Source organism: Phyllobates terribilis, unplaced genomic scaffold, assembly GCF_046119375.1.
Source record: "Phyllobates terribilis strain yellow unplaced genomic scaffold, ASM4611937v1 Scaffold_7__3_contigs__length_470593459, whole genome shotgun sequence".
In the NCBI taxonomy this organism is placed as follows: Eukaryota; Metazoa; Chordata; class Amphibia; order Anura; family Dendrobatidae; genus Phyllobates; species Phyllobates terribilis.
The window spans coordinates 130,261,454-130,333,542 of NW_027362767.1; positions in this window are offsets into that span (position 1 = coordinate 130,261,454).

Sequence of the window (72,089 nt, forward strand, 5' to 3'; positions counted from 1 at the left end):
AACTAAATGTAATTATTTCCTAGGCATATTATATTGTTATATACATATATATACAGTAGATACTAGTCCGTAATAGGTAAAAAAAAAAGCTGAAAAGTAGAAATGTTCAAGATACTTAAAACTAATGGCACAAAGGCAATTACAATAATTGCATTTTATTAATACACTTTTCTAAATAGACGTCACAGAACAGTAAAATACCATAGGCATATCTAGTATCCTTGTAATGGTAAAACCCAAACAATACATTGAACACTTTATTTATGGTTATTGGTAAAAAGTAAAAATGGCGCAATTGTTTCTTACCTTACATTTAACCCTTAATAACAATTAATATGAATCCTTGCATGGGTGTATTGGAAAATTATGCCTAAATGAACTATAGCTCATCTCACAAAGAACAAGATCTTATATAGTGAAAGGTGAAAACAAAAAAGTTCTCAAGTGGAGCACCAAAATTTCCATCCGTAAAGAGCTGAAATTGCAAACTTTGCGGCATTCAGCTGCCTCTCCATTTTAGTGTATGTTCACACAGTGGGGTTTTTTTTTTGTCTGTTCTTTCAGGAAAATATATTCATACCATTTTTATGTGTTTAATGTGTATATATGTGTAACATGTATATGTGTGTATGACATGTAAATGCGTGTATAATGTATAAGCATGTGCAGATTTTATAAGTGTTTGTGTATATGTGTGCTTAATGTGAATATTCATGTGTATGTGAATACTGTGTGAGTATGTGTGTATGTATGCCATCTATTGGATATAGCAATCCTAAAAGTTAATATCTACCCTTTATTGAGCCTTACCAAAAGACTTAGGATAAAAAGCCAAACCAGACAATCCATATACAGACACATGTTCCTGGATGTTTGCTCCTCATCAGTGCAAAGCAGGAGATTTTATTTGACTAGGTGAGAGGCCTATACAGGCAGGGTATGTCCAAGACACACATACTCCACATGGGCAGTTCGCTGTCATTGTCTGCCCCTACATCACAGCCTACACCAGACATACTGTAGATGTCTACTTAAATACTGAAAACATGGAGTCAAAGTCCATAAAAATACCATAAACTTTATTGAAATACAAAAAAGCATACACAAATGTAACTCAGTAGTCATGTGTCGATACAAAATCAATTAGAGCAAAATCTCGGGTACCAAGGCATGTGTACCACCCATATATATTTAGAGATGGGAGAATCTATATTTTATATAATAATTCCATAAAGTGCAAATGCATATAAAGTCTTCCTTATCTGTTAAATGATAGGGTGTGACAGGACCATCTACGTTGCAAATACCCATAAAATATTAAATTTATACTCAAATACTGATTACCCAATCATTTCAGCATTAATAGTATCCAAAATAATCCTGCCTCCATGTATACACAAACAGAAAAATTCATACCCCATTGTTACCCAATTGTGACAGCCCGAGCGCCCGTTTCGCTTTGGCTTCTTCAAGGGCCCATAGTCAACCTTGGGTAACAATATAGATTCACCATGGCATAGATCAGCCTTTTTCAAGCAGTCTGGTCTCCTGTCCACTTACAGATCAAAAGTGGTTATAATCAGCATTCTGCTTTCCCCTGATGGATTGCAGCCCAATATTAGAGACTATGAATTTCTACATACTGCACACGGTGATTTAGATAATAAAATGATCTCAGGAAACACTACTTTACCAATTCTCTAATGTATTTCTGTGTGTTCGTCCAAGTTGACCCCAGATTTTGGAGCATCATACAAACAGCTCTCACAAATCTACATCAATATACAATTTTTTTTATAGGGAGATCACAAATGTTTTATTAATTATTTTTATGTTTTTATAATTAAAAGCAGAACATTACAGAATCAATGTAATGTGATTTATTTATAACTCATCATAAATGAGAATGCTTTGGCTCCAGCTGGAGAAAAACAGCCTTGGACTGAAACGCATCAGGCGTCTGGGTTTGTGAACAAATGATACTGTGTGGGGATCACGTTTTCAAGATGTAAGATTACCTTTGGTGAACTTCACTAATATACTGAATCCTTTACAAGTGAAATTGTTTGAAGAATAAAGAGAGAAAGTTTCAGTCCGGGCTTGAAACGCGTTGTATAACTAATTTCTATATAATTTCTCTATGAGTTTGGAAAAGTGGGTGCATGACTAAGTCATAATTTGCAACCCAAAAATTACCGTAATTACAAAAAGAAATTAAAAAAGAAATGTACATCAGTCACTGATTGGATTGCTATGGGCAACAAGGCCAGTTATATTGTTAAACAGTTTTGATAAATGAGGTCCTATACGCCCTAATATAAAGCCAAATCTCCAATGTCTATATACAATGTGTTATAAATAAAAAAAATAGAATTTACCAGGAATTAATTGTCTGTATATTTAGTATCTTTGCACGTATAGGTATGTATGTAATGTTGTGTCTACAAGAGGGGCGTCCATCAGAGGTTTGCTCGTAGTGCACCAAAACCCTAATATGTTCCAACACGTTCCCTTAAGATCAAAGGAGAAAAGCATTGAAGCCAATGAATAATGAGACTTACTAAACCCTTTTAACACTGGACTGTTTTGGGTACGTAAACTTCTTAACTGGCTACAACATGTTACTGCTTATGACAAATATTCCAAGGAGACATGATTATTAGACAAATGAAAAAAAAGGAATAAAAACAAAAATTGCATGTTAATTTAGCTGTGCAGTGCTATAGGGGACTTAGCCCCTATAAAAATCCCATTAGCACTACACATTAGTTTTACAGTACCTGCAAAATTACTTTTAATGCAGATGTGGGGTCTTTAGTGTACCCTTGGGGTGGCCAAAGGCTCAGTGCATCATTACGACCCCTTAATATGAAATTTGGGGACCTTCTCTTCTTCTTAATGACAGTACTAACCTGCCCAATGTGAACGCTGCCTGAACTTAGTCCATATGTCCGCTCATGCGCACTGACACTGCCTGAGCCCAGCAGGGCACACTTTGTCAATGCAGGCGCGTACACAGTGTGTGTGGGAGCGTTCTCCTCCATGGCTCCTCTCTGAAGCCAAATGTATTCTCTGTCCATCCATAATGCAGTCACACATAAGGCCTAATCCCAATACAGCACTTTTTGTGGTTGCGGCTAATTTATAGGTCTGGTTGGTATGGAAATACACTGGTCGTTATTCTGGACTGATGATTGCAGTTTGCCGATGAAGAAAGCTTTTTTGTCTTACAAGGGTGCCGATAGTTTGCCATGGTAGCCGGGAGCTGCTTGAAGGCAATGTCGCTGCCATATAGGTACTCCTTTGAAACTGGTCTTCACAGGAGATCATCATTTTCACTATAAAAAGTAATACCATAGCATTGCAGTATATAGAAGAAGTGATCACAGGTCTTCTTAGGAGACTAAAGAATAAAATACAAGTTTAAAATGTTTTTTTTAAATATACAAAAGTTTGAATGATCCACTTTACCCAGTTCCAAATGAAAGAAATGCCACTTTCGTAAAAGTTCAACACATGAAAACATAGAAGTAATTAAACTATACGCTAAATGCTGTAAGGAGAAAAAAAATGAAATGTCAGAATTTCTGTCTTTCGATCATTGTAGATCTCTCAAAAAATGCACTAAAAAGTAATGAAAGCTGAATATGTACCCCAAAATGGTATCAACTAAAATGTCAGCTTACCACACACAAAAAATGTCATAAAGGTCCAAAAAGTAAAATAGTTGACAATATACAAACATTATTTTTTTTTAAGGTTCTGCATTTTTTCAGAAGTGGTTACAAGGGGTCCTTGGTGAAATATTGGTGTGGATAAGTGCTTGGTGCTCCAGTCTACCGGCTGCCTGCTGAGTGATTCTGTGTGCAGCGAGCAGCCACTGCAGACAGAACAGGGGAACCAGAGGGCACCCACTGTCACGGCAGTAACTCGCATGCGTTCCCACCGCTGCTTATCCTTATGCAGGGTTTGGATTCCCCAGCCAATCACCAACCAGCAAGTGTTATATCAGGCAGTGTCAAACTCCACACCTTGCCTGAGATTAGGTTCCAGTTTGCTGTTAGCACCTAGTTCCCAGTCAAGGTGTTTTGTTGTTTATCCCTCCCGTTATTGACTCGGCTTGACTTCTCGTTTATCCTGATCTCTCTGTTCCTGATCTCGGTTCCTGTGCTGCCTGCCCCAACCTTGGACCATATGACTACACTTCTGCATCTCTCACCTGTTGTCACGCTAGATGAGGGAAAGACCAAGTGTATGACCATGGTAAAAGGGGGGAAGCCCAACAACTAGGGAGAGTGGAGACCCGTAGGCATATTTTACCACACCCTGACTCCCCTACCATCCCTATCGCTGAGCAGGATACCTAATCCCTAACTGTCCCTAGATCTAGGCCCTAGGTAGGGAGGGGAAGGGGTGAGCACCACTCAGCTCCCATAAAGACAAACAAGGAAAACAGACAAGGAGATACACTTAGCTTGAGAAGACACCAGAGAGAAGACGACAATAATCCACCAAGAAACTCCAAGAAGAAAGTAGCTGACTGCTAGTACTCCAGGCCTGAGCAGGGGAAAATAGTTCTATCACCGGCAACTCTCTGGAGACACTGAGAATTTTTATATATCAAGCAAGGGTGTGTCAATTAGCAGCAGAAGGTGGAGATCACTGTTGGGTAATAGCGAAAGAACAAACCAACAAAAACCAACAAAAGTCGGAAAACCAGGGTACTAAACTAAACAAAAAAACCAAAAAAAAAGACCCTAAAAAATATCTTTAATAGTTTCTTTTATAAAAAGATACTCAATGGTACCTATGGAACAGAGTGTACACACAAAGACAAAAAATATACTTTGATATACTTGAATTATCATACAAAGGGAGGGATGTAAGACGAAAGATCCGAAATTGCCCAAAATACCCTAGTAGTAGATAGTAGCCCACGTAAAGGCCAAATATTCAATTCACCCCAGGGGTTCAACTAATATCCCCACTAATAAGTGGGTAAAGATAAACTCTCCCTATATCCCCATGCACTCAAAAGTGAAAAAATATATCAAAATAAAAATGAATAAATTACAAGGCGTCAGATACAATAACAAGATGCAAATCACATACAGTATCAAGAAATGGACTCAATTGAAAATAGCCCGTTACACGTAGCAATCACATATACAAAAAATGGGCTCAGTAAACCAATGTCCGTTTTTTGAGATATCAGCTAGTACTTGTTAAACATATAGCTAATGAGACCTCAAGTAGCTTGGGACCTTGGAAAAAATGATCAATTAGGGGTCACAATGAAATGACCCAAGCAAAAATCACTAATGGAAGGTTTATCAGTTAATGTCTCAAGATGTAATAATCCCTCAGAGAAAAAAAAAAAAAAAAAAAATATAATAAATAATATCCCAGGCGTCATCAATTATCCTCAGAAAAACATAACAAAATGTCCATTATTCATGTCCCAGCATCCGTAGTTATATAGCATATCCTATCAAGGAGGTTTAAATAGATGGACTTATACTTAAATGCATTTCTTCTGAGATGTCAAATGATAAATTTCAAACAGTACAAATATCCAATTGAAATCGTCCCTCAGAGGAAAAGTACTGTCCAAAAATAAGCAATTGTGCAACAGTAATCTTCAGAAAAAAAGTCCATAGATGACGTCCCAGTATCCGCAATTATGCGACGTATCCTGGCCGAATGATTACAAAAGATAAATAGACGAACTCATATACCATGCATTTCTTCTGAGATGACAAATGATATCTTCCAGACAATACATATGTAAAAATCCTATAGTCCCTCAGAGAAAGTATATAAAGAAAAAGAAATAAAGCGACCAATAATACTAAATACCAGGCGATGTTCCTAGAGGGACCATGAAGATCATCCGACCAGAAAAGACCGATGGATTCCAATAGAGGCTTTTTTAGCCTTCCAATAGAGGCTTTTCAGCAAGTACGCCCCTTCAGGTTTATCCAGAGAAAATCCATCAATAGATGTCCCAAGGAAGTATACCAAATATGAGGTCCCATTGACCTAGTCCCAGTCCCTACGCGTTTCACCCCCTCCTCAATACGGGGCTCATCAGGGGACAGACAGTATCAGAGGAGAAAGCCCATAGTAGGTGCACAGCAAATGTGTGCTTCCATGGTTCAAAAACCGTATTTGTCATCTCAGAAGAAATGCGCTTAAGATAAGTCCATTTGTTTATTTTTACAACTATTTTTGGATATACTACATAACTACAGATCCTGGGATGTCAATAGTGGACATTTTGTCATTTTTTGCGAGGATAACTGTTTGCATAAATTACTGATGCTAGAACAGTATTATTGGTCGCTTTATTTCTTTTTCTTTATATACTTTCTCTGAGGGACTATAGGATTTTTACATATGTATTGTCTGGAAGATATCATTTGTCATCTCAGAAGAAATGCATGGTATATGAGTTCGTCTATTTATCTTTTGTAATCATTCGGCCAGGATACGTCGCATAATTGCGGATACTGGGACGTCATCTATGGACTTTTTTTCTGAAGATTACTGTTGCACAATTGCTTATTTTTGGACAGTACTTTTCCTCTGAGGGACGATTTCAATTGGATATTTGTACTGTTTGAAATTTATCATTTGACATCTCAGAAGAAATGCATTTAAGTATAAGTCCATCTATTTAAACCTCCTTGATAGGATATGCTATATAACTACGGATGCTGGGACATGAATAATGGACATTTTGTTATGTTTTTCTGAGGATAATTGATGACGCCTGGGATATTATTTATTATATTTTTTTTTTTTTCTCTGAGGGATTATTACATCTTGAGACATTAACTGATAAACCTTCCATTAGTGATTTTTGCTTGGGTCATTTCATTGTGACCCCTAATTGATCATTTTTTCCAAGGTCCCAAGCTACTTGAGGTCTCATTAGCTATATGTTTAACAAGTACTAGCTGATATCTCAAAAAACGGACATTGGTTTACTGAGCCCATTTTTTGTATATGTGATTGCTACGTGTAACGGGCTATTTTCAATTGAGTCCATTTCTTGATACTGTATGTGATTTGCATCTTGTTATTGTATCTGACGCCTTGTAATTTATTCATTTTTATTTTGATATATTTTTTCACTTTTGAGTGCATGGGGATATAGGGAGAGTTTATCTTTACCCACTTATTAGTGGGGATATTAGTTGAACCCCTGGGGTGAATTGAATATTTGGCCTTTACGTGGGCTACTATCTACTACTAGGGTATTTTGGGCAATTTCGGATCTTTCGTCTTACATCCCTCCCTTTGTATGATAATTCAAGTATATCAAAGTATATTTTTTGTCTTTGTGTGTACACTCTGTTCCATAGGTACCATTGAGTATCTTTTTATAAAAGAAACTATTAAAGATATTTTTTAGGGTTTTTTTGGTTTTTTTTTAATAGCGAAAGAAGGATACCACTACACTCCAGAGATGAAAGGATCAAGAAGGTGTCTGCAAAGCCAAGCAGTGAGACCTTCTACAGCCAAATCCCGAGCGACTGTCTGTCAAACCTGATACACTCGTGATACCTGTGCTCCATACCAAAGTCTCTGACCCTATGGTCAGCTGCTGCAGTCCTGGGACTGCCCTGGGGTGGTACCTGGTGTCTACCGATGGCCCAGCCTATCCTCAACATCAGAGGCACTAGTGAATACCCGGTAAACATCTAGTCAGGTGCAGCGGCCGTGAGGGCCTGGGGTACTCGGTAGCCGGGCCGGCAGTCTTCCAGGGAGGTCATGGTGGCAATGGCTCTGTTCCGTGGCCCTGGCCGAGCAGATGAAGAGAGTATTTACAGGGAATTTGTAGTCTTTACGTGACGCCACCTGTGGGGCCTGGTCAGGGGTGACCTGCGCTGCTGTGTGGACCCTGGGGGACAGATGGTGTGGCAGCTGAGATGAAACACTTCCCACAGGTGAAGCGGGCCCCCAGGGACTAAGAAAGTTTATATGTGTGATGGCGGCAGGGGAAACAGGGTGCAGAGAGTAAGCTGGCAGCAGTGATGATAGTCACGGTAATAATTCACAGAGACAGTGGGATGCAGTCTTCAGGATTTTACTCACGATTTTTAGACTCCAAGTTACCAGTACTAGAGTAACTTCCCACGCCGTCCTGTGCTTACTGAGGGAGGGGTTCAGCAAAGTCCCAGGTACCTCCAGAGTACGTAATGGGACCCCTTTCTGTGTGTTCCTTCTGGCCGACTCCCTGCACCTCACACCCAGTGTCCCAAGCCAGTGACCGCAGACCTTGTCGGGCGACGTCTTCTCTGTAACCTGGGTCCTCTATAGCCACCTTTTTGGTAAAATAGATGTGACTGTTGTCTGCAGCACCTGAAATGCTGCAGCCTCTGATTATGTAGCTGAGAATTGAAGAACTCTGTTAATGTTAGGGGCCAGTCCCCTCTCTGCGGCCTGATCCTTCCACTCCTGGTGGGTTTGGGCGCATGGGTGGCATCCGCACTGCCCATGCCCCTAGGATCCTTTCTATCTTCCTGTAGCCTTTCTCCCTGCTCCTCTCTTCAGTCTGTTCTGGGCCTCTCTCACTAGGCCCTCCTCCTAAGCAGAGCTTCTCCTGAGCTCCTGCTCTGAACTCTCACTCTGACTAATCTGTCCTTTCAAGATGGCTTCTATTTTTATATCTTCCTCTCAAGTGCTCCCCTGATCTTCTTCCTCCACCCACACCCACTACATGGTTCCCCCTCTATTGGTTCCCCCCACTCCAGCCAGGGACAGGGCTCAGCCGTGTAGCAGAGCATCTTGCCCCCCCCTGCTGGCCTGGAGAAGTATAGTGGTGGATGCAGGTGTTAGGGTCCCGGGCAGTACTCCACCCTTGCCTGAGTGTGAGATACCACACCTCTGGGTGAGATGCAGTACCTCTGTGGCGACTGAACCCGCAGGGGCGCCACACAGGCCCCTCCAGGGTAAGCTCAGCCAGTGGCGCAGTAGGTTCACACCCACCAATATTACACTAAGCCCAGGCCATGGAACCCGCTGACAAGACAGGATCTAGAGACCCCCAAGTCTCTTATGCAAGTCCTGTATAAGGAGGTTGGTTTGCAACATGAACGTCAAGACCAGTTGATGCAGGCTATTAATGTGATGACTTTAAGGAAAAATATTTGTGGTCAGTTGGAGGAGCGCTATGGCTAGATAACACACTGTAATGGATGAATAATAACGAACCTTTTATTGAACCACTACGCGTTTCGGCAGCGGGCCGCTGCCTTCCTCAGGTGAATTTACAAGCAATGGAGGAAGTGACACATTAAATAGGGGTAGTAACCAATAAGATGTAAGTATTCAATAATGTCAAATAACCCTTTATGTATCTGCTGTCAGCTATCAGAAATGCAACAATTAAAACCAAAAATTAATGAAAATAATCAAAAAAGTGATCTAAAATATATAAAATATACAATGTATAAATGTAAAAACCCTTACCCCAAAAAAAAATTTTTTTTTTTTTTTTAAATTCCTTTGAAAAACTGTGGTGGCAAAGGCCATTATGTTCGTCAATGTCAGTGAAGCCAGGAGAACCCCCACTTCTGATGTTGGTCGGAGAGGTGACCCTAGGTAAGAGAGATTGCTCTCCAAAACTGGTGACCGAAGTTACCCTGTTCTGGCAGGAGAAGTCCCTCTCTGCTGCTGCCCATCTGGATTCCGGCTCCGCAGGCAACTTCATCCATCTGGATCTGGTCTGTCGACTTCAGCTCCCGACATCACAGCTCGATCACCCCCGAGTCTATTGCCTACATTGAAGGACAACTCCTGGCAGAACTTATTTGTTTTATCACGCTGCCAGTTACCCCGCAGATATGAGCTCAGCATTCCGACAAAAATTATTTCTACGTGCTACCTAAGCCTGTAAACTCGGTTCTTCTAGGCATCCTATGATTGTGTCTACATTTGCAGGTTGTTGATTAGTCCACCGACCAGGTGCTTCAATATGGATTATATTGTGCTACCAACTGTTTTGCCAAGATCGTGCCCAAGAGTACACCTTCCGTGCCTTCAGGCCTTTCTTTTCCACTCCGTTGCTGGGGTTTCCTCTGTCCCTGCCTGAGACTCGTGTCTTGTCCCGGTCCTTCAATATGACTGATTCAGAGGAGGAAACATAACACAACCTTTACCCGGCTATGGTTGAGGAAGCAGCGTCTGACCTTCAAAGGGACATTCCTACTGGTAAAACCTTTGTTCCTTCAGCTAAGTGGAGAAGTATTTCTGGGGGACACAAATCTAAGCTGGTCAGTCATGTGGGCATGCGCAAGTCCTCTACAAACAAGCCTGCAGGTTCCCTCTGTCTCTGTCGGTCCCCCCGTCCCTTTGGTTCTTTTGGATGTATTTGAAGTGAAGGACATTGGCTCTGAAGAGAGTTATCTGTGCCCCTGCCATTCTTGTGAAGAGTATAACAGTCTGGCCAAAAAATAGGGTGTGTAAGGGGGGTGGGTACTGTCACGTCGGTAACGTGGACGCACTCCTGCCACTGTGCTACTCACTGCGTTTGCCGCTCTGCTCATGTCTGGCCGCTGCGCTGAATCCATGCAGCACTTAAAACTCTGGTGTCTCCACATGGCTATAGGGGAGTGTGACCAGATTCTGCAGGAATTTAACCCTGCTGTGTCCTGCAGGGTTTGGACTCCCCAGCCACTCACCAACCAGCAGGTGCTGTATCAGGCAACGCCGCCCTCTACACCTTGCCTGAGCTTAGGTTTCAGTTTGCCTTTAGCATCTAGTTCCCAGTCAAGGTGTTTTGTTGTTTATTCCTCCTGTTATCGAATCGGCTTGACTTCTCGTTTACCCTGCTCTCTCTGTTCCTGATCTTGGCTACGAATTTGGAACCTGTGCTGCCTGCCACGACCTTGGACAATCTGACTACGCTTCTGCCTTCCTTACCTGTGCTCCGTACCCAAGACTTTGACCCTCCAGTCAGAGGCTGCAGTCCCGGGGACTGCCCTGGAATGGTATCTGGTGTCTTCCGGCAGTCCAGCCTATTCCCACCATCAAGGGCTCCAGTGAATACCCAGTAGACACTTAGTCATGCCCCTCCAGAGTAAGCATGGCCCGTAGTGCAGTGGGACCACACCCACCAACGTTACACCCACACATGATGACATTGTGTGAGCGCTTCCTTTCTGCAATGTCAATGTATGCAGGACTGAAGATTCAATACAGGTAGCCTTCCATAGAGCGCTGTCAGTCACCACAAGAGGAGTGCTGAGGTTGATAGAACGGTGCACCGAGCACTTAGCCATGCCAAGGGTGCACCAAAGCCCCCTCATTTATACATGTCATAAAACTATTTTTGCATAAGATAAAATAGGTAGAATCTGTACCACAATTATGATTTTTATAGGTATTAACCACCTATATGAATGCATAAATGGTTTAATTTGAGTATTAGGGGTTGACTGACTCTCTTTAAAGTATTACTACAGGATTACCCATAGTTTGGACTGCTCAGAGTACTACAACATTTTTAAATATAGCTGGTATTATGTACGTAAGCAAATAATAGGAGAGGTATTGTACAAGTGCTTCTCACTAAATTAGAATATCATCAAAATGTTAATTTATTTCAGTTCTTCAATACAAAAAGTGAAACTCATATATTATAGAGTCATTACACACAGAGTGATCTATATCAAGTGTTTATTTCTGTTAATGTTGATGATTATGGCTTACAGCCAATGAAAACACATAAGTCATTATCTCAATAAATTAAAATAATTAACAAAAAACACCTGCAAAGGCGTCCGATGTGTTTAGAAAGGTCCCTTAGTCTGTGTCAGTTGGCTCCACAATCATGGTGGAAGACTACTGACTTGACAGATGTCCAGAAGGCAGTCACTGACACACTCCACAAGGAGGGTAAGGCACAAAAGGTCATTGTTAAAGAAGCTGGCTGTTCACAGAGTGCTGTATCCAAGCATATTAATGGAAAGTTGAGTGGAAGGAAAAAGTGTGGTAGAAAAAGGTGCACAAGCAACCGAGATAACCGCAGCCTTGAAAGGATTGTTAAGAAAAGGCCATTCAAAAATTGTGGGAGATTCACAAGGAGTGGACTGCTGCTGGAGTCATTGCTTCAAGAGCCACCACACACAGACGTATCCAGGACATGGGCTACAAGAGTCACATTCCTTGTGTCAAGCCACTCATGACCAATAGACAACGCCAGAAGCGTCTTACCTGGGCCAAGGAGAAAAGCACCTGGACTGATGCTCAGTGGTCCAAGGTGTTTTCAAATGAAAGTAAATTTTGCATTTCATTTGGAGATCAAGGTCCCAGAGTCTGGAGGAAGAGTGGAGCGGCCACAATCCAAGCTGCTGGAGGTCTAGTGTGAAATCTCCACAATCAGTGATGGTTTGAGGAGCCATGTCATCTGCTGGTGGAGGTCCACTGTGATTTATCAAGACCAACGTCAGCGCAGCCGTCTACCAGGACATTTTACAGCACTTCATGTTTCCCTCTGCCCACAAGCTTTTTGGAGATGGAAATGTCATTCTCCAGCAGGACTTGGCCCCTGTCCACACTGCCAAAAGTACCAATACCGGGTTTACACACAACAGTATCACTGTGCTTGATAGGCAGCAAACTCGCCTGACCTTAACCCCATAGAGAATCTATTATAGAGAATTGTCAAGAGGAAGATGAGAGACACCAGACCTAACAATGCAGACGAGCTGAAGGCTGCTAAAAAAAGCCACCTGGGCTTCCATAACACCTCAGCAGCCACCGGCTGATCGCCTCCATGCCACATTGCTGCATTGATGCATTAATTGATGCAGAGGAGCTGACCAAGTACTGAGGGCATTTACTGAACATACATTACAGTAGGACAACATTTCGGATTTTAAAAACATTTTTCAAGCTGTTGTTATAAAGTATTCTAATTTACTGAGATAATGACTTTTGTGTTTTCATTGGCTGTAATCCATATTCATCAACATTAACAGAAATAAACACGTGAAATAGATCACTCTGTGTGTAATCACTCTATATATGAGTTTCACTTTTTGTATTGAAGAACTGAAATAAATCAACTTTTTGATGATATTCTAATTTAGTGAGAAGCACTTGTATGTCTAAATGGGGATTTGAGGGTCTGAAATGTAAGAAGGAGATATCAGTGAAGTGGAAAAATGAGTGTCCCTCCTGAAATTCTGGGTTACCTAGCAGGGTTCTGTGAAGGACTGCGTAAATTCAAAGTTTTCTAGTTTTGCACTAAGTATTCCATGTTATGATCAAAAGGAGATTTTTTCATAAGTAAAGGCACATGGCACATAGAGAAAGAGAATAAGACAAGTGTAGAGATCATTGTAGACTGTTCCAGACTGTTTCTATCTGTCTCCCGGTACGTCATCTGACCCTACTTGCAAACCCCATGCTGCATATCTGACTGTCTTTCCAGACTTTTTCTGTCTGTCTCCCGGTATGTTCCCTGTATCCATTATCTGCTGTGTATCCACTGATGCCTGCTAATTTCATTCTATCTGTCCTTGGTATGTTCGGTCCAATCTGCATGTTCATCACCTCAATCCTTTGATCCCAATACACACTGGTCCCTATCTGTCTGTTTCCTGAATTCATTTAGCCTCTGTGTCCTAATTACTCCCCCCCCCCTCCACCCATGCTTTTGTGAGCAGTGTCCCTGCGACTCCTCCCCTCCTGCACACCTGACCCACCTAATGTGCTGGCCAGAGCTTCATAAATCAAGCGAGCCTAGTCTGGCACAGACGGTTCTGGCTTTTATAGGGTTGCTTTTTAAGGGGCTGAAAATGAAATATGCCAGAAATGGGCCAGAAGTGACCAGAAGGTACGGATAACTATCTACTATTTGAACTTGGAGTCTCTTTCTTCCTTACACTTTCATCATGCTTACATATGCCCTTACTGTTTTTGCCCCACTAATCCTCACTCTCCTTCGCTATCCCCAAACCCCAGAACCCTCTAACCAAATCATCATCTCTCCTTCCCTCCTACCTCCCCACCTAACCTCATCTGCAGACCTGCTCCTCAACCTCATATCGATCCTCCCAAAATATAAAACAAGCCGGACACTCTCCTTCTCCCACCTGCTCTCCCTCTCTCTGCTTCTCCTCACTGCTGGAGACATATCTCCCAATCCTGGACCCCCACAGCTTGCACCCTCCACCAATTCCCCCACCTATCGCATCAAACCAACTGCAAACTACCACAACCTCTCTTACGCAAAACCGGTCCCCCTGACTCCCACCCCACTGCTCCCTCTCTCTGGAGCACTGTGGAATGCACGCTCTGTCTGCAACAAGCTCCATTTTGTCCACGACCTCTTTACCTCTCGTCATCTTTCCTTCCTGGGCATCACAGAGACATGGCTAACACCCTCTGACACTGCCTCCCCTGCTGCACTGTGTACGGTGGCCTCCACTTCACCCACTCTCCTCACCCTGGAAACAGACATGGTGGAGGAGTGGGTCTTCTCCTCTCTAACAACTGCACCTTTAGCCCTACTCCTCCTCTTCCCTCCCTTATTCTCCCTTCTTTTGAAGTCCACTCCGTCCGCATTTACTCTCCCTCCAACCTCCAAGTGGCTGTCATATACCGACCCCCGGGCCCGATCACTGCCTTTATTGACCAATTCTCCACCTGGCTTCTTTACTTTCTCTCTGCTGACATTCCCACAATCATCACAGGCGATTTCAACATCCCCACTGACACTCGCCAGTCAGCAGCATCCAAACTCTTGTCGCTTACTTCATCCATTGGACTTACTCAGTGGTCCTCCTCAGCCACCCACACAGATGGACACACACTAGACCTGATCTTCACCCGACTCTGCTCCCTATCTAACCTCACAACCTCCCCCCTACCCCTATCTGACCACCATCTACTCACATTCTCATCCCTGTCCTCCCCACCTGTCACCCATGTCCGGCAACTAGCACACCCCCGCAGAAACCTTGCACATCTAGACACTCACACACTCTCTGACTCTGTTCTACCACTGACATCCATATCCTCACTCCATGACACAGACAGCGCCACTGCTTTCTACAATGCCACTCTCGCATCAGCTATTGACTCGGTCGCCCCTCTTGTGCATGGCAGAGCGCGACGAGTCAACAGGCAACCATGGCACAACAACCTCACTAAACAGCTTAGACTAGCGTCCAGGGTTGCGGAGCGGCGTTGGAAGAAAATATGACGCGCCCCCTGGGCCATGTTTGGGGAATACCCGGAGCCGGATCTGTTGGGGGTAGTAGTCCTCGTGGCGGTGACCCGGTCCGTGCCCAGGGTGTCAAACTAAGTGGCGTTATTGGTATGATGGTATTAGTGTCCGACTACGCCACCCGTTGAATGCGGTTACGAAACCGCCGCTGCAGGGCAGACCGCTGAGGCCGGTGGTACAGTTGTGCAGCGTGGGTAGTATAACCCCCAACGGGAGGGGTATGGCCTCAGGGCAGCGGACGTGGATGATGGGGATGGTAGAATTGCACGCAGGCACCAGGAACCACTCAGAGACGGTGCGGTGTAGTTCAGGGTCTTTACTGGTGACAAAGATAGACCCTCCCGGGAGTACTGGCTAGCGGTCGGGGTCTGGTCAGTCCGTGAGCAGACAGGATCTCCCCTGGCCAGGCGGAGTTGTAGGCCTCCCCAACTAACTGTACTCTTCTTGGCTACCTTGCTAGAAGCGGGTAAAAGTAGCCCACGTCCCTGAGTGTACCGTGTGGTGCTCACCCGTATGGCCGGTGACTCGGGGCCTTCTGGTAGCCTCCGCTCCACGACGGCGGTGCTGGTCCCTTGCGTGTGACCGTGCCTTCGGGTTTCTTGGCCAGAGGACCTGAAATCCCCTGCCGGTCGGTTTCTGCTGCTGGGTATGGAACAGTCCCCACAGCCTCGGACTCCGTGTCCGGTGGGATCTCTTCAGTCCGGACGAGCGCTACAGCTTCCAGTCTCTGGCACTCACTCCTGCTCCTACAGAGCTCCTGTTGTCACTTTCCCTGCAACTGCTCCACACCAGACCAGACTGTGTCTCTGTCTCTGTCTGTGTTCTCTTTCTCCTCCTAACCCCACCTCAGCCCCAGTTTATATAGGAGAAGTTCTTCCCCTCCCAGGACTGGGCAGGAGGTGTGGCATGCTTAGGATTCCTGACCAGGAGACCTCCCACCTGCTCACAGACGTAATATTGCTATTACTGTGGTAACCAGACCCCTGGGGTTCCACAAATACATACTCAAGATGACTTCACTGTATTCAAACAAGCAACACTTGCATTCAAATCAGCACCTCTGCTAAACAGGCCTACTTCACAACCCTCATATCCTCCCTATCCTACAACCCCAAACAGCTATTCAACACTTTTAACTCTCTCCACTGCCCCCTCCGACCTCCCCATCTCTGCTGAGGAGTTTACCACACACTTCAAAAACAAGATTGACCAAACACGGCTGTTATGCACACGCCCGGGCTAGAGCGGCGTGTGCATGTGATTGGTAGTGATTCCACTGGACCGTGCCGGAGAGTGAATACCTGGAGGGGCGTAACTAAGTATCTGCCCGATCCGACCAAGGTGGCACGACGGCATACGACGCCAGAGCACCAAGGAGGAACCGAGCAGAGGGACCAGGTGCTACTCCAGGACAGACCCCGGACACGGATGTTGACCCACACAGGGGAATACAGGAACAGACTGGTAGACTGGCACACAGACTGGGATGCAGGCAGGCGGGTATGCAGGCAGGCGGGTATGCAGGCAGGCGGGTATGCAGGCAGGCGGGTAAAGATAAGCACAGCTAGAGTGCAGACAGGGAGGCACTAGCAAGTAAGAACACAGGCGGGATAGGACCCAGTACACACCGGGACTCAGGAACAATACAGGCAGAGGGTTACAGGCAAGCACAGCTAGAGTGCAGACAAGGCTGAGCAGGGAGGACAGGGCTCTGTTCACACTGAACAGACAGGAAGGGAACGGGCATAAAGGCAAAACAGGTAAAGGATAGGAGAGAGTTCAGACTGGAACTGAGTGTACGGAGGAGACCGACACTGCAGCAGGATACAGGAGCGGGTCTGGGAATACTGCCCCCAGAGAGGCGGAAAGAACAGGCAAGGAGCGTGTACAGACAGGACAGACTAAAGAACACAGAAAGGACTCAGTTCAGACTCGGGAACTAATACCGTAAAGCAGGAGACATACAGGACACAGTTCAGACACGGGAGCTGACACCGCAAGGCAGGAGAAATACAGGACTTAGTTCAGACACGGGAACTAACACCGTAAAGCAGGAGACATACAAGACACAGTTCAGACACGGGAGCTGACACCGCAAGGCAGGAGACATACAGGACACAGTTCAGACACGGGAGCTGACACCGCAAGGCAGGAGACATACAGGACACAGTTCAGACAGGCCTGGAAATACAGCCTCCAGGAAGGGCGGACAGGGAAACAAAGACGGGACCTGGCACCTTCAGAGTGCAAGCACACACTGAAGGAAACACTTATGCACAGGCAGGGATAGAAGGGAGCTGCTGAGCTATATACCAAGTGTCAGACAGCAATAGGCTGAGGACGCACAAGGGGCGTGACCCACAGCAGGTACAAAAAGCAGGAAGTGATCGGGCGCCGCCCTTAAGCAGCAGAGACAGACACAAACAGACAGCATGGAGGGAAGCCAGAGAGACATTCTGGACAGGAGATCAAGTGCGCCCTCTTGCACAGTGGGAGATGGACCACCAAGCAAGGACGCCGCCAGGTATGTTACAGTACCTCCCCCCTTACGCCCCCTCTTCTTCAGGCCTGCCAGAATCTTCCGCAGGGAATTCGAGGACCAGTCGTTCACTGGGTTGGAGGGGAACAGAGACTTGAGGGTAATCTCTGCTTCGAGGTACATCTTGTCAAGCTCACAGGAAGAAATAGACGGGTTATCAGGTACATAATGAGGAAAAGTCACTGTCTCTTTGTTATCTGGTGGTACCCCGGAGGATTCAGGAAACAACTGGAGGTCCTCCGCCGGGTCAGAAGAGTACAGAGGCTCAGAGAAAACATCTGCTTCAGAGTACACTAGGTCGGACTCACTGGAGGAAGCCGGCGAGGTATCAGGTACAGGAAATAGGAAAGTCTCTGTCCATTCACCACCAGGTGGCACCCCGAAGGGTTCTAAACACAACTGGAGGTCCTCCGCCTGGTCGGAGGGGTGTAGAGACTCGGGAGTAACTTCTGCTTCGGAGAACACTAGGTCGGACTCACTGGAGGAAGCAGGCGAGGTATCAGGTACAGGAAATAGGAAAGTCTCTGTCCATTCACCACCAGGTGGCACCCCGAAGGGTTCTAAACACAACTGGAGGTCCTCCGCCTGGTCGGAGGGGTGTAGAGACTCGGGAGTAACTTCTGCTTCGGAGAACACTAGGTCGGACTCACTGGAGGAAGCAGGCGAGGTATCAGGTACAGGAAATAGGAAAGTCTCTGTCCATTCACCACCAGGTGGCACCCCGAAGGGTTCTAAACACAACTGGAGGTCCTCCGCCTGGTCGGAGGGGTGTAGAGACTCGGGAGTAACTTCTGCTTCGGAGAACACTAGGTCGGACTCACTGGAGGAAGCGAGCGAGGTATCAGGTACAGAGTATAGGAGAGTCTCTGTCCTTTCGCTACCAGGTAGCACCCCGAAGGGTTCTGAACACAACTGGAGGTCCTCCGCCTGGTCGGAGGGGTGTAGAGACTCGGGAGTAACCTCTGCTTCGGAGTACACTAGGTTGGACTCACTGGACGAAGCGAGCGAGGTATCAGGTACAGAGTATAGGAGAGTCTCTGTCCTTTCGCTACCAGGTAGCACCCCGAAGGGTTCAGGAGGTCTCAGGGAGGACAGACCCTGGCGTGACTGCTTGCCTCTAAGTCTAGCACGTCTGGACTGCCTCTTGAGGTTGGGAGAAGTATTCCGGAAAGCGTAGTCACCCTGTGAGGATTCTGGGTGGGCAGTAGTCTCATTGGGCTGGAGAACTATTACGCTACCCACACACATTACCCGTCGGGGCTGCTCCGGGATATTGGGAAGTGAAGCTTCAGCAGGGGCTTCAGAGTTAGGGTCCTCGAAGACCATACGAAAGGCCACCAGGAAGGCCTGCAGGTCAAGGATGACAGGATCCCATGCTTCCCATAGGGGGGTGACCCATTTCAAGGCATCACCCGCTAGGTAGTCAATCATAAAGGCCACTTTAGCCCAATCGGAAGAAAAATAGAGAGGGTAGGCCTTAAAGTGTAGCATGCATTGCTCCACAAATGCACGACACTGTCTTGGATCCCCATAGTAACGTGGCGGATCCGCAGGAACGAGAGCTGATAGATCCATCTGGACGGTGCGTAATTCGCCTGGAACTCAGCTAAGGGAAAAAAAATTTATTTATTTATTTTAATGCATATATTCGCTGGAAAAACTTCTCAAAGAGCGAAGGCCGTGGGGCTCAACGGGAACCATGGCCTGAGCATGCTGTTATGCACACGCCCGGGCTAGAGCGGCGTGTGCATGTGATTGGTAGTGATTCCACTGGACCGTGCCGGAGAGTGAATACCTGGAGGGGCGTAACTAAGTATCTGCCCGATCCGACCAAGGTGGCACGACGGCATACGACGCCAGAGCACCAAGGAGGAACCGAGCAGAGGGACCAGGTGCTACTCCAGGACAGACCCCGGACACGGATGTTGACCCACACAGGGGAATACAGGAACAGACTGGTAGACTGGCACACAGACTGGGATGCAGGCAGGCGGGTATGCAGGCAGGCGGGTATGCAGGCAGGCGGGTATGCAGGCAGGCGGGTAAAGATAAGCACAGCTAGAGTGCAGACAGGGAGGCACTAGCAAGTAAGAACACAGGCGGGATAGGACCCAGTACACACCGGGACTCAGGAACAATACAGGCAGAGGGTTACAGGCAAGCACAGCTAGAGTGCAGACAAGGCTGAGCAGGGAGGACAGGGCTCTGTTCACACTGAACAGACAGGAAGGGAACGGGCATAAAGGCAAAACAGGTAAAGGATAGGAGAGAGTTCAGACTGGAACTGAGTGTACGGAGGAGACCGACACTGCAGCAGGATACAGGAGCGGGTCTGGGAATACTGCCCCCAGAGAGGCGGAAAGAACAGGCAAGGAGCGTGTACAGACAGGACAGACTAAAGAACACAGAAAGGACTCAGTTCAGACTCGGGAACTAATACCGTAAAGCAGGAGACATACAGGACACAGTTCAGACACGGGAGCTGACACCGCAAGGCAGGAGAAATACAGGACTTAGTTCAGACACGGGAACTAACACCGTAAAGCAGGAGACATACAAGACACAGTTCAGACACGGGAGCTGACACCGCAAGGCAGGAGACATACAGGACACAGTTCAGACACGGGAGCTGACACCGCAAGGCAGGAGACATACAGGACACAGTTCAGACAGGCCTGGAAATACAGCCTCCAGGAAGGGCGGACAGGGAAACAAAGACGGGACCTGGCACCTTCAGAGTGCAAGCACACACTGAAGGAAACACTTATGCACAGGCAGGGATAGAAGGGAGCTGCTGAGCTATATACCAAGTGTCAGACAGCAATAGGCTGAGGACGCACAAGGGGCGTGACCCACAGCAGGTACAAAAAGCAGGAAGTGATCGGGCGCCGCCCTTAAGCAGCAGAGACAGACACAAACAGACAGCATGGAGGGAAGCCAGAGAGACATTCTGGACAGGAGATCAAGTGCGCCCTCTTGCACAGTGGGAGATGGACCACCAAGCAAGGACGCCGCCAGGTATGTTACAACGGCAAGTCTTTACTGTCCGACCACCACAACCATTTTGTTTTCCACAGCATTTCCCTACCCCCATAACCTCCCTTCCCAACATCATGGAAAGAGACCTTACTCGTCTCCTCTCCAAATCACACCTCACCACATGTGCACTCGACCCCATCCCATCCCACCTCCTCCCCAACCTCACCCCCACACTCATCCCATCCCTAACCCATCTCTTCAACCTATCACTATCTTCTGGTACTTTCCCCGCTGCCTTTAAACATGCCACAATCACGCCCATCCTCAAAAAGCCATCCCTCGACCCAACCGCCTTGTTCAGCTATCGCCCCATATCGCTGCTCCCATTTGCCTCCAAACTCCTTGAGCAACACGTTCACGCTGAACTTTCCTCCCACTTTTCATCTAACTCACTCTTCGACAACCGACAATCCGGCTTCCGCCCCCACCATTCCACCGAAGCTGTCCTTACCAAAATCACCAATGACTTACTTACAGCCAAAGCTAACAGACAATTCTCTGTACTCCTTCTTCTTGACCTGTCCTCTGCTTTCGATACAGTTGACCATTGCCTCCTACTACAGATCCTCTCTTCCTTTGGCGTCAAAGACCTTGCCCTATCCTGGATCTCCTCATACCTTTCTAACCGCACATTTAGCGTCTCCCACTCCACACTACCTCCTCACCCCGCCCCCTCTCTGTTGGAGTCCCTCAAGGCTCTGTCCTAGGATCCCTACTCTTCTCAATCTATACTCTTGGCCTGGGACAGCTCATAAAATCCCATGGCTTCCAGTACCATCTGTACGCTGATGACACCCAAATCTACCTCTCTGGCCCAGATGTCACCTCTCTGCTGTCCAAAATCCCAGCATGTCTAGCAGCCATATCCTCCTTCTTCTCCTTCCGCTACCTCAAGCTCAATGTGGACAAAACTGAACTCATTATCTTTCCCCCATCTTGCATATCTTTCCCACCTGATCATTCTATCACAATAAATGACATCACTCTTTCCCCTGTACCGACAATCCGCTGCCTCAGAGTAACCCTTGACTCTCCCCCTGTCCTTTAAACCCCACATCCAAGCTCTCGCCACCTCCTGTCGACTCCAGCTCAAAAATATTTCCAGAATCCGTCCTTTCCTCAACCCTCAATCTACTAAGCTGCTTGTGCATGCCCTCATCATCTCCCACCTCGACTATTGCAACATCCTACTCTGTGGCCTACCTGCTAACACTCTCACACCCCTCCAGTCCATCCTCAACTCTGCTGCACGACTTGTTCATCTCTCGCCTCGCTACTCCTCTGCTACCCCCCTTTGCAAATCCCTTCAATGGCTCTCATTCCCCCAGCGTATCCAGTTCAAACTACTAACACTGACCTACAAAGCCATCCATAACCTCTCTCCTCTGTACATTTCTGAACTAATCTCCCAATATATTCCCTCACGTAACCTCCGGTCCTCCCAAGATCTCCTTCTCTTCTCCACACTTATTAGTTCCTCACGCAATCGCCTCCAAGATTTCTCCCGAATATCCCCCGTCCTATGGAATTCTGTGCCTCAACACGTCCGATTATCCACCACACCTGGATCTTTCAGACAGAACCTGAAAGCCCATCTTTTCAAACAAGCTTACAGCCTGCCATGACCTTGCTTGCTGCCACCTCAACCAACAACACCGGAGCTACTGCAACCCCTCAACCTACTGTCTCCTTTCCCACCATCCTGTAGAATGTAAGCCCCAAGGGCAGGGTCCTCTTCCCTCCGTACAGTTCTATCATTGTTAGTTTGTTTACTGTAAGTGATATCTGTATTTTGTATGTAACCCCTTATGTACAGCACCATGGAATCAATGTTGCTATATAAATTAATAATAATAATTGTAGTAAGAGATGTGTTGTGACTTGCCATTTACTGTCTTAGGTGTATGGAAGTGCAGAAAGGTGGGTTCCTCCTGAAGTTTCGGTTACAGAAGTAGTTTTTTTCTTCTTTTGCAACCTGAGCAAAGTTTCTGAAAAGATAATTAATATTCCTTTCATTTCTGGGCTGGGGTACACTGGAAGTACCTGCAAAATATACAGCAGCTGAAGAATCTCAATTATTTTAAAACCAAAGAATTTCAATCATAAAAGAATGTTGGAACTTCCACCGAAAGATAAAGATCCAAAGGTCAGAAGGTTGGCTGAATATTATTCTACAGCTGATCTGGAGGTCTGAAATTTTGCATAGTAGTCTGTAGTCTCGGTTCACTAGTGCTATGGGACGGTAAGAGAGGGGAAGGGACAGATCTTTGCTCTGTTTGAGGGTTTGGTTTCTGACCTTCTCAAAGCCATCACTCATTGTGTTATAATTAGTTGGATAAAGCTACACTGACGAGCCAAAGGGTAACAATGTTTTGAGCTTTTCACTTTCAGGCTGTGTGCCCACAATGCGTTTTTAATGCGTTTTTGCAGCTGCGGAAACGCATTAAAAACGCTTGGTAGAAGGTCTGCCATGTTCCCCAATGATAATCCGCATGTGCTGTGCACATGCTGTGGAAATTTCTGCTGCGGATTATCATTGCGGAAAAAAACGCAGCACCACCAATTATTTTGTGGAAGCGCTGCGTTTTCGCCGCCATTGACTTGCATTAGAACGTGCCAATTCCGCAAGACTGCATCTGTACTTGCGTAATTGGCGCGTTCTAATGTGCGGATTGTACCCGGGTGTAGATGAGAGAAGACTCTCCTCCAGACCCAGGTACCATAAAAAAATCTGTAAAAAAAGAATAAAATTAAAAATAAATATATACTTAGCTTCCGGCGGCCGCCGCTGCGCTCCTCCTTGCTTCCCGGCACTTCGCGGTGGACTGAAGGACCTGCGCTGACGTCAGAGTCATGTGACGGGTCACGTGACGCTGACGTCGGCAGGTCTTTCAATCCACCGCTGCCGGCAAGGGAGAACGGAGTGTAAAGCAGGACCCCGGGGGCAGGGCCGGCTCCAGGTTTTTCTGGGCCCCGGGCGAAAGAGTCTCAGTGGCCCCTTTAACACATACCACGATTCATGATGCAGAGATACGGCGGAGAAATAAATATATATATATATATATATATATATATATATATATAGTACAATGCAAAGATTTCACTTCTTACATTACATGAGTGATATCTATTGTAAATTCCACAATAGCTCAGAAACCGGTGAATCGCTCCACACAGAATACTGGCCCCCATATAAGGCTCCATACGGAATACTGGCCCCCATATAAGGCCCCATACGGAATACTGGCCCCCATATAAGGAATACTGGCCCCCATATAAGGCTCCATACGGAATACTGGCCCCCATATAAGGAATACTGGCCCCCATATAAGGCTCCATACGGAATACTGGCCCCCATATAAGGCCCCATACGGAATACTGGCCCCCATATAAGGCCCCATACGGAATACTGGCCCCCATATAAGGCTCCATACAGAATACTGGCCCCCATATAAGGCTCCATACAGAATACTGGCCCCCATATAAGGCTCCATACAGAATACTGGCCCCCATATAAGGCTCCATACGGAATACTGGCCCCCATATAAGGCCCCATACGGAATACTGGCCCCCATATAAGGCCCCATACGGAATACTGGCCCCCATATAAGGCTCCATACAGAATACTGGCCCCCATATAAGGCTCCATACAGAATACTGGCCCCCATATAAGGCTCCATACAGAATACTGGCCCCCATATAACGCTCCATACAGGATACTGGTCCCCTTATAACGCTCCATGCAGGATACTGGTCCCCATATAATGCTGCATGTGTAGCACCCTGAGGATTCGGCTGCTACAGGGGTATTGCACCTCAACCCAGAGGTGTGATATTCCACTCCCGGGTAAGGATGGAGTGTGGAACTGAGCTCAGAAAGCTGCATGCACTACACACATCCCATTTCCGAGGAGCAGACCAACGGTACTCCCACTTAGAAATGTGCAGGTACGACCGAGTCTGTTCCTGGCTGGAGTGGGAGGGGGGTGGTACATCCCAGTAGTGTAGGGGCAGATAGGGGGAGCAGCCTGGGTAAAGATAGGAGCTCATTGGGTGCTGGTCACCTGAGCTCACACATAGAGGGAGTATTTAAGGTGGGCACCATCTAAGATCAGGGTCAGTCTGTCAGTCTTTTGCAGAGTCAGAGGAAGAGAGCAGAGAGCAGAGAAGCCCCAGAGAGAGAGAGAGGAGAGAAAGAGAGACCCAGAGGGGGAAACAAGAAGAAACTCTGAGAACCCACATACAAACACAGGGTGAAGAGTTGGCAAAAGGGTACCGGATCCCAAACTGGTGGGGGCTAAAGCACACCTCAGCCAGAGACCGGAGGCCGTGGGCAGGATCTGCCACGGCCACCCACCACATCTACCCTGAAGGCAAACCACATGTAGGGTCAGGGAACCCAAGGCCAAGGGTCTCCCAACAGAAGGCCCGAGGGAGCTGGACCTAGGTGGATCCCTGGTGGGGACGGCCAGAAGAAAGGACAAGAAGGAGGGCTCAGGGACACGCTCCGGACTTGCTTGGGGGTTGGCGGAATCCAGGACCTGGTGGACGCAGCACGGCTCGGGTGGTCGCTCAAGGCCGGAGTGACCGGAATATCTGCAGAAAGTAAACACCCTGAACTGCACAACCCGACTCTGTCTTTAATTACCATCCACGCTGCACCACCACAACTCCCATCCTCTGCACCTGACCCCCTGAGGCCATACCCCTCCCGTTGGGGGTTATACTATCTAAAGCTGCACCAACACCATCAGCCTCAGCGGACCCTGCTGCAGCGGCGGCCGTAGTGACCGCAATCCAACGGGTGGCGTAGTCGACATAACGAACTTTGTAACATCTGTAGGACTGCCACATACTCTGAGCTTGACACCCTGGGCACGGACCGGGTCACAGCCGCTCGGAGACTACAACCCCCATCTGATCCGGCTCCGGGTATTCCCCTAAAGAATATGGCCCAGGGGGCGCGTCACATGCAGGCTGTTACCCCCCACATAATGCCCCATACAGGCTGTCCCCCCCTTATAATGCTCCATGCAGGCTGTTACCCCCCACATAATGCCCCATACAGGCTGTCCCCCCCTTATAATGCTCCATGCAGGCTGTTACCCCCCCACATAATGCCCCATACAGCCCCCCCCCCTTATAATGCTCCATGCAGGTTGTTCCCCCCCACATAATGCACTATGCAGTCTGCCCCCCCCCCTTTATAATGCCCCATGCAGGCTGTTCCCCACCTTATAATGCCCCATGCAGGATGTCACCCCCCCTCTTTATAATGCCCCATGCAGGATGTCCCCCCCCCTCTCCTTATAATGCCCCATGCAGGATGTCCCCCCCTCTCCTTATAATGCCCCATGCCTCCATACATTAAAAAAAAAATCAAATACTCACCTCCCTTCTCCTCACCTGCTGCCTGCTGCCCGCTGCCCGCTGCCTGCTGCCCGCTGCCCGCTGCTCGGGTCCGAACTCCAGCGTTGTCGGCATCTTCCCGCTCAGCGCTCCCTGTGACGGCTCAGGGGAGGGCGCGGTGTAAAGACGTCACCGCGCCCTCTGACCTCACACGTCACAGGGAGCGCAGAGCAGGAAGACAGCTGATCTGCGGAGGCACGGGGAGAGGTAAGTATCCAGCTGCCGGGGCCCTGAGCAAGCGGAGGGGAGAGGGGAGGGGGCGCTGACACCGCTCTCCTCCGCCCATAGCCCAGCAGGGTGCGCGACCGCCAGTGGGCCCCTCTGCCTGCTCAGGGCCCCGGCATTTGCCCGGGTGCTGACGCCAGCCCTGCCCGGGGGCCATCGGAGAGTAAGTATATATTTTTTTTTTTATTTTTAACCATTCTCTCGGGTCACACTATATAAATCCATGCCGTTTGCTTGGAAAGCGCTTGTCAATCCACATGCGCAAATGTCAGTGAATAACGCTCCATTTCCGCATTTTCCCTGGCAGGAAAACGCATGTACAATCCGCATGTACAATCCGCATGTACAATCCGCATGCTTTTTTTCTGCCAGGAAGATGCAGAAACGCTCAGGAAAAAATCCTGAGCATTTCTGCATCATGGGCACATAGCCTCAGTGTCCATATCTCATCATCCACTACTGCTGCTAACTTGAGACTACTATAATTTTATAGACAATCATCTCGGCTATCTCATACATAAATTGAACTTGTAACTATTTAGCATATGATTAGTTATGCAGATTCTTGCCATGTCCCTGCATTGTGCTGTTTTTCCCCTAAAAATCAAAATTTTAATTTTTATTATTTTGTAAATCCACCTTTGGCTTTCCACACTGTCTGAATACTTCTAGGCATGCTCTTGATTGGATTGAAGCATATCTCGATTGAAATTTGAATCCAGTTCTCTTCTACACATTCACAAAGTTGGTGCATACTGGTCACCTCCCTTGGGTATGTATACAGCTTTTTCTTCAACTCTACCCACAAGTGTTGGATTGGGTTGAGGTCTGGGGACTGTGGGAGCCAATCCAGCACATCTACTTTATTGTCATTGATCCATTTATTCGCCAATCTCGACATACAGTACAGACCAAAAGTTTGGACACACCTTCTCATTTAAAGATTTTTCTGTATTTTCATGACTATGAAAATTGTACATTCACACTGAAGGCATCAAAACTATTAATTAACACATGTGGAATTATATACCTAACAAAAAAGTGTGAAACAACTGAAAATATGTCTTATATTCTAGGTTCTTCAAATCAGCCACCTTTTGCTTTGGTGACTGCTTTGCACACTCTTGGCATTCTCTTGATGTGCTTCAAGAGGTAGTTGACGCGCCCAGGGGATGGGGAACGATTCGACGCTCTTAAAAGAAGGGGGAAGTTAAATGGGATAGGGGAATGTTCGTGATTCCACCCGTGGTGTCTGGTGAGGATCACCAGCGCTGCAATAGTCCTTTGAGGCCGGTGTTCAGGCAGCTTGGTTGGTTCGGCTCCCCACAGGTGGAGTGGGGCCTCAGGGCAGTGTAGAGAGGAAGTAGAGTAGAGCGTTGGCGGGTGCAGAGCCGCGGAGGAAAGAACAGACAGAGGCAGTAGTCGAAGTCATCCAAGTCTTTACTCATTTTGGTGTTTACTCAGCTCAGAGCTTCTCTCTGCTGTCACACGGCGAGCTGCGGCCGCCAGGGTGGGGTTCAGCACTCTCCAGATAGTTCAGGGCACACTTGACAGGACCCCCGCTCTAGTGTGTTCCTCTCTCGTTCAACTTCTCCCGCCTTGTGTCCCCCACTGAGTCCCGTACGGGTACTGCGATGTCCTTTGTGGGTAACGTGTAGTTCCCGGACCGACTGGGTGCCCTTTTTGGTGACTTGTGGTGAGAACGTGGCGTAAGGCCGGGTCCCTCTGGATAAACTCAGATTAGGGCATACAGGTGGCAACTCCGTATCCCCCTGGGATCCACATAAGCCTCCGGACTTTTCCGACAGGGACATAAAGTGCAAAGTCAGATAATCGGGGATCGGTACCCCCTCTTGCGGCAGGGTCACTCTGGCTGGGCCAGAATAAGGTATGCAGGTGGCGACTCCGCTCCGTCCGCACCCCCTGAGATCCTTTCGCCTGTGGAGCCTATCTCCTCTGCTCCCCTCCTGGGCCTTCTTGCTCGGACTCTGACCGGGGACAGAGTCGGTTATAACTCTGCCCCGACCCCCCGTCTCGAGGCCTGAGACTGGGAACCGTGGACCCTCAACCGGCTGCAGCCTTGTGCCGACTTGCTGTTCCAAGGACCCACGACCAAAGATCTTGTTGTTAAGATGGCCTCCAGTTATATAGAATTCTAATAAAGTGCTTAGGTAAATGCTTCCTCACCCTCACTCACTACGTGGTTCCCCCTAACTTTGGTTCCCCCCAACTCCTGCATTCAGGCCCGGGGCAGCACTATGGTGCTTTAGGCCCCCTTCAGAACTGGAGTGGTGTAGTGTTGAGTGTGTGGTTGGGGTCCTGTGTAGTACTCCATCCTTACCTGGGAGAGGAGATACCACACCTCGTTCTGAGGTGCAGTACCCCTGTGGCGACTGAACCCTCAGGGGCGCCACATAGTCACCGGAAATGGTTTTCACTTCACAGGTGTGCCTTATCAGGTTTAATAAGTGGGATTTCTTGCCTTATAAATGGGGTTGGGACCATCAGTTGTGTTTTGCAGAAGTCTGGTGAATACACAGCTGATAATCCTACTGAATAGACTGTTAGAATTTTTATTATGGCAAGAAAAAAGCAGCTAAGTAAAGAAAAACAAGTGGTCATCATTACTTTAAGAAATGAAGGTCAGTCAGTGCGAAAAATTGGGAAAACTTTGAAAGTGTCCCCAAGTGCAGTTGCAAAAACCATCAAGCGCTACAAAGAAACTGGCTCACATGAGGACCGCCCCAGGAATGGAAGACCAAGAGTCACTTCTGCTTCTCAGGATAAGTTTATCCGAGTCACCAGCCTCAGAAATCGCAGATTAACACAGCATCTCAGATTAGAGACCAGGTCAATGCCACACAGAGTTCTAGCAGCAGACACATCTCTACAACAACTGTTAAGAGGAGACTTTGTGCAGCAGGCCTTCATGGTAAAATAGCTGCTAGGAAACCACTGCTAAGGACAGGCAACAAGCAGAAGAGACTTGTTTGGGCTAAAGAACACAAGGAATGGACATTAGACCAGTGGAAATCTGTGCTTTGGTCTGATGAGTCCAAATTTGAGATCTTTGGTTCCAACCACCGTGTCTTTGTGCGACGCAGAAAAGGTGAACGGATGGACTCTACATGCCTGGTTCCCACCGTGAAGCATGGAGGAGGAGGTGTGATGGTGTGATGGGGGTGCTTTGCTGGTGACACTGTTGGGGATTTATTCAAAATTGAAGGCATACTATACCAGCATGGCTACCACAGCATCTTGCAGCGGCATGCTATTCCATCCGGTTTGCGTTTAGTTGGACCATCATTTATTTTTCAACAGGACAATGACCCCAAACACACCTCCAGGTTGTATAAGGTCTATTTGACCAAGAGGGAGAGTGATGGGGTGCTACGCCAGATGACCTGGCCTCCACAGTCACCAGACCTGAACCCAATCGAGATGGTTTGGCGTGAGCTGGACCGCAGAGTGAAGGCAAAAGGGCCAACAAGTGCTAAGCATTAGGGTTGAGCGAGTATGTTCTGTCCGAGTATGCTCGGCCGAGCTCCGAGTATTTACAGCTGCTCGGTGATCAGGTTAAATCGCTCCCGTGTGCATGATTTGCAACTGTTTGACAGCTTTATTACATGTGAGGAATGTGTAAGAAATAGACATTCCTCACATGTAATAAAGCTGTCAAACAGTTGCAAATCATGCACAGGGGAGCGATTTAACCATATCACCGAGCAGCTGTAAATACTCGGAGCTCGGCCCGAGCATACTCGGTGAAAGGGTTAATAGAAAACACTCGCTCAACACTACTAAGCATCTCTGGGAACTCCTTCAAGATTGTTGGAAGACCATTTCCGGTGACTACCTCTTGAAGCTCATCAAGAGAATGCCAAGAGTGTGCAAAGCAGTCATCAAAGCAAAAGGTGGCTACTTTGAAGAACCTAGAATATAAGACATATTTTCAGTTGTTTCACACTTTTTTGTTAAGTATATAATTCCACATGTGTTAATTTATAGTTTTGATGCGTTCAGTGTGAATGTACAATTTTCATAGTCATGAAAATACAGAAAAATCTTTAAATGAGAAGGTGTGTCCAAACTTTTGGTCTGTACTGTATGCTTCGGGTCGTTGTCCTACTGGAACACTATGTCGTCCTTTTCATACCCTTAGTACTCGAGTGTTCGAAGTAACTCGTCTTGTAGGATACTCACATATAGCTCAGCATTGAGACCACCATCGATCCTGGTCAAGTATCCAAAGCCTTTGGTTGTGAAACAACCCCATATCATCAGGTTTCCTCCACCAAACTTGACAGTACCTTCAATTTCTCAATCCGTTAACCCCTTTTTCCCATGTTCCTTCCAGACCTATTTTCACCCATCAGAGCCTAATTTATTGACTTTTGTCTCATCCCTCCAAATCATCTGTTTCTAGTCTTCTACTGTCCACTTTTCATACTTTTTTGCAAACTCAAGCCGACTCTTCTCTCAACTATATTGAAGACAAGCCTTCTTCCCCTTTTTTTCGAGCCACCATTCCACACTTGTGTAACGTGCATTGCACGGTGCTTGCATGGATGTCTGTGATCTCACTATTACAAAGCATACGAGCCTCCTCCAATGCTGTGCTTGTCGCACCAGAAGTGATAGACCTTGTGATGAGCCGACTTGTTGACTCCGATATTTTGCCTGGACGTCCACCTCTTGGCTTTTGAATAGATGGACGGACTTCATTTCGTATTCTTCCAGTTGTCTTGGCTCTCACATGATGCAGTTTGGCAATTTTCTTGGCCGAGAGACCGCTATTGATGAGCTGGATGATGCTGTTTCTCTCTGTTCTTGGGAAATCTTCTTCATGGCTGCTCCTCGATTCAAACCAATAACCTATTAGGGAACGTGAGAACAGGTTGTAATTTGTAGAATACAGGAAGAAAAAGATTTTTCCACTATCAGGAGCAAAACAGTAACAATGCAGTGACATGTAAGAATCTGCATAACTAATCATATGCTAAATAGTTGCAAGTAAAATATATGTATGATATAGACAAGATGATTGCCTATAAAATGATGGTAGTCTCACGTTCGAAGCAGTATTGGATGGTGAGATATGGAGTCTGAAAGGTAAAAGTTCAAAACATTGTTACCCTTTTGCTCATCAGTGTAAATTGTAGCATATGAACATAGGGTTGTGATCAGAGACTGCAATAGAATAATGCTGCATATTATCAGCCATGATAAAAAAGGGATCAGATGGAAAATGTATGATGTACATGACAGTAATAGGAATAGTCCCTTGTGGTGAGGTTGAGGAGATGCCATGGATCACGAAGATGAAGAGTCCACATCTAAGTACAAAAAGAAGTTCACCAACAACCTAAAAAGTATTAAAGGTCTTTTTCAAGTGCCTCTTTTATTCTTCATTGATGTGTGTAAATCTTCCTCAGGGCATCTTTTGTATAGTCAGATAGGTTTTAGCATCGAATGTATTATTGGTACTTATCCTTTCTGTAAAGGTTATGCATAGAGTGTTGGATGGTCGACTTTTTCTTTGCCAGCGAGTATGAAGAACCACCAACCCAACGGCAGGGAGCATGTCAAGGGTAACAACCATCGCCAAGGAAGGAGGTTTAAGCTCAGGAAGGAGAAAGATACAACAGGGTTATCAACTAGTTCAAAATATCAGGAAAATATTAATCAGCCTTAAAAAGTAAAAAAATAAAGGGCACAACACTTTCTTTTGCATCCCAAAGATATATCGATAGGCTTCCCGCAATGGTGCCCCAAGCTAGCTAGTCTGGGCTTTAAAGATGGAACTTTTTGTTTCTTGATCAAGAGCTAGGGGCAAAAGCCCATCTTTCTTGTAAACTAGTCCTGGAATATTAGAATCTAAATTATTTCAAATTAGAATGATGCTGATGGCTTACATCCGGATGTGGAAGAATAGCGATGACTTGTCAGTTGGCCTTTGATCTATGTACCCTATCAACCACCCATGATGGCATTGTTTGACAGAGGTCTCCACCTTCTCCACTCTTGTTTCCAGGCTGATAGTTTTCTGAATCCTATTGGTGATTTAAGACTACTTATAGATTTTAATGGTGATCTTGGTGTTAATTTAGTTCCTGTGTTCCCATATTTGGGAATTGGAAAGGAGGTAGAAGGGGATACCACCTGTGATGGGAATAGAACACCCGATGGGGGTGGAGGGCGCTTATATCGAGGTGTTCAGCGCAGAATTAACGCTAGCGAGGAGGCTTGCTCAGAATAAGATGGTTCTATAACAGTAATGATTGTAATATAAGTAGATCCTCTGGCTTTAAGAACAGGACAAGGTCTATTGATAACCATGGTGCTTTTTAGATTGATCTCTTGATCACTGTAGTTCAGTAAGCACCAAACTAAAGAGAAACACTAATCATATCCTGGCACAGCATTATTATCAGCGCTCGTACAGCATCCAACTGGTTCCACAAACATATTTTTAAAGTGGTTTTTTTTACACTTCAATTCATGTATTTGAGGCTAAAAAAACTTTTCTGCTGTTGAGCTTCACTAAAAGTTTTGCACCGTTTTTCTTTTGTAGGCTTTTTGTTTCCCTTCAAATTCAACTTTGATGCCGTCTGTAGTCATAAGTCAGCTGAGAAAAGCTCAAAAAAACACAGACAAACTCCCTGTCAGACCGACATAATGGGCTGACTGACGGTTTCTCGTTTAACTCATTCTGCAGCCAGCAATAGACGGTGCAACTCATAAGTTGTGGAAGGTGCAAAAATATTTTATGGAACTCAAGTGCAATAATTAGTTTTACCCCAATTACATATAATTAAGTTAAAAAAAAGTCGCCAAAGGCAGACAATCCAATTGAAGGCAGACTATTGTGCTTTTCTCTTGGTGTTTTTTCGTGTTTATTTTAAATTCATAAATTGCACGTGTCTCGGTTTTGTCCTAAGCGGTTTTGTTCTCCGCCTGCCCTGTCCTGATTTGAGAGATGGCAGATCTTCGCAGACCGTCTGCCTTAAGATGCTCACCACTGGTCATTTCAAGTTGTGGTAGCCCTGGTTATATATCATAATGATCTGCTGGTGAAATTAGTAACGGGGTAAATCCAGAACCAGTAGTGCATGTAGCAGCGCCCTATGTCTTCAGTGAAATTGGTACAGAGAACACACTGTAAAGTGTGAGCTCATAATGTGCTCTCTTTAATAGACTTTATTGGATGATCTTAAAGAATGCTGTAAAACATTAAAAGCGGAATTCGCATGTTTGTTGCTAGGCAGCAATGTAAAATATTTTTAACCTCAGAGAAATTAGAACCATTTTTCTTGGACCAACATTCTTTCACACAGGCCACGTAAAACACAACAGCTTTACATCCAAAACAGTTCCAGGAAAAGTTGGACATGTCACAATTTTTCTACTGTAAACGTAACCCATAAATGTAATTTTTTTTTTAAGTTTGCTACCAGTCTGCTTCAGCTGTGGCCTAAGTAATCAGCATGTGATGATACACATGGATAATATCTGTACGAAGATGAAGAAATGCGGCACTCCCTGTACCCTAAAAGTAAAAGTCCTTTACTCCGTATTCCGGGACATTTACGCTGTGTGCGGGAGGGGAGTGGATGTCGGACGTTTCGTGTTTCCACAGCGCTTCTGCGGGCCCAGGACAATAGTTATGGCTGTTCTTTTCCTAAATATGTCACGGGTGTATCAAGTGTGACAGACAGTTGCTCTGGATCCGGCTGTAGAAGGTCACTGCGATTGGCATTGCAGACGCCGTCTTGATCCTCTCATCTCTGTAGTGTAGTGATATCCTTCTCCCTTTGGGACCTAACAGCGACCTCCTCCTTCTGCTGCTGATTGACACACCCTTGCTTGGTGGTTGAAGATTCTCGGTTTCTCCAGAGAGTCACTGGTGATAGTTCTATGTTCCTTTATCCAGACTTGGAGTACTAGTAGTTGGCTAGTTTCTTGTTTGGTTCCCTTGGAGGACAGTTAGCTTGAGCAGACACCGGAGAGATAACCCCAAGTGTATTCCCTTTGGTGGTTTACCTTGTTGTCTTTAGTTATAGTGGGGTTTGACTAGTGCTCACACTGTCCCCTCCCTACCTAGGGCCTAGCTGTAGGGACATTCAGGGATCAGGTTCCTGCTCGGCGATAGGTGCGGAACCTATTTAGGGACGATAGAGTAGTCAGGGTGATATTAGATCTGCCTACGGGTCTCCACTCCCCCTTTCCCTAGTTTTTGGGCTCCCTTCCCCCTCTTCCCATCGTTGTACACTTATTCCTTCACTCACCTTGCGTGACAAAATATTTATCATGTTTAAAGCAAGAAATTCATAACAGGTGTAAATTTTTTTTTACTTTAAGAGATTCCAAAATCCATTCCATTTATCAAGAGTTTCCTGTGCTAAACCAACCCTAAGTATGAAAGAGTTGAAAAGTCAGGAACCATCGTGGGACTGATGCCATCATTGATAGCAGGGGACAGGCCTCTATATACAGGACTCCCAAAAGCCTCTGCAATTGAGATAGAAGGTTATAACTCAAGGTATCACAGTAGCCGAATTTTAGGACTAATGAATGGTTTCTGTAAGCAAGGAGCATGTATTATATCCCTCTGAAGGGTTTACATAATTGTTACATTAGCACAGAAAGCACTGCTGGAAGAAACAATTACAATCCCATATATCACATGGCAGACGATTACATTATTGCTTGGTATGTGTCTCCGTCTCTGGTTACTTATGTGACACATACAGAATTGATAGGCACATGCTGGGAATTCAATGCAATGTTTTAAAAAATGTCACTTTACATGGTGCCGCCAAAGTTTTAATAATCATTCTCTCTGCAATATTGCTAATTATTACTAATATTACAGGTAATCAGCTGCCTATCTGTTTTATTTATTATCTATATAGCTGTATAATGTAACTTAAATGTCGGCAGAACCCAATGAATAAATTACTATAAACAAGCATCCAAGCAAAAAACATCTGCACAAACACACACACGTGTGTCTATAGATGTGTACTATACAGTATATATGTGTGTATATATATGTATGTATATACAGTACTGGTGAAACGTTTAGATACAACTGTTCATACAATGTTTTTTCTTGCTCTTATTGGGATGTGCTATTTGCAGTTTCAGACTGAAGGCAGCAAAACCACAAAGAAACACATATGGAAACAAGGAGTTAAGAAACACGTGTGAAACAAACCAGGATATGTGTTAAACCTTAGATTTTTTAGGCTATGTTCACACTAGACATTTTTTTCTGCAGCAAAACCTGCTCTCTTGGCAGAAAAGAAGCAGGGTCACAAACTCAGACTTTGGTGCGTTTTTGGTGCGTTTTTCAGGATGCCAAAGACAAGCTTTGCTTCCACCATAGAAGCATGAACACAGGTCACCAATGCAAGACATATGTTCATGAAAAAATACACATTACATATGTAAGGGGGGGGGGTGAACTGGTCTGGAATAGTTTACCTAAGACACTGGCAGAGCATTGAGTTTGTAGAACACTGTTTACTTTCACACTTTGGTCTGCCATTGAGTTGCTTAGGCATTGTTCAGTTTCTCACCTTGGTCTGCTACAGATATTGTTCAATCTCACACCTTGGTTGGCCAATGTTTGGTTTGTTTGCATCACTAATGTAATTAAACTGTACTAATCCAAACTGCAGTCTCAGGTGACCAAGATAACATGGTAAACTTGGAAAAATCACAAAAATAAATGAGTTTCACATACTGCTGTACTTACCTGTTTTCACCAAAAACACAGCAAAATGTTCACACTAGTTGTTTTTCAGCTTTTTTTTTTTGCACCACTCATTGCTTTCAATGGGTGAAAAATGCTGAAAGAAGTGACCTGCTCTGGTGTGCAAAAAAACATGCAAAGTACAAAATACAGAGGACAAAAAAACCAAGCTGTGTGCATGAGATTTCTGAAATCTCATAGACTTTGCTGGTACTGTAAAACGCAGCTGAAAATTTGCATAAAAAAATGCTGAAAAAATGCCTAATGTGAACATAGCCTTAAAGTACAGCTTTACACCACATAGTATTCTCTCGAGTAGCTTCAAAAGATCATCACCTTTCATGGCTTCCAGTGAGTAGGTATGCCTCGTCAAGAGTTGATTTGTGGAGTCACCGGCCATCAGAAAGTGTTGACCATCAGGTGTGTTTTGCAGAGGCTGTATTGGTACACAGTTACATACAGTACTGAGCCGTATTGCACATCTGTTCTAAGCCAGAAGATGGTAAGAACCACTCAACTAAGTGAAGAGAAGCGGCAGTCCATCATTAGTTTTAGACATGAAGCTCTGTCAATCTGGAAAATTGCTAGAACCTTGAAAGTATCCTCAACAGTAGTTATGAAAACCATCAATTCAATTGCTATGATGAAACTGGTTCTCATGAGAAAGTAAGATCATGAATTTCCTTTCCTGCAAAGGATAAGTTCATCAGAGTTATCAGCCTATTGACAGCAGCTCAGATAACAGCCTTCTTAAATGATGCACAAACATCAAGTAACAAACACATCTTAACATCAACGGGTCAGAGGAGACTGCAAGAATCAGGCCATTATGGTCAAAGTGCTGCCAGTTAGCCATGACTGAAGATCGCAAACATGAAGTGACTTTTTTGGGCCAAGCACCACATTAGATGAGAGCAAATCTGTACTGTGGTCTGATGATGAAAAATTTGTGAGACGGAGAAAGAGTGAGCGGATGGTTTCTTCATGTGGTGTCCACCATGAAGCATGTAGAGGGAGGTGTAATGGTGTGCAGGCACTTGGCTGATGACACTGTTGGTGATTTATTCCAAATTCAAGTCACCGTTACCCAACATGGCTACCACAGCATAGTGCATCAACATACCATTGCATATGATTTGCACTTTGTGGGACCATCATTTGAATTTCATCAGGACAATGACTTAAAACAGCTCCAGGCCATGTAAGGGCTATGTGGCCAAGAAGGAGACAGATGGGGGCTGCTTCAAATGTCATGACCTTCACAATCACCCAACCTCAATCCAATTGAGGTTTGGGTTGAATAGGACGCAGAGCAAAGAGAAAGCAGCCAACAACTGCTCAGCACCTCTGGGGACTCCTTCAAGACTGTTGGAAGCTAGTCCATGTGACGACCTGATAAAGATGTTTGAGAGAATGACAAAGGGGCTGTAAATTTGTCATCAGAGTAAATGAGGGGGGTACTTTGAGGAATCTAAGGCATAACACATATTCTGTTTTGTTTCAGAAATGTTTCTTTGCTCCTTGTTTCCATATGTGTCCCTTTGTGGTTTTGCTGCCTTCAGTCTGAATTTACAATGTGCACATTGAACAAGGAAAACCAATCAGTGAATAGATGTGTCCAAACTTTTGACTGGTATATACAGTATATGTGTGTGTATATATAATGTGTCTATAGACATAAATACCAGGACGGAACATATATAAATATTAAAAAATGCACAAAACAAGGTACCAACCTACAATCTTGTTGGAAACCAAAGTACAAGACAGGAATGAGATAAAGACTGCATACATAACCTAATCGAATGATAAAAGTATATAGGAAGTGAACCAAAATAAAATAATAAGGTGAAATATAATGCAATAAAAAGAAATATTGAGATTAAATAGATACAAAAAGCCCATTCCTGTATTCCCCATGGATATCGCTGCTGATCGGCCGATTCACGTGTCTTTATGCCCATCATACACGTTTTTGTACCCAGAGGCTTTGTCTCCATGAGCAGTGAACTTGTAAAAAAGGTTCTGCAATATGAAAGCGGATGCATTAGAATCACATCTATAAAAATCCTATAAAATTCCCATAACAGTAATTTCATGGATATAAGAAGGTGACTGGTGCCAGATGGATTGTGAATGTGCTGCACACATAGAGGATTCTAGAAGTGACATTTTGTATATATATATATACTGGCTGTTGGCCAAGTTCCTCAACATTGGAAGAGTTGTATATATAAGGAAATTTTCTGCTTAATGCTTTTGTAAATGATGTTTCCATAATTACAGACTTACTAAGCCTGGTCATGTAATTCCTTTCTGTCTGGAGCTGTTGCATAGATATGTTCCACAGTTGTGCTCAAACTATACCGCACCTGAAGGAGCACCGTGGGTTTTATTTTTGCACCAAAAACATGCATAATTTACTCAACATTTTCCTGGTTTCTGCTGCAGAAAAATCTGCTCCAATTGCTCAACGTGTGCACATACCCTCACAGTAGAGCAAAAAGATTTAGAGGAACTTGGTCCAGTGGCCACCTTGGTAGAGCCCTTCGCATCTCCTCCTACCCACGGGCATTCCTGGCGCTTCATCTGCAAGCCCAGTATGACAGCATGACACCTACTAATTAGAAATAGCAGATCAGAGGACGCATTCAAGTAGTCGTCTGGTTTGTGGCCGCTGAACTAGGACACTGCGAATGCTTTTAATCAACTCTAACCACCTTGAATATTTTTGGTTGTTTCATAGTAGATCGATAATTTCACAATTTCCTTTATTGGGCAGTACAGTTTACAGCTAAATAAATATGTGTCCAATGATTTTGAGAATTACTGGTTCTCCTGCACATATTTCAAGGTTTTTGCCTCTTTTTTTTTCACTGATGATTGGCAAACACCCCAAAACATACGTCTGCAAATGGAATTAATCATTTGGCTTTTTATACTAAATAGGGATGAGTGAACCCAAACTATAAAGTTTGGGGTTCGTACCGGTGTTGAATTCCGAACATGGACTTCTCCTGGAAGCGTTCGGATGCTTAATAAAGCTTGTTGAATGGCTGCAGTGCAGTCAATCAATACATGTTTAAGCTGTGGGCACATCCGGAGCCATCACAGCCATGCCAAATATTGGCATGGCTGTGATTGGCCGGAGTAACCTGTGATCCAGCCTGTATAACTGCCAGATCACGGGTGGCAGCGCTGCTCGAGTGAGGGACAATGTAAAATAAATAAATGAAAAAAAAAACGATGTGGAGTCCACCCTATTTTTAATAACCAGTCAAGAGAAAGCTGTCAGCTGTGAGCTGGGAAGGGGCCAATATCTGTTAATATCATCCCAGCTTTCTATTTTGCCTTTGCTGGTTATTAAAAAATGGGGGGACCCCAAAAGAAACTATGTGGGGTCCCCCCTATTTTTAATAACCAGCTAAAGCAAAGCAGACATCTGGGGGCTGATATTAATAGGCTGGGAAGGGCCATATATATTTGCCCCTTCCCAGCCTAATAAGACCAACTCTCAGCCGCCCCAAAAATGGTGCATCCTTTAGATGTGCCAATTCTCGGCTAAGGTAATCAGGGTAATGGGATTGTGGGGTTTACATCAGCAGCTGGTGTTGACATCAAGCCCACAAGTTAGTAATGGAGAGGTGTCTTTCAGACTCCCCCATTACTAACCCAGTAGTCAAAAGAAATAAACACACACAAAAAAATCTTTATTTGAAAAAAACTCCCGAACAATTTCCCTCTTTCACCCATTTATTAAAAAAAACAACACACCAGTCCGCCTTAGTCGATATGGAGGTCCCACGATGATCCACGTCTCCCATCTTCTAGTGTATGGAGCCCCATTCAGAGGGTACAGCATGAGAGCCAGAATGATGAGTGGTGACATGACCACGAGTGACCTATGCAGCCTCATTCTTGAAAACGAGGCCCCAGCGAACTGAACTTGCGTTCTTGGAGGCCGGCAGCTGACGTCAGCATGCACGTTGCTGGCATATGACATCATACGCATGCATGTGACTGGCTGGCATCCGCGCCAAGGTACAGTACTGGCCAAAAGTATTGGCACCCCTGCAATTCTGTCAGATAATACTCAGTTTCTTCCTGAAAATGATTGCAATCACAAATTCTTTGGTCTTATTATCTTCATTTAATTTGCTTGCAAGGAAAAAACACAAAAGAGAATGAAGCAAAAATCAAATCATTGATCATTTCACACAAAATTCCAAAAAAGGGCCAGACAAAAGTAATGGCACCCTCAGCCTAATACTTGGTTGCACAACCTTTAGCCAAAATAACTGCGAACAACCGCTTCCGGTAACCATCAATTAGTTTCTTACAATGCTCTGCTGGAATTGTAGACCATTCTTCTTTGGCAAACTGCTCCAGGTCCTTGATATTTGAAGGGTGCCTTCTCCAAACTGCCATTTTGAGATCTCTCCACTGGTGTTCTATGGGATTCAGGTCTAGACTTATTGCTGGCCACCTTAGAAGTCTCCAGTGCTTTCTCTAAAATCATTTTATAGTGCTTTTGGAAGTGTGTTTTGGGTCATTGTCCTGCTGGAAGACCCATGACCTCTGAGGGAGACCCAGCTTTCTCATACTGGGTCCTACATTATGCTGCAAAATTTGTTGGTAGTCTTCAGACTTCATAATGCCATGCACACGGTCAAGCAGTCCAGTGCCAGAGGCAGCAAAGCAACTCCAAAACATCAGGGAACCTCCGCCATGTTTGACTGTAGGGACCGTGTTCTTTTCTTTGAATGCCTCTTTTTTTTCCTGTACACTCTATGTTGATGCTTTTTCCCAAAAAGCTCTACTTTTGTCTCATCTGACCAGAGAACATTCTTCCAAAGCGTTTTAGGCTTTCTCAGGTAAGTTTTGGCAAACTCCAGCCTGGCTTTTTATGTCTCGGGGTAAGAAGTGGGGTCTTCCTGAGTATCCTACCATACAGTCCCTTTTCATTCAGACGGCGACGGATAGTACGGGTTGACACTGTTGTACCCTCGGACTGCAGGGCAGCTTGAACTTGTTTGGATGTTAGTCGAGGTTCTTTATCCACCATCCGCACAATCTTGCATTGAAATCTCTCGTCAATTTTTCTTTTCCGTCCACATCTAGGGAGGTTAGCCACAGTGCCATGGGCTTTAAACTTCTTGATGACACTGCGCACGGAAGACACAGGAACATTCAGGTCTTTGGAGATGGACTTGTAGTCTTGAGATTGCTAATGCTTCCTCACAATTTGGTTTCTCAAGTCCTCAGACAGTTCTTTGGTCTTTTCTCCATGCTCAATGTGGTACACACAAGGACACAGGACAGAGGTTGAGTCAACTTTAATCCATGTTAACTGGCTGCAAGTGTGATTTAGTTATTGCCAACACCTGTTAGGTGCCACAGGTAAGCTACAGGTGCTGTTAATTACACGAATTAGAGAAGCATCACATGATTTTTCAAAGGGTGCCAATACTTTTGTCCACCCCCTTTTTTAGGTTTGGTGTGGAATTATATTCAATTTGGCTTTAGGACAATTCTTTTTGTGTTTTTTTTCATTGAAGACAAATAAAATGAAGAGAATAACACCAAAGAATTTGTGATTGCAATCATTTTCAGGAAGAAACTGAGTATTATCTGACAGAATTGCAGGGGTGCCAATACTTTTGGCTAGCACTGTAAGGAGGAACTTTTTTTCTTTTTTTTACTTTTTTTCCAAGCGGAGACATGGGGGCAGGAAGGAGAGGAGACACTTGGGCAGAATGGTGATGAGACACATGTGGCCAGGATGGTGATGTTGAGACACGTGGAGGCAGGATGGTGATGATGAGACACATGTAGGCAGGATGGTGATGATGCGACACATGGGGGCAGGATGGTGATGATGAGACACATGGGGGCAGGATGGTGATGATGAGACACATGGGGCAGACTGCTGATGATGATGAGACACATGTAGGCAGGATGGTGATGATGCGACACATGGGGGCAGGATGGTGATGATGAGACACATGGGGGCAGGATGGTGATGATGAGACACATGTAGGCAGGATGGTGATGATGAGACACATGTAGGCAGGATGGTGATGATGCGACACATGGGGGCAGGATGGTGATGATGAGACACATGGGGGCAGGATGGTGATGATGAGACACATGGGGCAGACTGCTGATGATGATGAGACACATGGGGGCGTGATGATGAGACACATGGGGCCAGGATGGTGATGATGAGACACATGGAGCCCGGATGGTGATGATGAGACACATGGTGCAGACTGCTGATGATGACACATGGGGGCAGGCTGGTGATGATGAAACATGGGGGCAGGATGTATTTTATTTTTCAGGATACTGTTTTCAGTGAGGGGGGTCCTGTTAGTGTGCAGGGCGACAATATGTCACTTTTTTCTTCATTTAGTGTAGTATAGAAGTTGGGGAAAAATTGGGGAATGTGCTCTGCAAACTGCTCTAGATAACTTTGTGTTATTTTCTGCAGAGACGAGTCCTGGCTGGAAGACGTGATGGTGGTCTGCGCTGGATGAAGGAGAAAAGCGAAGATGAAGAACTTCAACTACAGAAATCACCGGTGAGTCAGGGTGTTACCTGTACATTGACACTATACACTCCATACTATACACAGGGCTCCTGTGTATAATGTCACTGGTGATCCCTGTATTACATGTACACTGACACTATATACAGAGCTCCTGTGTATAATGTTACTGGTGATCCCTGTATTACCTGTACACTATATACTATATACAGAGCTCCTGTGTATAATGTCACTGGTGATCCCTGTATTACCTGTACACTTACACTATACACTGTGCTACTATGTACAGAGCTCTTGTGTATAATGGCATTTAAGGTAATATTAATATTGTGTTCTTTTATTAATGATGAGTATTGTAGTATTCAGTTACTATGTGATGGTAATATGTGGTCCGGCCATGGTGTGGCGGTATTTGTTCCTTGTATGTGGTATGATTCAGTCACTATGTGGTGGTAATATGTGGTCTGGTCATGGTGTGACGGTATTTGTTCCTTGTATGTGGTATTATTTGGTCACTATGTGGTGGTAATATGTGGTCTGGTCATGGTGTGGTGTTATTTGTTCCTTGTATGTGGCATTATTAGTCATTTTTAAAAAATGTATGTGACACATTCCCATAAAGAAAAATATATCAAAAAGAGTATTGGGTATTATAAGAAATGTTTAACAGGGTAGAGTAAGGCCCAGCCAGAGTCTACCTTGTCGTGGTGGTGGTTTAAAAAATCTTTTGGCCAAAACAAAAGCTGCTGGCTAGGTAAGTGATATGGTGTTCAATGGGAACTGTTAATGTGTGATTGGTGAGGACGTGATGCAGAAGTGGAGTTCTTCCAAGAGTGAGTGGTGGCACTGTGGAAGGTTCGAGGGGTGGAGGCGGAGCTGGGATGGAGCCTGGGCGGAGTCTCAATGGGGGCCCGAAAATTTTGCCAATATGGGATCCTTTAATTCCTGGTGGCAGCCCTGCCCCCACAGCATGATGTACTTAAAGTGTACCCTTATAGTATGATGTCCCCAGAGTCCCCCTACACACAAATTATGGCCCCTACACAGAATGATGGTCTGTCAGTATGAAGCCCCACAGCCCCCCACACAGAATGAGGGACCTCACAGTCCCCAACTTAATATGAGGGCCCTCACAGTCTCCAACTCAATCTGGGGCTCCACGGTCCCCCACAGCCCCTCAGTCAGTGTAATGCCCCCACCAGCTCGCTCCCCACTTAGTATTATGGCCCCCACCATCAACCCACTCCAGTATAATGCCCTCACTCAATGTTATGGCCCTCATCAGCCCCTCACTCGGTATTATAACCTCTTCCAGTCTCCCACTCAGTATTATGACCCCCATGGCTGCTCCGGATTGTAGTGTAAGTACTGAGGCTTCTGCACAACAGGCTGAGTGGTAACAGGAAGACTCCCGATTGTCGCCATAATTGCACTATAATTTGCAACTTTCCTAACTAGTTTTAAAAAGTGCCAAGAAAGTGGGCATGAGTTAGTGGGGATGAGTATGGTTGCTGTCTTTTTGACATACTAAGTTTAATAAAATGTCTTAGAGCACAAACCAGTGGGAAATATAAGTTAGTGTGGCTGTTTGTGAGGGAGCACATCGGTAACTCAGCTTTCCCACTGCACAAAACGCAAAAGTGGAAGCGTGAATAGGAAAATTACTCTGATCTCCCATAAAACACAAAGAGGCAAAGGGAATAAATGTGAGGAGGGAAACAGAGGACGCTGGAAACAAGTCTGGGGGGAGCAGAGCTAATCTGCTATGGAAAGTCAGCAAGCAATTGAACATAACAAGTGAATGATGAAAACAATCATAGACATGATGAAAGTCCAGCAGCTCCCGAACTGAGCGCAGCCCTGAGGTTCTGAGCAGCAGAAGCTCCTGTAACACCCTGTCTGAGGCTAATTTCACACAACTGTATTTTCAGGAAAAAACGGACAGCGCTTAGACCAATGTTATTAAATGGGGCAGTGCAGATTAGTGTATTTTTTTCACGGACCGAACCTGCATGTGAAAAAATTGTAGCATGCACTAGTTTCTATCATGTGCCGGATGAGACTTGGGTGTGCAAAAAAAAAAACAATCATCCGTAGAGCATTTATTTTTTTTACAGATTCAGTACAGACCAAAAGTTTGGACACACCTTCTCATTTAAAGATTTTTCTGTATTTTCATGACTATGAAAATTGTACATTCACACTGAAGGCATCAAAACTATGAATTAACACATGTGGAATTATATACTTAACAAAAAAGTGTGAAACAACTGAAAATATGTCTTATATTCTAGGTTCTTCAAAGTAGCCACCTTTTGCTTTGATGACTGCTTTGCACACTCTTGGCATTCTCTTGATGAGCTTCAAGAGGTAGTCACCGGAAATGGTCTTCCAACAATCTTGAAGGAGTTCCCAGAGATGCTTACCACTTGTTGGCCCTTTTGTCTTCACTCTGAGGTCCAGCTCACCCCAAACCATCTCGATTGGGTTCAGGTCTGGTGACTGTGGAGGCCAGGTCATCTGGCGTAGCACCCCATCACTCTCATGCTTGGTCAAATAGCCCTTACACAGCCTGGAGGTGTGTTTGGGGTCATCGTCCTGTTGAAAAATAAATGATGGTCCAACTAAATGCAAACCGGATGGAATAGCATGCCTTGGCAAGATGCTGTGGTAGCCATGCTGGTTCAGTATGCCTCCAATTTTGAATAAATCCCCAACAGTGTCACCAGCAAAGCACCCCCACACCATCATACCTCCTCCTCCATGCTTCACGGTGGGAACCAGGCATGTAGAGTCCATCCGTTCACCTTTTCTGCCTCGCACAAAGACACGGTGGTTGGAACCAAAGATCTCAAATTTGGACTCATCAGACCAAAGCACAGATTTCCACTGGTCTAATGTCCATTCCTTGTGTTCTTTAGCCCAAACAAGTCTCTTCTGCTTGTTGCCTGTCCTTAGCAGTGGTTTCCTAGCTGCTATTTTACCATGAAGGCCTGCTGCACAAAGTCTCCTCTTAACAGTTGTTGAACAGATGTGTCTGCTGCTAGAACTCTGTGTGGCAATGACCTGGTCTGTAATCTAAGCTGCTGTTAACCTGCGATTTCTGAGGCTGGTGACTCGGATAAACTTATCCTCAGAAGCAGAGGTGACTCTTGGTCTTCCTTTCCTGGGGCGGTCCTCATGTGAGCCAGTTTCTTTGTGGTGCTTGATGTTTTTTGCAACTGCACTTGGGGACACTTTCAAAGTTTTCCCAATTTTTCGGACTGACTGACCTTCATTTCTTAAAGTAATGATGGCCACTCGTTTTTCTTTACTTAGCTGCTTTTTTCTTGCCATAATACAAATTCTAACAGTCTATTCAGTAGGACTATCAGCTGTGTTTCCACCAGACTTCTGCACAACACAACTGATGGTCCCAACCCCATTTATAAGGCAAGAAATCCCACTAATTAAACCTGACAGAGCACACCTGTGAAGTGAAAACCATTTCCGGTGACTACCTCTTGAAGCTCATCAAGAGAATGCCAAGAGTGTGCAAAGCAGTCATCAAAGCAAAAGGTGGCTACTTTGAAGAACCTAGAATATAAGACATATTTTCAGTTGTTTCACACTTTTTTGTTAAGTATATAATTCCACATGTGTTAATTTATAGTTTTGATGCGTTCAGTGTGAATGTACAATTTTCATAGTCATGAAAATACAGAAAAATCTTTAAATGAGAAGGTGTGTCCAAACTTTTGGTCTGTACTGTATGCTTCGGGTCGTTGTCCTACTGGAACACTATGTCGTCCTTTTCATACCCTTAGTACTCGAGTGTTCGAAGTAACTTGTCTTGTAGGATACTCACATATAGCTCAGCATTGAGACCACCATCGATCCTGGTCAAGTATCCAAAGCCTTTGGTTGTGAAACAACCCCATATCATCAGGTTTCCTCCACCAAACTTGACAGTACCTTCAATTTCTCAATCCGTTAACCCCTTTTTCCCATGTTCCTTCCAGACCTATTTTCACCCATCAGAGCCTAATTTATTGACTTTTGTCTCATCCCTCCAAATCATCTGTTTCTAGTCTTCTACTGTCCACTTTTCATACTTTTTTGCAAACTCAAGCCGACTCTTCTCTAGAGATGAGCGTTGTTCTACTCGAACTGTTCGCCAATCTCAAATTCGAGCTGTTTTGGGCGGTGTTCGAGCCGGTCGGCGAACACGAACAATTTGAGAAAAATTCGGCTGTTCGAGGTTATGTTCGATAACTGTTCGTGCACCAAAATCATAACTGGATTTTTTCTCAGTAATGATGAAAATTAATGTTAATACGCAGTTTGAGTGTACAGCGGGGCGGGGGGAGGGGCAGGGGATGGATCTCTGCAGGAACAATGAAGATCTCCATTTTTTTTTCTCTTTCCCGCATTTGCAGTGGGGAGGTGCAATCTGTCAGCCTATCAGCAGCGCACACACGGAGCGAAGTGCTTTTTTTCACACAAGCAAGGGCATGTGTCATTGGCAGTGTATGTCACATGTCCTTGCCCTATAAGACCAAGCCATTTTCCCCGTCGCCACCATTTTCTCACTGCTGCAGCTGCGTGTTAGACGGCACCGCTGTTGCTGTGTGCGCTATACCTTGTTAATTTCAAGCCAATTTTCGCACAAATATACAGATAGCTTGGGAGTAGGGAATAGTTGTGATTGCAGTCCTTTTAAGGACTAGGTTACAGCATTTCCTATGACTTTTATCAAGCAGGTCTGTGCTCTTAAATAGATAGATTGTGGGAGTAAAGACTAATTGTAATTGGAGTCCTTTTCAGGACTAGGTTACATCAGTTCCTATCAGTTTTTGCCAGGCAGGTCTGTGCCAGTGCAAAGCAGTCATCAAAGCAAAAGGTGGCTACTTTGAAGAACCTAGAATATAAGACATATTTTCAGTTGTTTCACACTTTTTTGTTAAGTATATAATTCCACGTGTGTTAATTCATAGCTTTGATGCCTTCAGTGTGAATGTACAATTTTCAAAGTCATGAAAACATGAAAATACAGAAAAATCTTTAAATGAGGTGTGTCCAAACTTTTGGTCTGTACTGTACATTTTGGTTCTGTAACATAGAAAACTGTAAATTATCTTTTAAATTATTAATAACTGCTGCAATATAAAAACGGATTCTGTCAGATGCAGAACATACACACCACCTTTCTCTTTGGCTCCAGCCAGACAGTAAACAAATTCCTCACAATCCCCCTGGGGTTCTGCTAAAACACCCCCCTTCTCCTGTGACTGTGTTAACCCCTCTAGTTGCTGGATGCTTCTGGAGCACAACACTTCCTGTCTCCTGTGCTTGAGTTACTGCTAATAGTTGCTGAATGCTTTTAAAGCAACAGCACCACTTCTGCATGTCACACTCTGCAACAGCACTACTTCTGCATGTCACATTAGCCTTACAAGTAGGAGCAGGATCAGGCTTATGAGGACATAACCCCACTTGCTATAATCTGTCATGCTTGTCTGTATCTATACATAGATCAGTCTCAACAACAGGCAGAAATAAGACAACTAGTCACCGCAACTTTAGAGTAATTTTTCACAACATTTTTGGTAATTAATGTATGCTTCACTTTTGATAAAGTCTACATTGGTGATCTAACAAAAAAAGTTTGTTGAAACAACAACAACAATTTAAGGGACCTTTCTAAGAAGTAGTATGTCCGAAATCAACAACCCCTGTCACAGTTTTATACTGGAATCCTATATTCCAGTATAGTTTTATGAAATCATTCAATGAAATAAGGTATCCTACTTTTTTAGAAGAATTTTGAGCCTTTTTTGTGGCACCTACTAATATAAAAGTATTACAGGTCCTCCTACAATTGTTAGTGCTGCCTTCCTTGCAGACTGCACAGTTTTCCTCTTCTCAAAATGTCACTTGAAGGACACCTATGTCACCAAACCTGTCCACTTAATAAAACCGCTTTCCATCTTTATTTGAGGTGTTTTTCCCAATTGAATGAGGCTGATCTCCTCCCTCAACTGACATCTTGAGAACTTAAGCTCTGTCCAGTAATACTTATACGGGGGAGTACCCAAAAAAATACGAAAATTACTTATTTAAATTTTTTTAATTCAAGATAACATCTTGAAAACATGAATCCCCTTCACAATCCTGTCCTTTAGATGATGTGCATTTGCCCCAACGCTTTTTCCACTGTTCGAAACATTTTTTATATTCTTCTGAACTCAGGGGCGGACACAGACTGTAGTGGGCCCCTGTGCAAGAAATTTTGGGGGGCCCCCCCTGCCCTTCATAAGGCAACAGAGTTATGTAAACATAACCCCCCATGTGCACCTCTCACCCCCCCATGTGCAGCTCTCATCCCACCCATGTGCAGCCCTCACCCCCCGTGCATCTCTCATCCCCCCCATGTGCATCTCTCATCCCCCCCATGTGCATCTCTCATCCCCCCATGTGCATCTCTCATCCCCCCCATGTGCATCTCTCATCCCCCCCATGTGCATCTCTCACCCCCCATGTGCATCTCTCACCCCCCCCATGTGCATCTCTCACCCCCCCATGTGCATCTCTCATCCCCCCCGTGCATCTCTGATTCCCCCCACTCCTAGTTAATTAATTGTATTTAAAAAAAATAAAACTTGTTATACTTACCCCCATGCAATCCCTGCAGAATCCTGGCGCTCGTCCACGTCGCTGCCACCAGGTTCTCCTGACGTTCGGCCATGTGACGGCGCCACATACATAGCCATCAGCTTTTGTTTTGGCCAAAAGATTTTTAAAGCCGCCACCACGATAAGGTAGACTCTTCTGGGCGGGCCCTACTCTAACCTATTAAAATTTTCTTAAAATATCCAATACTCTTTTTAGATATATTTTTATTTAGTTTTCTCTAAGGGAATGTGTCATATACATTTTTTTTTTAAATGACCAATAATACCACATACAGGGAATACCGCCACACCATGACCAGACCACATATTACCACAACATAGTGACCGAATAATACCACACAGAAGGGAGAAAAACTGCCACACCATGACCAGACCACATATTACCACTACATTACTAATATTACCACCACATTACTAATATTACCATAAGTGTCATTATACACGGGAGCTCTATACATGGTATGTATAACGTAAGTGTCCAGGTAATCTAGTGATCACCAGTGAAATTATACACAGGAGCTCTGTATATAGTGTCAGTGTACAGGTAATACAGTGATCACCAGTGACATTATACACAGGAGCTCTGTATATAGTGTACAGGTAATACAGTGATCATCAGTGACATTATACACAGGAGCTCTGTATATAGTGTCAGTGTACAGGTAATACAGGGATCACCAGTGACATTATACACAGGAGCTCTGTATATAGTGTCAGTGTACAGGTAATACAGTGATCACCAGTGAAATTATACACAGGAGCTCTGTATATAGTGTCAGTGTACAGGTAATACAGTGATCACCAGTGACATTATACACAGTGTACATGTAATAGACTGACTCACCGGTGACGTCTCTAGGTGAAGTCCTTCATCTTCGCTTTTCTCCTTCATCCAGCACAGACCGCCATCACGTCTTCCAGCCAGGACTCGTCTCTGCATAAAATAACACAGTTATCTAGAGCACATTCCCCAACTTCTACATTACGCAGCTGAATACAGACGTGCATTCACCATCAATATATGGTTAGTTATTATGCAACCTACCATTCCAAATATAAATTGTAATCCACCACTGTGCCCCCATTAACTGTAAATAGGCACTTAATATATAATTTAATTAGAACCTCTACTCTTTCCGCCAATTTGTTACCAGTCACACTCCTGCATCCGCAACGCCCCCTACTCTATACTTCCTGCTCCCCGCATTCAATATTTACATGCACCCCCTGCCCCAATTCATTATATCATGTCCGTGCTCTCCCCACCCCATCATCATTTATCATTTACTCTCCCCCACCCCACATTCGTTATGTGCAGCTCATTATCCCCCTACTCCCAATTCCCCCATGTGCAGCTCTCAAACCCCCCCATGTGCAGCTCTCATCCCCCCCATGTGCACATCTCTCACCCCCTCCCCCACATGTGCCCCTCTCGTCCCCCTCCCCCACATGTGCACCTCTCTCATCCCCCTCCACCACATATGCACCTCTCTCACCCCCCCACATGTGCATCTCCCATCTCCCCCCCACCACATGTGCATCTCCCATCCCCCCCCACACATGTGCATCTCCCATCTCCCCCCCACCACATGTGCATCTCCCATCCCCCCCACCACATGTGCATCTCCCATCCCCCCCCACACATGTGCATCTCCCATCCCCCCCCACACATGTGCATCTCCCATCTCCCCCCCCACACATGTGCATCTCCCATCTCCCCCCCCACACATGTGCATCTCCCATCTCCCCCCCCACACATGTGCATCTCCCATCTCCCCCCCCACACATGTGCAACTCCCATCTCCCCCCCCACACATGTGCATCTCCCATCTCCCCCCACACACATGTGCATCTCCCATCTCCCCCCCCCACACATGTGCATCTCCCATCTCCCCCCACACACACATGTGCATCTCCCATCTCCCCCCCCACACACATGTGCATCTCCCATCTCCCCCCCCACACACATGTGCATCTCCCATCTCCCCCCACACACACATGTGCATCTCCCATTTCCCCCCCCACACACATGTGCATCTCCCATCTTCCCCCCCCACACACCTGTGCATCTCCCATCTTCCCCCCCCCACACACCTGTGCATCTCCCATCTTCCCCCCCCCACACACCTGTGCATCTCCCATCTCCCCCCCACACACACATGTGCATCTCCCATCTCCCCCCCCCACACACATGTGCATCTCCCATCTCCCCCCCCCCACACACACATGTGCATCTCCCATCTCCACACACACACACACACACACACACACACACACACACACACACACACACATGTGCATCTCCCATCTCTCCACTCCTAGTTAACTGTATTTTAAAAAAAATAAAACTTGTTATACTTACCCCCATGCGATCCCTGCAGAATCCTGGCGCTCGTCCAAATCGCTGACAGCAGGTTCTCCTGACTTCCGGCCATGTGACGGCACCGTCACATGACCGGAAGTCAGGGGAATCATGAAGGCGCTGCTGCAACAGTGCAGCTCAGCGCTGAAATGTCCCGCACCCGGCGCATAGCATGGGGCCGGGGGCCCCATGAGGAGAGAGACGCACAAGAGGGGGGCCCCCGAGGGGGCCCCTACCGGCCGGGCCCCATACTGGAGTCAGGGCAGTCATGCCCTGATAGCGGCCCTGCTGGAGGCTGGAGGGGCCCCCTCTCCCTCGGGGCCCCCGTTCAATGAACCGGCTGCACGGGCGGTAGTTCCGCCCCTGTCTGAACTAATGCTGTTAGTGCCTCCAGCTATTTTTTCTTAACCTCTTTTACGTTCTGAAATCGATTTCCCTTTAGGTTCTTCTTCATTCTTGGGAATGAGAAGAAGTCGCATGGAACTAGGGTGAGGAAGTGGGGTGACAAACCGTTGTCATGACGTTTTTCGCCAAAAACTGGTTGATTTTCAACCCTGTGTGGCAGGCGCATTGTCGTGATGAAGCAGCCAGACCACCCATCACCACAATTCAGGTAATTTTTTTTCACTGCCTCACACAATCGCTTCAGCACTTGCAGATAGTAATGTTGGTTCACTGTGGTGCCCTGAGGAACAAATTCAACGTGAATGACTTCTTTGATGTAGACATAACAAACCATCATGGACTTCAGATTTGATGTCACTTGCCTGTACTTTTTTTGGTCTGGGCGATGAAGCGGTCTTCCACCGGCTGGTCTGCTGTTTTCTTTCAGGATCATAGGTGTAACACCAAGATTCATCCCCTGTGAAGTTTGTGTCTGTGTTTCCAATTCCTGACACACTCTCAGACGGTTCTCCCTCTGGTCATTGGAAAGCAGTCATGGAACAAATTTTACCGCGACGCGTCTCATGTTCAAATCTTCAGTTAGGATTCTTTGGCATGAACTCCGGGAAATTCCAGCTATTTTCTCCAATTCCTCGATTGTTTTGCAGCAATCAAACATAATGGCATTGCGCTCTTTTTTAACATTTTCGTCTGTTCTGGACGTTGAGGGGCGACCTGAACCGGGGTTCATCTGTAAGTGACATTTGGCCACGTCTGAACCGGGCAAACCATTTGTAAATTCTTACCTGGCTTAGAGCTTCCTTACCATAAGCTTCCCAAATCCTTGAAACTGTTTCTGCCTCTGTTTTCATTAACAGAAAACAGAATTTGATGTTGGCACACTTGCTCCTTAAAGTTTGCCAAAATAGCCGAGAGCGTTGGGAATGGCTTAAGGAAACAATCACTCTGTCCACTGTGATGGTTTCTCATGAACGCTACTTGGCCAACTGAAAAGGGACATTGTCTAGTAACCGTACATAGCGGGAGAGGGTAGCACTGCTAAACCACTTGCCTACAGAAAATATTTCTCTATTTTTATGGTTACCCCTTCGTATATTAGTACCACAAAATCATGTTCTCAACACATCTGTTAAAATAAAGTTAGAGTGGACAACCCTTATAAGAAGTTAAAACCAATGGCAAGTCCATTCTATTGGAAGCAATGGGCCTTCATGCAATGCAAGGACACATGACAGTCTTCTAGAGCGAGGGTCACTTTTTTAAAAAACTTTAAGGAATTCCCTGCTATGGTTGTTAGAAGGGGTCCTGAAGAGGGGCTTCCATTCATTCTTTTCTATTCATATGCTACAAGACATATATCTTAACCAAAAGTCCCCTTCAACTAAATCATCTCTCCGGTGTTCTGTTATTGTCATTTACTCTGGGATAAAAACTGGATTTGCAATATTCTAATGCCCCATGGGCGTCTGAGTATCTGAGGCACATCTTGAAGGAGAAGGCTGCTGCTGGAAATAGCATTAGTGTTCGTCCTTTCTCCTTTATCCCAGTGTTGTCCCTGCCTATGAACTCATCTCTCTTCTCCACGTATGTAGTACGAGTTATGTTTTGGCGATGAGACGTTTTGGCATCTGGTGCATTTCTACAGGTTAGAATTTACTTCCCTTGTGTAGATTATTATCCTTTTTGGAAACATAAATCAAGTCTATTAGCTATAACATGTATTAAACTTGTAAAATGTTTTTTTTCAAAGTTTAAAGCCAGAGAATTCTGTGTGAGTACATCAAGAAGGAAGAGTTTCTAATTATGTGCATGCTGGATCGCACAGGAATAGGCATATGTATAACGGGCATTGGCAAATTCGATCATTTAAGTTCGGGATCGCTCATCTCTAAAAATAAGTTATCACCTACTTAGAGGGTAGGTAAAAACCTATAGATCGGTGAGGATCCAACCGCTTGAATCCGCAAGTTTTACCCCCATTAGAACGGAGTGCTTGACCTTTGTAGAAAAAAGGAACACAAACCGTCCAGAGCCAACCGTCACAAATGTAAAAAGATAAATAATTAGTATACATTTTTTTTTATATATAAAAAATCCCCTCAACTCTCCAAACATTAAATGCATTACTGGAAAAAAAATTGCCTATATAGAAAATAATATGGATACAAACAAAATTAAGCTGAAAAACATAAAAAAAACATTAGCTGGTCATTGTCCTATGATAAAATAAAAACATAGCAAAAATATAATATTTTGCAAGTAGTAAGAAGCTGCATACAAAGATTTACATATCTAGCTTATCTCGACTCAGCTAATCTCAGAGAGAACAATGCCATCAGCAGCCCAAAATCGGACACGTTAGATCAACATCCTCCTGACCATCATTTAGCTGGCGCCCCCATCCAAATTAAACCGTTGAAATTGGAGGATTTGGACGCCATAAGTCTAAAGCCCCCGTCTCACATAGCGAGATCGCTAGCGAGATCGCTGCTGAGTCACGGTTTTGGTGACGCAACAGCGACCTCACCAGCGATGTCGCTATGTGTGACACTTTGCAGCGATCAGGCCCCTGCTGTGAGGTCGCTGATCGCTGCAAAGTGTCCTGGACCATTTTTTGGTCGTTGCTCTCCTGCTGGTCAGCACACATCGCTGTGTGTGACCAGCGGGAGCAGCGATCAGGCTGGTAACCATGATAAACATCGGGTTACTAGGGGCACACACGCACCTACTAACCCGCTGTTTATCATGGTTACGAGCCTGCTAAAGTGAGCGGTAACCTCCCGCTCACCGTAGCAGAGTGGTAACCATGATAAACAGCGGGTTACTAGGTGTGCGTGTGCCCCTAGTAACCCGATGTTTACCATGGTTACCAGCCTGCTCCTGCTTCAGCAGGCTGGTAACCAGGAGCAGGACATCGTGGAAAGATTCTTTCCACAATGTCGCTGCTCCCCTGATCGTTGGTGAGCCTGCCTGTTTGACAGCTCACCAGCGACCACATAGCGACACAGCAACGATCCCTGACAGGTCGTATCGTTGTCGGGATCGCTGCAGCGTCGCTAAGTGTGATGGGGCCTTAAAGTTTATGGCCAGCTTAATAGACAGTCAGTAACCAAATGTAAAGCAAGCAGATAAGGCAGACTGGGTCTAAATAAAAGTAACCTTCAGGAATCCTTAAAATAACAACAAAGTGCCATTACTGGTGCCATGCTGATATAATGTAAGCACTGGCGATTGCAGACACAGTCTATGACAAGGAAGGGTGGAAACTACTTTAAGATGAAACTTTTCGGCAGGCACTGCAATAGTGATGGTGGGATTCTTAAAATGAGCTATGCAACAATCCCAGGAAAATATGTCTCTAAACAGGAATAACAGGAACTCCTTATCTCAGGGCTATACGCAGTCTCTGATACTTATCTGTTGCATCACACTCGATAAATCTGCACTGACACTGGAACAGCACATTCTGCCCTAGCTGTAAGGCTGGAGCTATCTCTTCTGAATCCACCATACATGAGCGCTGAACTTGTGTTTTCCATGGTGAGAGAGGAGAAGGCCACTGCCAGCATCTTATCTTCCAAACAACAAATTAAATGGATCGGGATTCGGAAATGGAGATTCCAACTGCCCGATCCTTCATCTGTCATCATCTGGTGGGGTGGAGTCGAGAGGCACACATACACTTCAGATGACAATGCCAGTCCCATCAAAATCAGTCTATTCACACTGTTTTCATCTAAAGTTTATGGGGGCCTTTAATTATGCCATTGGTTCACCAAAGGTCCACTGAATAATTTCATTTTTTTCTGCCTCCATTTGACTTTGGTGCACCCTGGTCTGAACTCTCGGAGAACCATTACAAGATCTCATTGATCTTGTACTCTAAGGGGTAACATTTCTCCTTGTGGAGAGTGACATGCCTGACATGCCAGTGTAAGGAGACGTATAGGCCATGCAATGCTCCTCTGGGAAACTAAATATGCGTGTTGCCTTTTCAGAGACGAAGAGGACTTGAACTGTAGCGCCACCCCTTGGAATAGGAATCCTAAAAGTCAATATCGAGCCTTTAAAAAGCATTGTCTCATGACTTTGAATAAATGCCAAACCATAATATCTAGTTGCAGACATGATTTTCTAGATGTTTGCCCCTCCTCAGTGTAAAGCAAGAGATCTGATTACCCCTTAGACCCCACTCAGAGGCCTCTCATACAGCCAAATCAGATCTCTTGCTGACATACCAAAACACATCTCTGCAAATAGAGATTCTAGTTTAGCTTTTATCCCAAATCATGAGGTAAGGCTCGATAATGGCTAGATATTGACTTTTAGGATTGCTACTTCCAATAGGTAGCACTAGATGTTCAAGTCAATTTCCTCTCTGAAAAAGCAATTTGCATAGCGATCTTGTAGAAATGGCAATGAATCTCTTCTGGCATTCGTCCTTTATAGCACTAAATGTGGGTAGGGAGACAATCTGTCTTCTTCCTGACTCTTCCCTTCCTCAGCCATTCACTCTTCTTCCCTGGAATCTGCAATTGAATCCAGCTCTTTCTCTGGTGCACCAACTGTACACAGGACCAGCATGCCAACCACTCACTGGAGGAGCACACTGAGCTCTACCCGCTTCCAGTTGTTTCTTCAAAGCAGTCCCCAAAGCATTGCTCAATTACGTCCTTCTCAACTATAAAGTTTCTATGTGCTACCTTCATTTGCCGTCTTGTACGTTGCATAATTTTCCACTGTTGCTGGTAGTTTACCAAAGTTGGGCTCTGGTAGCTGATGAACCGGAAAGTAATCTTCTTCAATGGCAATTCTGTTTTCTTGCTTATTCTTTTAGTGTAAGAGACCCTTCTTCCTACCCTGTTCTATTTTTTGAGGGACTGCTGTCTCTTCAAGTTTTCAGATCAGGCGTTGGGTTCTCTGTTGGCCAACTTGTAAATGTACAAGCCTTCAACATGTTTTGATCAACAGTTTGTATAGGCCCTCGGACTTCCTAAGGTTTTTGCTTGAATACAGGTACACATGTAATGGCTTGTTGAACTTCTTCATAGAGGGCTGATTCTCCATTGTTGTTTTACGCCTCTCTCACAGATCTGTTGAACACGATGGCTCAGCCTCCGACTTGCCTTGAGAGAAGGGAGCGTAGATGTTGAGCTAATTTTAGCACTTTTCTGTGGTTTGCCTCCACCCCTGTCAGCATTGTCCATTCTTCATCTGCTCTACAAGCTGGAATCATTATGTGAGGATGGCAATTTTAATTTGTTCTGGACATCAGCACGAAGGGTAACCCATAGCAAGGTGCACCGTGTTATACTCACATACAGTACAGACCAAAAGTTTGGACACACCTTCTCATTTAAAGATTTTTCTGTATTTTCATGACTATGAAAATTGTACATTCACACTGAAGGCATCAAAACTATGAATTACCACATGTGGAATTATATACTTAACAAAAAAGTGTGAAACAACTGAAAATATGTCTTATATTCTAGGTTCTTCAAAGTAGCCACCTTTTGCTTTGATGACTGCTTTGCACACTCTTGGCATTCTCTTGATGAGCTTCAAGAGGTAGTCACCGGAAATGGTCTTCCAACAACCTTGAAGGGGTTCCCAGAGATGCTTAACACTTGTTGGCCCTTTTGCCTTCACTCTGTGGTCCAGCTCACCCCAAACCATCTCAATTGGGGTCAGGTCTGGTGACTGTGGAGGCCAGGTCATCTGGCGTAGCACCCCATCACTCTCCTTCTTGGTCAAATAGCCCTTACACAGCCTGGAGGTGTGTTTGGGGTCATTGTCCTGTTGAAAAATAAATGATGGTCCAACTAAACGCAAACCTGATAGAATAGCATGCCGCTGCAAGATGCTGTGGTAGCCATGTTGTTTCAGTATGCCTTCAATTTTGAATAAATCCCCAACAGTGTCACCAGCAAAGGATCCCCACACCATCACACCTCCTCCTTGATGCTTCACGGTGGGAACCAGGCATGTAGAGTCCATCCGTTCACCTTTTCTGCATCGCACAAATACATGGTGGTTGGAACCAAAGATCTCAAATTTGGACTGATCAGACCAAAGCACAGATTTCCACTGGTCTAATGTCCATTCCTTGTGTTCTTTAGCCCAAACAAGTCTCTTCTGCTTGTTACCTGTCCTTAGCAGTGGTTTCCTAGCAGCTATTTTACCATGAAGGCCTGCTGCACAAAGTCTCCTCTTAACAGTTGTTGTAGAGATGTGTCTGTGTGGCATTGACCTGGTCTCTAATCTGAGCTGCTGTTAACCTGCGATTTCTGAGGCTGGTGATTCGGATAAACTTATCCTCAGGAGCAGAGGTGACTCTTGGTCTTCCTTTCCTGGGGCAGTCCTCATGTGAGCCAGTTTCTTTGTAGCGCTTGATGGTTTTTGCAACTGCACTTGGGGACACTTTAAAAGTTTTCCCAATTTTTCGACTGACTGACCTTCATTTCTTAAAGTAATGATGGCCACTCGTTTTTCTTTACTTATCTGCTTTTTTCTTGCCATAATACAAATTCTAACAGTCTGTTCAGTAGGACTATCAGCTGTGTATCCACCTGACTTCTGCACAACACAACTGATGGTCCCAACCCCATTTATAAGGCAAGAAATCCCACTTATTAAACCTGACAGGGCATACCTGTGAAGTGAAAACCATTTCTGGTGACTACCACTTGAAGCTCATCAAGAGAATGCCAAGAGTGTGCAAAGCAGTCATCAAAGCAAAAGGTGGCTACTTTGAAGAACGTAGAATATAAGACATATTTTCAGTTGTTTCACATTTTTTGTTAAGTATATAATTCCACATGTGTTAATTCATAGTTTTGATGCCTTCAGTGTGAATGTACAATTTTCATTGTCATGAAAATACAGAAAAATCTTTAAATGAGAAGGTGTGTCCAAACTTTTGGTCTGTACTCTATATGCCAGGAAGGGGCTGAAGATAGGGGACATATATACCAGGATGGGGGACATATATATCAGGAAAAGGCCCAGAATTGGAGACATATATTCCAGGATGAGAGACATATATACCAGGAAGGGGCCCAGTATGGGGGACATATATACCAAGAAGGTGGACATGTATACCATGTACTAGTCCATCTACTTAATCGGATCACCTTATTTTCTGTCTCCTAGTGCTTAACGTCAGTAGTGTTATACTCACATACTAGTCCATCTACACTGCTCAAAAAATAAAGGGAACTGTCAAATAACACATCCTAGATCTGAATGAATGAAATATTCTCATTGAATACTTTGTTCTGTATAAAGCTGAATGTGCTGACAACAAAATCACACAAAAATCATCAATGGAAATCAAATTTATTAACCAATGGAGGCCTGGATTTGGAGTCACCCCCAAAATTAAAATGGAAAAACACACTACAGGCTGATCCAACTTTGATGTAATGTCCTTAAAACAAGTCAAAATGAGGCTCAGAATTGTGTGTGGCCTCCACGTGCCTGTATGACCTCCCTACAACGGCTAGGCATGCTCCTGATGAGGTTGCGGATGGTCTCCTGTGGGATCTCCTCCCAGACCTGGACTAAAGCATCCGCCAACTCCTGGACAGTCTGTGGTGCAACGTGACGTAGGTAGATGGAGCGAGACATGATGTCCCAGATGTGCTCAATTGGATTCAGGTCTGGGGAACGGGCGGGCCAGTCCATAGCTTCAATGCCTTCATCTTGCAGGAACTGCTGACACACTCCAGCCACATGAGGTCTGGCATTGTCCTGCATTAGGAGGAATCCAGGGCCAACCGCACCAGCATATGGTCTCACAAGGGGTCTGAGGATCTCACCTCGGTACCTAATGGCAGTCAGTCTACCTCTGGCGAGCATATGGAGGGCTGTGCGGCCCTTCAAAGAAATGCCACCCCACACCATTACTAACCCACTGCCAAACCGGTCATGCTGAAGGATGTTGCAGGCAGCAGATCACTCTCCACGGCGTCTCCAGACTCTGTCACGTCTGTCACATGTGCTCAGTGTGAACCGGCTTTCATCTGTGAAGAGCACAGGGTGCCAGTGGCAACTTTGACAATCCTGGTGTTCTGTAGCAAATGCCAAGCATCCTGCACGGTTTTGGGCTGTGAGCACAACCCCCATCTGTGGACGTCGGGCCCTCATACCACCCTCATGGAGTCGGTTTCTAACCGTTTGTGCAGACATATGCACATTTGTGGCCTGCTGGAGGTCATTTTGCAGGGATCTGGCAGTGCTCCTCCTGTTCCTCCTTGCACAAAGGCAGAGGTAGCGGTCCTGCTGATGGGTTGTTGCCCTCCCACGGCCCCTTCCACGTCTCCTGGTGTACTGGCCTGTCTCCTGGTAGCGCCTCCAGCCTTTAGACACTACGCTGACAGACACAGCAAACCTTCTTGCCACAGCTCGCATTGAAGTGCCATGCTGGATGAGCTGCACTACCTGAGCAACTTCTGTGGGTTGTAGAGTCTATCTCATGCTACCACGAGTGTGAAAGCACAACCAACATTCAAAAGTGACCAAAACATCAGCCAGAAAGCATTGGTACTGAGATGTGGTCTGTGGTCCCCACCTGCAGAACCAGTCCTTTATTGAGGGTGTCTTGATAATTGCCAATAATTTTCATCTATTGTCTATTCCATTTGCACAACAGCATGTGAAATTGATTGTCAATCAGTGTTGCTTCCTAAGTGGACAGTTTGATTTCACAGAAGTTTGATTAACTTGGAGTTATATTCTGTGGTTTAAGGCTGTGTGCCCACGATGCGTTTTTTAAGCGTTTCCGCAGCGGCAACAACGCTGCAACAACGCTTAAAAACCGCATGGTAGAAGGCCTGCCATGTTCCCCAATGCTATGCACATGCTGTGGAAATTTCCGCTGCGGATTATCAATGCGGAAAAAAACGCAGCACTACCAATTATTTTGCGGAAGCGCGGCGTTTTCGCCGCCATTGACTTGCATTGGAACGCATGGATTACGCATCACTGCATCTGTAGATGCACATTCCTCGCGTTTCAATGTGCGGATGGTACCCGGGTCTGGAGAAGAGGAGACTCTCCTCCGGACCCGGGTACCATAGAACCTGTGAATAAAAGAATAAAATAAAAAATAAATGTTATATTTACCTTCTGATGGCCCCCGCTCTCCTTCTCTTCACTTGCCGGCAGCTCGCGATGGACTGAAGGACCTGAGCTGACGTCATAGTCATGTGACGGCAGGTCCTTCAGTGTACTGCGAGCTGCCGACAAGGGAGAACGGAGCGAAGCAAGACACCGGGGGCCATCGGAAGGTAAGTATAGATTGATTTTTTTATTTTTAACCATTCTTTAAGGTCACACTATATAAATCCATGCCGCTTGCATGGATTTATATAGTGTGACCAAGTTGACAAGCACTTTCCAAGTGATGCTAAAATCGCTTGGAAAGCGCTTGTCAACCCGCATGCGGAAATGCATGTGAAGAACGCTTCACTTCCGCATGTCCCTGGCAAGAAAAATGCATGTACAATCCGCATGTACAAACCGCATGTACAATCCGCATGCGTTTTTTTCTGCCAGGGAGATGCAGAAACGCTCAGGAAAAATCCGGAGCATTTTTGCATCGTGGGCACATAGCCTAAGTGTTCCCTTTATTTTTTGAGCAGTGTACTTAATCGGATCACCTTATTTTCTGTTTCCTAGTGCTTAACTGCAGTAGTGTGTGGTTCAGATGTATCTCAACAGCCTGGTAGAACCGTCACAACTCTTCATTCACTCTTCTTTCGAAGCAGACCATATGTGGAACACCAATATGGAAAAATAAAATTCTTTCACCCAGCTTAGCCTAGAGACTGTACTGTTTGATCCCGTGTTGGTACTGTCCTTGCATACCTGGCAAAATGGTCAATGATGACTACATGTAGCCTTGCAGAGATTCTTCCACTGTTATGTTGTCCATCAGCACAAGGTGTAGAGCTTTCTCTCACTCTTGTACAATTTTTACACTTCCTACAAATATAATTTTAGCTGGCCCGAAAGTGTCCTTTCTTGTCATGGATGCAGATCTGTTCGTAGTTCTCCTATTAGTAGAAGTTGTGTATGTGCTGTATAGAGTGGGGTGAAATTTAGAGGACATTGAGTGCTTCTAATGAACTCACCTAATGCACTTTTCAACACTTTTGTTTAGACTGCTGTTGCAGATCCTGGCCGATTAGTTATTGCAGATCCTGGCCGATTAGTTATTGCAGCCGAGCAAAAGTGGATCTTCAGTCCTAAAAGAGTCGTTGGGCAAAGTTCAGATGTAAGATCGTTTCTTTTTATTTGTTTTGATTAGAAGTTTTCTGGCTCAGACCAAGTTTGTATACAATAAAATACAATATCAAGAACATAGAACATCATTGAAACTCCGTAACACTGGAAAGTCACAAGTCTATCCTGTGTGAGAGACCGCCACCATATCCTTGACTTGAAACTGTATATAGTCTTGGTTGGGACTGTTACTTGTTTTCCTTAGTGACTGTAGAGACAATGAGAAAATTAAGTGCACTCTAATTGAGAATCTGGAACCACAAGCTTGAGTGCCATGTAAATACATTTAGGTTTTAGGAAATGACAAGCTTATTGCGCAAGAACTCTTCAGCAAAGTTGTAATTGCTGCAGATATTTACCCTGTGTCTGCCTGCCTTAGTCACTGTGCCATCCTGCTTCCTGCACTGAAGAGCCACAAAACATTAACTCCTTTGTAACGTATGATTATGGTGCTTGCAATAGTGGGCAGCCATCTCGGCTAACTCTCCCATACAGGAGCGCTTGTTCGGCTGAGCACTTGTCTCGCCCAGGGGGATATAGGGGGACTCGGTACCCGGGCCTTTTACCTTGTTTAGGATGTCACGGCAGTCGGCTCCCGGGCCCGTACCCTGGGGTCTCTCTTGAAAAAGGGGTTCTTTTGGTCGGTAACAGTTTTTGTCTCGTGACGCCACCTGTGGTTTCTGGTGACGGGTACCAGCGCTGCTGCAGACCTCCGGGGCAGGTGTTAGGGCAGCTGGGTTGGTGCGGCTCTCCACAGGCAGAGCACAGCCCCAGGGCAGTGTAGGTGCAGATGGTGATGCTGGGCGTTGTAGTGCAGAAGAGATGGCGCAGCAGGAGTAACTGACAGAGACAGGAGATTCACTTCAGTACCTTTACTGGTGCGGATGTCAGGTAAGGTCCAGGGTACTCGGTAGGAAGGGTGCACTTCAGGATTCTCCCCAGTGAGCGGGTATAAGGCCTCCTGGTCCATTTCTCCCTCTCTCTAAGCTCCTGGCCAGCCCGCAACTGGGCCTAGCTTCTGTGTTGTGTTGTTCTCTCACCTGTCGCTTGGTATTAGGACCTTTCTCTGACAATCACTATCACTGGACGCTCGGGCCTTCGTGGTTCCTAGTCCTTTCAAGGGTTTAGCTTCAGGTCGACCAGGGATCTGTAATCCTCCTGGTATGCCGGTAATCCCTACTAGGTGTAGAGGACCCTGTAGGCGCGGACCCGGTGGCCGGTTTGTATTCTGGGGTGAGCCTGTGATGCTCCTCTGCCCCCTTAACTCCTTTCTCCTCTCCTCTTTGTCTCCGGCCACAGCTTACTTGCTGCTTCTTCACTGGTCTAAGTGCCAGCACACTCTCTCTCTGTCTGAGAGACTCTGACTGCACTGCCTGACTCCACCCTCCATATATATATTCCTAACAGGGCTCCCTCTGGTGGTCTGAGGTGGAAGGGTGGAGGTGTTTGTTTGTAATGAGGGCCTCTTGTGGAGAAGTCCATCCATGCACCCTTTTGGGTCCTGTGGTACCTGTGGTAGCAGGGTGCCACACACTTCTGTGTTCTCTATGAGAGAGTCACCACCAGACATGTCTAACGGCGTCTTATTTCCAGGAGAACAAAAGAATCGGCAGTCCAAAATTGGACATCCTTAACTCCCTCGCCACTCAATGGTCCGCAAACCATACAGATTAGAGGGTCAGCCACACCTGTCGATATCGGTGAGTTCGGCTGACATTACTCCATAGTATGAGAGGCTTCAGATTAACCCTTCATTACTTACCGATCCAGCACTGTTCCTTCCTTTACAAGCAGCCAACGTAACATCAGTAGTCACAGCCATCACATGCCGCGCTAAGTGCCGAGCCGTGTTGCCAGTATAGTGCGGCAATCCCTAAGACTCTCATGGTAACATGTAGAAAACTTCTTTGCTATATTCTCAGAATGCTTATGTGGTGCCCCTGAGGGTTCGACCACCACAGGGATGCTGCACTTCTCTAATGGAGTGTAGTGTTCCTCCTCTGAGGTAAGAACAGTGTGATGGTCAGGACCCCACCTCCACATCCAACACCACACTTCTCCCACCAGAGGGGGCTAGAATGCACTAGGTGCTGCCCCTCCTGGTAATCGGGAGACTGGAGAACCAAGAGATAGGGGAACCATTTAGTGGGTGAGGGTGGAGGACTCACATTTTAGTGACACTGTAAATTTCATATTTAATACACAGCCATCTTGGTTCATGGTCTTTTGATGGTTCTTTGACTGTTCCTTATCGTGATCTCTCCTCCCTGAGCGTGGATCCTGTGTTGACCTGCAGAGGACGGGGACACGGCCCCTCGTACCCCGGCCTTGGGTCGAGGGGCAGGCTGCAGATAATGTATGTCTCAGCCCGGTCAGGGACCATGACCAAGAAGGCCCGGAGCTTAAGAGTGTAGCTCCACCGCAAATGGATCCCAGGGAGGATGCAGACGGAGCGGTATACGCCACCTGTCCTCGCCAACCTGATCTATTCAGAGGGATTCCGGCTGCAAGAGGGGTACCGGCCCCCGACATCCGACCTTGCTACTCCACGTCCTGGTCGGGAAAGCCCGGTAGGCCCTGAGGATCCCACCGGGTATCGGAAGGAGCGGAGCTGCCACCCGTACCCTTTTCTGAGTGAAGTTCAGAGGGAGACCCGGCCTATCTACACACACACAGACAGGAAAGGACCCGGTCTGAAGTCTAGGAACACTCTGGTGTGGGGTCCTGATTGAACGCTGGACTTACTCGGAGGTTGTCGGACCCCCCAGTCTCTGGTGACCGCAGAACTTCGTGAGGAGCAGGGAGACGCCTTCCTACTGCCATCTCCATCGTGAGTAAAAACCCTGGAAGTTAACCCCTATGGCCTCCAGACTCTTTATTCTGCATTACACTGCACTTCTCAGCACCAGACCTCCTAGACTACTACCCCCTCCATCCTGTCCCTCTGCCCTGACGCCCTGGGGAGTAGTAACAACGACAGCTGCCATAACACCATGCGTCGGCAGACTACAGCAGCGCTGGTGGCCTTCACCAGGTGCCACAGGTGGCGTAGTCGAGATCAGCCACTCAACCCGGATAAGCCCATACCCATAAGCCCATACCATCCTTCTTTTAGTGCGACGGCCCTGGGCACGGAGCGGGTCCAGGCCACGGCTGCACCCCATCGACAACAACAGGACCCGGCTCCGAGTCCCCATCTCCCAGGGTAGGGCTTTCGAGCGTCACACACTAACACTACTAAATGAAACTTTACAGTATTTGCTATTCTACGTAATGGGTAAATTTATTACATCCTGTAAGCCAGATTTTTGCTGTAAAAACGTAACAAATTCTGGAGCACTACAGACTTAGTAATTTTACACTTCTATTGTCTCTTTTGAAATGTGGATGGGAAAGTGACCGTGGTTAGCCAGATGCCAAATTTATGAATTATGGACAAAAAGTTTCCATTTCCACTCTACTGTGGAGGATGCCATAACGTGCAGAATGTGATATAATAATCCTGCGTCATGCGCCATATTGGCTGTTTTATTTCTCTTTTCTATGTCACCATTGAACCTTTACTTGGTTCCTTGTTTCCAACCCTTGTGAATAAATCTTTTGCACATGGCTACTCATTACCATTTTGTTTTAAAAATTTGGTCAAAGTAAGAGTTGCCATGGGTGTAATGATTGTGGTTGCAGAGGATGCGGCCGAGCCCGTGCTGGAGTGGGGCCCGCCGACAACAGTGCTTACTTGAACTGGAGGTGCTTCTGAGGATGCACATTTAGCTGACGTGTATAGCAGCGCAGGGACCCTCTAGCTCCCTACCTTACAATACACGTCGCTGGCCAATCAGAGGCCAGCAGCTGATGTAGGTGTGCCAGTCGTCGGTGTCGCATAACATTGAGGTCATGCGTCACCATAGCAGGTATGCCAATGTCAGCTGCCGGCCTCTGCGTCTGCTACAGAAGAGGACGCCGCACGTCGAGAGAGCGGAGGAGAGTGAGTAGACTGTTGTTTTTGTTTGTTTGTTTTTGTATACAGAGGCAGAACGGGGAACTTACACTGACGAGCCAAAGGGTAACAATGTGTGGAACTTTTGACTTTCAGGCTCCATATCTCACCATCCACTACTGTTTTGAACGTGAGACTGCCATCATTTTATAGACAATCATCTTGGCTATCTCATACATAAATTTAACTTGCAACTATTTAGCATATGATTAGTTATGCAGATTCTTGTCATGTCACTGCATTGTTACTGTTTTGCTCTTAAAGAAATCAAAATTTTAATTTTTATTGTTTTGTTAGTATTTTGTAAATCTACCTTTTTGCTTTCAACACTGCTGGATCCTTCTGGGAATGATCTTGATCAGACTCAAGCATGTCTCGACCAACATCTGATCCCAGGTCTCTTCTACACATTCCCAAAGTTGGTGTATACTGGTCACATCACTTGGGTATGTACACAGCTTTTTCTTCAACTCTACCCACAAGTGTTGGATTGGGTTGAGGTCTGGGGACTGTGAGGGACAATCCAGCACCTCTACTTCATGGTCATTGATCCATTTCTTCTTCAATCTCGACGTATGCTTCGGGTCATTGTCTTACTGGTACACTATGTCGTCCTTTTCATACCCATAGTACTCGAGTGTACGAAGTAACTCATCTGGTAGGATCCTCACACATACAGTTGTGCTCAAAAGTTTATGTACCCTGGCAGAATTTTTCCTTTATTGGCACTTGTTTCAGAGAATATGAATGATAACAAAAAAGTTTTTCTCCACTCATGGTTATTGGTTGGCTGAAGCCATTTATTGTCAAACTACTGTGTTTTCTCTTTTTAAATCTTAATGACAACCAAAAACATCCAAATGACCCTGATCAAAAGATTTTGGCCTGATAACATGCTCAGAATTTGACACAAATGGGTTTGAATGGCTACGAAAGGTAACATCCTCACCTGTGACCTGTTTGCTTGTAATCAGTGTGTGTGCATAAAAGCTGAGTGAGTTTCTGGGATCCAGACAGACTCTTGCATCTTTCATCCAGCCAGTGACATTTCTGGATTGTGAGTCATGGGGAAAGCCAAAGAATTGTCAACGGATCTAGAGGGAAAGGTAGTTGAACTGTATAACACAGGAAAGGGATAAAAAAAATATCCAAGTCTTTGATAATGCCAGTCAGCAGCATTCAAACTGTGATTAAAAAATGGAAAATCAGGGGCTCTATAAAAACAAAACCACTGTCAGGTAGACCAACAAAAATTTCGGCCACAACTGCCAGGAAAATTGTTCGGTATGCAAAGAAAAACCCACAAATAACATCAGCTGAAATTCAGGACTCTGAAAACTAGCGGTGTGGCTGTTTCAAGATGCACAATAAGGAAGCACTTGAAGAAAAATGGGCTGCATGGTCGAGTCGCCAGAAGAAAGCCATTACTGCGCAAATGCCACAAAGTATTTCGCCTACAATACTCCAAACAGCACAGAGACAAGCCTCAAAACTTCTGGAACAAGGTAATTTGGAGTGATGAGACCAAAATTTAACTTTTTGGCCACAGCCATAAACGTTATGTAGCATCGGCGTCTCAGCCTCCTGCCGGACAGAGACACCGTTCCCCTCACCGCCGCGGTCCTGGTCCGGCATCTTCCTACTCCCCTGCTGTTGTGGCGCGCACTGCGCACAGTTCCCAGGCACTGTGCTTAGGGCGCGCACGAGCGCGCTCCCTCCCTCTTAAAGGGGCCACGCACATCGTCCTATAGAGTCCCCGGCCAATGTCCGGAGGACTTCTCCTATATAAGGCACCTCTTCCAAAATGGAGGTACTTCTCCTATATAAGGCACCTCTTCCAAAATGGAGGTGCCTGTGCAATGTTGTTGTTCTGTGTGCTAACACTTGCTCCAACCCTCAGGCCCCGCTGCCTGTCAGTACAGCCCACCAGCCTGTCTAACAGTTCTGCCCTCCAGTCTGTCTACAGTCATGCCCGCCAGGCTGCTTACCTGGAGCATCAGCCAGTTACCTGCCGTGCCCGCCAGCCTGCTTACCCAGAGCAGCTGTCTCTGCCAGTTACCTGCCTTGCCCGCCTTCTTGCCTACCCAGAGCACCTGTCTGGCTATCTGCCGTACCAGCCTGCTTATCTACCCGGATCACCCGTCAGCCTTCCTGCCATGCTCATCCTCTGTACCGGTCAGCTCCTGTCATCTGACCCATGGGAGTCACCTGCTCTCACACAAGGTCGGTCCCAGAGTGGCACCTGGTCCACCTGCCCCGTCCCTCCCTGATTCACGGAGTTGACTGAGCCACCGTGTGACCTGGGTCAGTCCGAGTAGGCACTTAGTTATACCCCTCTGGTCCCTCCTTGCACCGCAGCACAGAGGCTCCACCAGCCAGACCCGTACCACATTACATTTGGAGAGAGGTCAACAAGGCCTATGATGAAAGGAACACCATTCCTACAGTAAAGCACGAAGGTGGTTCGCTGATGTTTTGGGGATGTGTGAGCTACAAAGGCACAGGAAACTTGGTAAAAGTTGAAGGAAAGATGAATGCAGCACGTTATCAGCAAATACTGGATTCAAATTTGCACTCATCAACCCGGAATCTGCGCATGGGACGTACTTGTATGTTCCAAGATGATAACAATCCAAAACACAAGGCCAAGTCGACCTGTCATTGGCTACAGCAGAACAAAGTGAAGATTCTGGAGTGGCCATTTCAGTCTCCTGACCTCAATATCATTGAGCCACTCTGGGGAGATCTCAAGCGCGTAGTTCATGCTAGACAGCCCAGGAATTTACAGGAACTAGAGGCTTTTTGCCAAGAAGAATGGGCAGCTTTACCATCTGAGAAAATAAAGAACCTCATCCACAACTACCACAAAAGACTACAAGCTATCATTGATGTTAGAGGGGGCAATACACGGTATTAAGAACTGGGGTATGTGAGCTTTTGATCAGGGTCATTTGGATGTTTTTGGTTGTCATTAAGATTTAAAAAGAAAAAACATAGTAGTTTGACAATAAATGGCTTCACCCAACCAATAACCATGAGTGGAGGAAAAGTTTTTTGTTATCATTCATATTCTCTGGAACAAGGCCAAGAAAGGAAAAATTCTGCCAAGGTATGTAAACTTTTGAGCACAACGGTAGCTCAGCATTGAGACCACCATCGATCCTGGTCAAGTATCCAACACCTATGACTGTGCAACAACCCCATAATATCAGGTTTCCTCCACCGAACTTAACAGTTCCTTCAATTTCTCGATCCATTAGCCCCTTTTTCCCTTGTTTCTTCCAGGACAATTTGCACCCATCAGAGCCTAGTTTATTGACTTTGGTCTTATCGCTCCAAATCACCGGTTTCCAATCTTCTACTGTGCACTTTTCATACTTTTTTGCAAACTCAAGCCGACGATTCTTATGTTTCTCGTGTTTGTCGTACCAGAACTGACAGACCTTGTGATGAGCTGATTTATTGACTCTGATATTTTGCCTGGGCGTCCACCTCTTGGCTTTTGAATGGATGGACGGACTTTATTTCATATTCTTCCAGTTGACTTGGCTCTCACATGATGCAGTTTGGCAATTTTCTTGGCCGAGAGACCGCTATCGATGAGCTGGATGATGCTGTTTCTCTCTTTTCTTGGGAAATCTTCTTCATGGCTGCTACTCGATTCAAACCAGTGACCTTTCCCTTGGGAATCAACCTAATAACACACTGAGCTATTAGGGAACGTGAGAACAGGTTGTAATTTGTAGTACACAGGAAGAAAAAGATTTTTCCACCACCAGGAGCAAAACAGTAATAATGCAGTGACATGACAAGAATCTGCATAACTAATCATATGCTAAATAGTTGCAAGTCAAATTTATGTATGATATAGCCAAGATGATTGTCTATAAAATGATGGTAGTCTCACGTTCGAAGCAGTAGTTGATGGTGAGATATGGAGCCTGAAAGTCAAAAGCTCAAAACATTGTTACCCTTTTGCTTGTCAGTGTATATATCAGAAAGGTGCCTAGGATGGGGAAAATATATACCAAGAAGGGGGACATATACACCAGACAGGGGACCGGGGTGGGGGACATACAGTACAGACCAAAAGTTTGGACACACCTTCTCATTTAAAGTTTTTTCTGTATTTTCATAACTATGAAAATTGTACATTCACACTGAAGGCATCAAAACTACCAACAAGTACTCACCATCTCTGGGAACTCCTTCAAGATTGTTGGAAGACCATTTCCGGTGACTACCTCTTGAAGTTCATCAAGAGAATGCCAAGAGTGTGCAAAGCAGTCATCAAAGCAAAAGGTGGCTACTTTGAAGAACCTAGAATATAAGACATATTTTCAGTTGTTTCACACTTTTTTGTTAAGTATATAATTCCACATGTGTTAATTCATAGTTTTGATGCCTTCAGTGTGAATGTACAATTTTCATAGTCATGAAAATACAGAAAAATCTTTAAATGAGAAGGTGTGTCCAAACTTTTGGTCTGTACTTTATATGCCAGGAAGGGGCTGAAGATAGGGGACATATATACCAGGATGGGGGACATATATATCAGGAAAAGGCCCAGAATTGGAGACATATATTCTAGGATGAGAGACATATATACCAGGAAATGCCCCAGTATGGGGGACATATATACCAAGAAGGTGGACATGTATACCAAGATGGAGGACATATATACCAGGAAGGGCCCCAGAATTGGGGACACATATACCTGGAAGGGGCCCAGGATGGGGGGGGGGGGCATTACTATATAATGGAGGGGGGGTGAACAGGTATGTCTTTATAGGATTTAGAATGCTACGAAAGCCCATACATCTGACCAACATGTAGGGGAGGCCACCTAGGGCAATAGCTTTATAACTGGCACATGATGGATGGACGACCTATTACTGATTTTCCAGGAGCTTCAAGTATGATTCTCATAGTCAGTAAAATGATGGTCTAAGAATGCAGCACATTATAAAAATGAGAGTTCACTTGCAACCTAATGAAATGTGTAGACATACCGCATCTGTTTTGCATCCTGTACAGCATAGTCATTAAGTATTTGCTTATAAAGCTATTCAAGTCTTGCCAACAGGAATTCCATGGAGTAGCCACGTTGCAGATCAGAAGATATTGGTATACAACTGACCTAAATACATACTCATGTTTGTCATGAGAAGCAATATCCTTAAGCCATGGTCTCTGACGAGTGACTTTCCAACTGTTGCAAATCTACAATTTCCATTGTGCCGGGAAAACCTACCACAGGTTAGAGACTACTGCCATTAAAGTTCTAGACAGTTCTGTCATTAAGGCAAGTTGTGCCTTACAAGGGTTGTCCAGAGCAATCCACTGCAAGGTAATTTGTAATTGCCGATCTGGCACCAATCCCAATCTTGTCATTCTTCATGTGAATGCTCCCTTAAATAAATCTTCTGCTTGATGAGACTTCCAAAGTGTTACCTTTTCTTTGGCTTTGGTCTGTGTATGAGAGGTGATGAACCAGCTGATGGAGGAGGAGGCTGAGCTTCATGGGAAGTGTAGTCCATGGTGTCGCGCCCCCAGGGCAATGGGGTACTCGGAGTCCGGGCCGATAGATGC